This window comes from Triticum urartu, chromosome 7A (assembly GCF_056163025.1).
Source record: "Triticum urartu cultivar PI428250 chromosome 7A, HENAU_Tu73, whole genome shotgun sequence".
In the NCBI taxonomy this organism is placed as follows: domain Eukaryota; kingdom Viridiplantae; phylum Streptophyta; class Magnoliopsida; order Poales; family Poaceae; genus Triticum; species Triticum urartu.
The window spans coordinates 483,196,166-483,268,254 of NC_141879.1; the positions used below are offsets into that span (position 1 = coordinate 483,196,166).

A 72,089-nucleotide genomic window follows, 5' to 3' on the forward strand; every position below is an offset into this window, starting at 1 on the left:
TTTTAAAAGAATTTCTCTGTTAATATGAATCAATGCAACCGTTTTAGAAATGCTACTATCCTATACTTTGTTTTCCATCAAGATAAGGTAGATGCTTCTTTTTGTGGCCGCATGTTTCATCCTCCTTTATTGGCCAGTAATTGTTTTCTTTTTTGCCTCTTAAAACAGGGATATCTATTCAACTTGTTTCTATAGAAAACTTAAATGTCACACCGGCAACTTTGCTTGATTTCAGTGCAACTGCACAAAACTTGATTGGATTTCCTATTTGTGTTGGTAGATTCATATTTTATGTTGGTCGTCTCATGAAAGGTCAGTACAGGCCTTCATCCGCATGATTGTGCAGTGTGCTTTGAGATGTTGTGCTACTTGTATTGGTACTGTTTTAAATAAATGATGAATTGAAGCTATTGTATTGCTGTCTTTTCCAATTAAAGTAGTGAACAAAAATGGGACCAACCCAGGCATGATGCTTGTTGCTTTGTTACAACAAATTCAGCATCACCCCCTTTATAAGCCAGTAATTGATGCCACTCTCAGAATTAACTATTGAATCTTATTTCAACACTGCAACACTTGTTAGGGATTGTCGGGATTACCATTTTTGTGGCCGCATGTTTCATCCTCCTTTATTAGCCAGTAATTGATTCCTTTTTTGCCTCTGTTTATACAGGGATATCTATTCAACTTGTTGCTATTGTGAAATTTTGCTTCGCTACGCAAAACACTTTGCTTGATTTCAGTGCAACTGCACAAAACGAGATTGGATTTCCTATTCGTGTTGGCAGATTCGTACGTGATCTTGTGTGCGTCATGACAGGTTGGTACTTGCCTTCATCCACATGATCGTGCAGTGTGTTTTGAGATGTTGTGCTACTTGTATTGGTACTATTTTAAATAAATGATGAATTGAAGCTATTGTATTGTTGTCTTTTCCCATTAAGTAGTGAACAAAAATGGGACCAGCCCAGACATGATGCTTGTTGCTTTGTTACAACAAATTCAGCATCACCCCCTTTATAAGCTTTGTCGTTCTTTATACATGTTGAAACAAGGCATTGTTAAGATAATGTCTCAGTCAATATGAATGAATCACACTGATGGAGAATTGCTACTCTCCTGCTTTGTTTCCCATTAAGATAAAGTAGATCAGTAGATGCTTTTCTTCTGGGAGTACAAGTCATCAACCATTATTTCTTAGTAATTATTTACCTTATACCTATTGTTGCTTACAGGGATATCAAAATTAAAGCTCGGTTTTATTCCGACTTCGATTTTAGTTGAACTGCACAAAAGGAGCCAATGTGTAAGGCAAACTGCTGCATTACTGGGTCTAGTTGGTCGTTCCACTTTGCAGAAAGAAGCAGTCACTGTTTGCGCTACATTATAGAAGGAATGACCGAGAAGCTTTACAGAGTATTATTAGACACCGGTGACATGACTAGTCTGCAGAGACCATTGGCAATTTAACAACACGTGGAGTGCCCTGGGCAAAAAGTACCCAAACAAGTACAAAAGCTACGACAGGACTCCACGATCATAGGCATTACATATTTTGAATGGGAAAAGCTTGTCAAAGTTTAATCATTGATGTTAGCAAGAAGACGTTAGTTTAATATATTGGAATTGGAAAACCTTGTCAAAATTTGCTCATTGATGTTAGCCAGAAGACATGCATTTGATATTTTTGAGTGGGACGCCCTTGCAGTGATCAGTGTCGAGTGTTTTTTCCTATTCCCGTGTTCAGTTTAGAAGTAAATAGTTACTCTGCTGAGATATTCCTGTGTTAAGAGTTTGTTCTGAATATTGTCTATGTAATGCCAGGCCTTGTGTATGATTGCAAAGTTGAGCTTGGAATGTTGTGGCTTGCGGCATCACGAGCTGTTCACCGTGTCTCCCGAGAATAATGCTTCGTATTGTTTTGCATGTCGATCTAATGCCAGTGATTTGCTTGTTAAGAAGATCATCCTCTTCTGTTGTTTCCGTGCTTAAGAAGTTCATCGTCCGATGTTTCATTCATAGCCTATACGACAAGTCGGGTAGGTTAGACGTGAAACCATATGATATTCCGACCAACTCATGATATTAGGACGTGATTGGATCGTCGTTTACCAACCAAAACCGCTTGTAAAACTGACGCTTGTAAATTAAAGCAGATGGTCTCGGGCGAAGGCGCTTGGTTGGTCGATTTCGACTAGTAAAATATTGGAAGTACTTGACACACGATAAAAACGCTGAACGACACTCAGACGATTGCTAATCCAGCCGTTAGCTGATGTTTCAGCCTTGCCCATGGATGGCATGATACGCACGTCGTGCATGTATCATCTAGTAATGTCGTCCATATAGCAGTGCTCGTAAAATATATACTGGTCTCTCAAATTACACGCGTAACCCGCCGGTTTTACTTACACACCTCGGGCCCTTGGTTTCATTACGCCTGTATTTTACGCGTTGTTTTCGATGACGAGTAAATTACACTTGTATGTTAATATAGGTTTGAAATAAACCAGAGCTCCCAAGCGCGGCCTTACCGTTTCATGCCGTCTCAGTTTCTCGAAGGTGCTCATAGGTGTCCGATGATCCTGGCTTCCTGAATGAGTAGCGGGTGCTGTATCAGACCATTCGTAGGGCCCGCGAGGCCCTCTCTGTTGTCCTTCGAGTTGTTGCGCTCGCTGTGGCGCCGAGCATTGTTAACATCGTCAACGAACATGAGGATTCAGGAGATGACTTTATTTTGACTGGATGACACTAGGGACCCACTAGGGCCATAGCTGTACGTACGCAAGTGCCTCCTTATTATGTAAACTATATTTTTTTTATTTCTCCTAGTTTCCTGACATCACGGTCCCACACCATTGTCAACCTATGTAGTCAATATAAACGAGAGAATTGCACAAGGTGCGGCCGACAGCTGGGACCAAGCAGCTCGAGCAGTATTTGTGTTTTTGAGGCGTGAGCACTACAGAGTTTTTCTTGGCGATGATTTCGTTGTTGTTCAGAGGAGAGCAGGGTATTAACTGGGCGGGCTGTGGCCCGTCTAGCCCAGGCCAGATATCCAGCCCAGATACTAATTTTTTCAAGATGAAAATGGCTAGCCTAGCTATACGTCTTTTTGAGGAATACCCACGCAAGGTCAACTTGTTATTCTCCGCCCCGCTGGGCTGCAAATCTTTCCTAGGAGGGATGCATTAGGCTTAATAGGAAAATGGGCTTTAAAATAATAATAAATGGGATGTAATTATAAAAACTGGGCAGTAACTATAAAAAATGCACCGAACATGAAATTAGTTTATAAAATATTATTTATGGATTTTGAAAATCTTAAATTTTCATTATTGCGCACGCAATGTTTTGTTGGATTTTTACATAATACAAATTTATATTTAATCTGACTAGAAATTTCGGGATAAACATATTTCGGAGCCCATCAAAATGTGGGAAATTTTATTGAATTCTGTCTTCAACGGTTGGTTGAAATTATTAATCATTGTCCTAGCTAGAAAATGGGTTGTACTTTTAACAAACTGTAAATGAGCTGTTGTAAATGCCATTAGAATTCCAAAATGGTCTGTACATTCTTACAAAACACAAATGGGCTATAAGTTCTCTGCCACACACTTGTGGGCCTACTAAGTGACGCGTCCCCTAAAAAATAAGTTGACGCGTATACAAGGCTTTGCCAACTTATTATAGTCAACACACGGTTCTAGCAGCAGTGGCCGTTGGATGTCGTGCTTCTTCTTCAATCTCGGATATTCTTAGCTTCGGCCGCCCAAAAAATGATTCCCCCCTGACATCTGGGGCGCACCGTTTCGGAGGCTGACCTATGGTCCTACTAAGTTGGAGCGTACCAAGGGCTTTGTCAACTTAGTCAATAATAAACGTTTCTAGCTTCAGTGACCATACGATGTCCATCCAACGGCCGTAGTGCTTCTTCAACCTCTGGTCTTCTTGGTCCAGCCGCCCAAAGCAGCGCCGGTCGTGCCGCCTGCTCCTACCTCCCGTGGCCGGCTGTGCTGCCGCGGAGGCCTCACCGCCCCCATACTACTCCCACCGCTGGCCAGGCCATCCCTCCACTCACCCACACCCTCTGTTATTCTGCGGCGACGACAGCCTCACACCGCAGCCGAACCAATGAACCCTCGTACTCCTCTCCGCGTGGGCTTCCACTTCTGCGTCTTCCCTGGCTCCGTGTCGTCCCCTTCCTAGGCCTCACCATCGTCCAGACCACTGCCCTGGTGCTCTCAGCGCGGTGTGGTCAACGACCGACTTCCATCGGAAGAGTACTGTACGTGGAGAGGCTGACAGCTGGGTCCAGGCGGCCGCAAGGAAGTGCCTCCTTATTACGCGCAAAATAATTATTCCTCCACCTTACAGCAGGGACCCACCGGACGGGCCACCTTATTTCGCGAAAAAAACGTTTCCCCCCTGACTGCTCGGACCCACCGGACGGGCCAGCGTATTTCGCAAAAAAAAACGTTCCCCCCGCTGTCAGCTCGGACCCACCGGAAGTGCCTCCTTATTACGCACAAAAAAATGAATACTCCCCCTGCTAGCTGGGACCCACCATGGTGGGAGGCTGACTTGTGGGCCTACTAAGTTGACTGGGACGAGGGCCTTTGTTAACTTTAGTCAATATGAACGATTCTAGCTCCAGAGACCGTACAATGTCCATCCAACGGCCATAGTGCTTCTTCAACCTCTGGTCTTCTTACTCCAGCCGCCCAAAGCAGCGCCGGTCGTGCCGCATGCTCCTGCCTCTCGTGGATGGCTGTGCTGCCGCGGAGGCCTCACCGCCCCTACTATTCCCACCGCTGGCCAGGCCCTACGGAGACGGCAGCCTCACACTGCAGCCGAACCAGTGAACCCTCGTACTCCTCTCCGCACGGGCTTCCACTGTCGCGTCTTCCCCGGCTCCCCGTCGTCCCCTTCCTAGGCCTCGCCGTCGTCCACTGCCCTGGTGCTCTCGGCGCGGCGTGGTCAACGTGGTTAAGGAACGACTTCCATCGGACGTGGACTGTACGTGGAGAGGCTGACAGCTGGGTCCACGGCCGCAGCAAGGAAGTGCCTCCTTATTACGTGCAAAATAATTATTCCTCCAACTGACAGCGGGGACCCACCGGACGGGCCACCGTATTTCACAAAAAAACGTTTCCTCCCTGACTGCTGGGACCCACCAGCTACACCTTCGCATGCAAGGAAGTGCGTCCGGGCAAAAAAAAACGATTCACCCCCCTGACTGCTGGGACCCACCAGCTACATCTTCGCACGCAATGAAGTGCTTGACAGTCGGGACCCACCTAGTCGAAGCGTACGTAGCGTTGTCATTCTGGTCGTGAACATGTACGTACATATATACTGGTCGATGTAGAGGCGCGCACGTGTCATAGTAGAGGCGCGCACGTAGCATGTACACGTATGTACAGCGGTTAGGGTGCAAGAAAGAAAATACGGCCACGCATGTGTACATACGGGCGGGGTCTCGAACGCCTACTCGCGCATCCGTACGGCCAGGGCTCGTGTACATGGCTGGGTCGGAACGGAGAAACAACATCGTCGTCGTGTTCATGGGGAGGCAACGGAATGCGTCGTGTTCATGGGGAGGCAATGGAATGCGTCGTGTTCATCGGGAGGGCTTGGACGAAACAGGCGATGGAAACGAGGCCTGCCGTATCGCAGAACGGAGGAAACGGCCTTGTGTTCGACCGGCCACGTTCGAAACGGGATCCTGTTCATCGGGAGGGGTGTGGCGTACCGCAAAACGGAGGAAACGGACCTCCTAAGGTCGAAACGGGGGTCCTACTGATCGGGAGGGGTGTGGCGTACCGCAAAACGGAGGAAACGGACCTCCTACGATCGAAACGGGGGTCCTGTTGATCGGGAGGGGTGTGGCGTACCGCAAAACGAAGGAAACGGACTTGTGTTGGAGCGCTACGGTCGAAACGGGGTCCTGTTCATCGGGAGGGGTGTGGCGTACCGCAAAACGGGACTCCACGGGATACTGTTGATCTCCACCGTCGACCTCCTCCAGCCTCCACGGGTTCCTGTTCATCCAGCCTCCACGGGCTCCTGTTCATCCAGCCTCCACCGCGCACTACTCCACCGGCTACTGTTCAACCACCCCTCCACCGTCTACTGTTCATCCAGCCCTCCACACCACGGGGTCCTGTTCAACCACCCCTCCACGGGCACCCCTCCACCGTCTATTGTTCATCCAGCCCTCCACACCACGGGGTCCTGTTCAACCACCCCTCCACCGTCTACTGTTCATCCAGCCCTCCACACCATGGGGTCCTGTTCATCCACCCCTCCACGGGCACCCCTCCACCGTCTACTGTTCATCTAGCTCTCCACCACACCACGGGGTCCTGTTCATCCAGAGGCAACACCACCGCTCACTGTTCATCCAACCCCCCCCCCCCCCGCAACGCTCACTGTTCATCCCATCGATCGGCTTCAGTTAGCAGTAGTAGTGAAGGAATCAGTTGATCGGGTTCAGTTAACAGCCATCGATCGATCGCTCGGGTTCAGTAACGCGTAGCCTGCAGTGCAATCGCTCGGGTTCAGTTAGAGCCCAACGCCTCGCTCGGGTTCAGTTAGAGCCGACGCCTCGCACACACACGCGTATGTGTATGAGAGAAACGCGCATCGCTCGGCCCCCGACCTCCCACCGTAACCGGGAACTTCCCGAAATTTTTTCCTCCCCCTCGCTTCTACCACAGTTTTTTCCGTCATGGACGGTCCAAAGAATGTCATGCAGCTGCGTCTCCGGCCCGCCCATGATGAAAAGCCCATTTTCTGTCATGATTTTTTTCATAGAAGTAGGAGCCCACCACATCTATGATGATACCGGGTTTTGTCACAATTATCGTCATAGAAGTGTCATATGTATGACAAAAAAAATTCATTCAGCCCAAAATGTCACAAATGTGTCTTTTTTTTGTAGTGCTCTCCTGTATATCCTTTATTCCGAAGTATCATTTGCTCTTGGCTTCGTGTGTTGTCACGAGCCACCATCCGAGAAATGATATATTCCCGATGCTCTGAACCCCCTTCTCACACTCTGTTCAGGTATCGATCGTTTGTCCATTCGCTTGAAACTTCCTATTGTACCTTCATATTTTGCTCTCGATGTTTTCTTAAGTTTCAACTCGAGAGATACTTCTGCCACATTCCCATTGTTCATCAGATAATTAACCCTATAAGGGTCAGTTCTCCCGAAGTTACTCTTTACTTCCCCACTTAAATCTCGGGACGAGATTTCTTGTAGTGGAGGAGATTTGTAACACCCCCAGTATCATACTACAGTAATCTCCCCCTAATGGTGGCCATGTCATCATGATCGGTTTCGCTAAACTTCATTTTGTTCCCTTTCCTAGTTCAAATTCAAAATTCAAATAAAAAGTCAAGAATTGATTCTTCAGTCAGTAAATTGAAAATGTTTGCTGGGTCGAAATATCCACCAACTATTTTTCATGTATGAATCAACCTCTGTTGAATATTTAAAGAGGTCATAACCATTTTAAAACTAAAGCAACGTGACCTAAGATACCCATTTAAATCCAAATACAATTTAATTGGACTCAAATCAGCTCCAAACTTTTGTGCCATTCTAGAATAATACGAAGTATTTATGTGGCAGGTTTCACGGTTAACAAAATTCAAATGGTATGAAAAGAAAATGCACCACATTAACTAAAACAGAAACATAAGTTATAGTTTAGTAAAAAAAAGGAAAACAACCCCCCTTGTTTTCCCCTGGGCCATAGCCCACCGGACCGGCCCAACCCAACTCCTCCCCTCTGTCTTCTTCGTTCTCTGTTCACAGACTGCGGTGGACGACCGTGCATCGTCCATGGACGGATTAGCCACGGGGCGGCCATCCGCTCCTCCCCGCCGTCTCCTAGCGGAGGATAAGAACGACCCGAGCCCCTGGATCGAACCCTATCTCCTTCTTCCCCTTCCATTCGATCCTCCGCTCGAACCCGAAGCATCTCGATGCCTCGCTGCCGCGTTGCCCTCATCACCGTGGCCACCGGCGTTCCCCTGCCTCCTCGGGTTGACTAGGGGCCACGTCAGCTACGACCTCGTCCTCCACACCCAGCAGCGGGAGCCGGGAAGTCCTACATCGAGCGGATCGACTGCAGCGTCCACTCCGGGCTCCGACGAACGCCGCCACCGATCTGCTGCACCTCTTCGCTACAAGCCTTGTCGAGTCTCCCGTGAGCTCCTCCTCCACTACCCCCTTCTCCCCCTACTCGCGCGCCACTGGACCTCGCCCCAGCAGCGCCCCCATGCGGCCTGGCCGTGTTGTTGCTGCATCGGGGCCGTGCCTGCCGCGCTCCCCGCCGAGCCCGCCACGAGTGCCCGCGCTAGTCCGCCCCGCCGCGCTCCGCGACCGACCCCGCCGCGTTCCGGCGCGCTCGCTGTCGCCTCCTGCAGCCAGCGCCCCTGTCCTCCGCCTCTCGCACCGAGCCCGCCCCGCCGTGCCCGGCCGATCCGCCGCTGCTCCTGGCGGCCCGAGCCTCTCTGTACGCGCGCGTGCGCAACCACGCCTGGCCCGGCTGGGTCAATGGTGTGTGGGTCCCGTCGAATTTAATTAGAGCCTAAACAAGTTAATTAGAGCTAACCCCCTCCTAATAGCCACTTACATGTGGTCCACCCCCTATAGTTATTCCAATTTAATTAAACTGTTAAAATAGAGTCAATGAGGTGTGGGACCCGCCTACATTATTCACCCCTTGACTAGTCAATGTTGACTGGGTCAACTGGGCCCCGCTGGTCCACTGTCAGCCCCACAGCACATTGTTGGGTGCACTGCATCGGGTGCACCCATCCCTTTTATGGTAGTTTTTTGATTTTAAAAATAATTTCAGAATGTTGTTAAAACTTGAAAAATTAATATAAAATAATTCGTAACTCGGATGAAATTAATTTATATATGAAAGTTGATCAGAAAAATGAGAGAAACCGAATACGCTATCCACATACCTGTCAGATGCCTCCAGCACTGCAAACATGGAACCTTTCCCTCTGGTTCATCTGTCTGACACATGTCCGAAACTGGGAAAACGTTCTAGTTAAATTCCCGCTTCGCCTGCAACGTGTAGCACTGCGTTAGTTCGCCCCCAGCGCAACGTTTTGCTAGTATTGCTTTGTGATGCATTGTTTGCTCTGATATTTATTATGTTCCACCTCTTCTCTCTCGGTAGACCCCGGTACCGACGCAGTCCCCAAGACCGACGCAGCTCCGGAGTTCGACTACACTATTAACGACCCTTCTTCCTTTTCAGCAGAGCTTCCAGGCAAGCAAACCCCCCTTGAGCATTCCGAAATCGCCTATTTCTTTCCCTCTCATGCTTGCATTAGAACTGCTACTGCTTTCTGTATGATCCTACTCTGATGCATAGCCTGTTGTTGTTACCTGCTTTTATACCTTACCTGCTTATCTTAAACTGCTTAGTATAGGTTGGTTAGAGATCCATTAGTGACCCCACCTTGTCCCAGTTGCCTCGCTTATGTTCGATGACTCAATCAACGTGATCGACATCCAGGCCCCGACACCGCACATCACCCCCTAGTTGTACGACTATGCAGAGTTACCATCGAGTGCCGAGGGTGGAACCTCTTACATCACTCCTGATGAGATCTCTGTAGTGTAGCTATACGGTCGAGGTCATCGAGGGTGATTTCCTCCTTAACCACTTCCGTTACGGCTCTGTCGTGCAACCCATCAAATGTGAACCTCGAGGGTGGATCCTCTTACGTTCACCTTGATGATACCATCGAGTGGGATTCACCGGGGGTGATTCCTCGGGTTTTCCCCTTGGTGTTTGATATGTCCATTTTGCATCATGCTTTTATATCGATATTTATCGCATTATGGACTGTTATTTCACTTTATATCACAATACTTATGGCTATTCTCTCTTATTTTACAAGGTTTACATAAAGAGGGAGAATGCCGGCAGCTGGAATTCTGGTCTGGATAAGGAGCAAATATTAGAGACCTAATCTGCGCAACTTCAAAAGTCCTGAAACTCCATGGAACGTCTTAGAAGAAATAAAGAAAAATCCACGCCAAAGATGAAGGCCAGGGGGCCCACACCCTGCTCACGAGGGTGGGGGGCGCGCCCTCCCCCCTAGGGCGCGCCCCCTATCTCGTGGGCCCCCTGGTGGCTCTCCGATGCCCATCTTCTCCTATATGAGGTCTTTCGATGAGAAAAAAATAGGAAGCAACCTTTCGGGACGAGACTCCGCCGCCACAAGGCGGAACCTTGGCGGATCCAATCTAGAGCTCCGGCAGAGCTGATCTGCCGGGGATACTTCCCTCCCAGAGGGGGAAATCATCACCATCGTCATCACCAACGCTCCTCTCATCGGGAGAGGGCAATCTCCATCAACATCTTCACCAGCACCATCTCATCTCCAAACCCTAGTTCATCTCTTGTATCCAATTCTTGTCTCAAAGTCTGGGATTGGTGCTAGTAGGTTGCTAGTAGTGTTGATTACTCCTTGTAGTTGATGCTAGTTGGTTTAATTGGTGGAAGATTATATGTTCAGATCTAAGGATGGCAATTTTATCCATGGACATGGATATCCATGGATATCCGACCTGAATGGATAGGGTTTGGATATGCTTTTGTGTCCATGGGCGGCGCCCAAACCCGACCCGATTGTTCATGGATAGGGCATGGATATAATCTTGTACCCATGGATATACCCAAACCTGACCCGATAGTATGACTTAATGGGGGAAAATCTGCTATCCTTGCTCCACGGTCATATGTCCCACAACAATTTTACACTTTTTTATCTAAAACATGCATAAGAAACTACACAATCCCCATAGTAACTTTTTTTAGTTGACATTCAATCCCCTCTGTAACATAATCCAACACCCCTTCCCTTATTTTTACCTCCTTAAATGACTCGTCATTCTCATCTGTTAGAAAAATACTAAACGATCTTAGGTTGTTAGTGGATGTTGATTTACCATAAGTGAAGCCTAGCCTACCACGAGGTGCAGAATGGAAGAGTTTATGTTAATATTGTGTTATGTCTTATTTATATGTCTCGAGAGGACCCAATGGATATCCAATGGGTATGGATATCCATCGGATTTGGACATGGACACAATTTTTCACCCATGGATTTTTTCATGGGCGGGCAAAGACTGTCTTCATGGACATGGATATGGATTTGAGATTGTTCAACCCGATCCAAATCCGACCCATTGCCATCCTTATTCAGATCCTATATGCATATTATTACCCCTCTGATTATGAACATGAATATGCTTTGTGAGTAATTACGTTCGTTCCTGAGGACAAGGGAGAAGTCTTGCTATGAGTAGTCATGTGAATTTGGTATTCATTTGATATTTTGATAAGATGTATGTTGTCTAGCCTCTAGTGGTGTTATGTGAACGTCGACTACATAACACTTCACCATTATTTGGGCCTAGAGGAAGGCATTGGGAAGTAATAAGTAGATGATGGGTTGCTAGAGTGACAGAAGCTTAAACCCTAGTTTATGCGTTGCTTCGTAAGGGGCTGATTTGGATCCATATGTTTCATGCTATGGTTAGGTTTACCTTAATACTTTTGTTGTAGTCGCGGATGCTTGCAATAGAGGTTAATCATAAGTGGGATGCTTGTTCAAGTAAGAACAACACCCAAGCACCGGTCCACCCACATATCAAATTATCAAAGTATCGAACGCGAATCATATAAACGTGATGAAAACTAACTTGACGATATTCCCATGTGTCCTCGGGAGCGCTTTTCCTATTATACGAGTTTGTTTCGACTTGTCCTTTGCTAAAAAAAGGATTGGGCCACCTTGCTGCACCTTATTTACTTTTGTTACTTGTTGCTCGTTACAATTTACCTTATTACAAAACTATCTGTTACCACTTACTTCAGTACTTGCAGAGAATACCTTGTTGAAAATCGCTTATCATTTCCTTCTGCTTCTCGTTGGGTTTGACACTCTTACTTATCGAAAGGACTACGATAGATCCCCTATACTTGTGGGTCATCAAGACTCTTTTCTGGCGCCGTTGCCGGGGAGTGTAGCGCTTCTGGTAGGTGGAATTTGGTAAGGAAAAATTTATACAGTGTGCTGAAATTTACTGTCACTTGTTACTATGGAAAGTAATTCTCTGAGGGGCTTGTTCGGGGTATCTTCACCCTGTCCAGTAGAGCAAAGAGTTGCTCCTCAACCTACTGAACCTATTAATGAAACTCCTTTTGAATTTCCTGTGTCTATGATGAAAAAACTGCTAGCTAATCCTTTTACAGGAGATGGAACAAAACATCCTGATGAGCACTTAATATATGTGGATGAAGTTTGTGGATTATTTAAGCTTGCAGGTATACCCGATGATGTTGCTAAGAAGAAGGTCTTCCCTTTATCTTTGAAGGGAGACACATTGATATGGTATAGGCTATGTGATGATATGAGATTGTGGGACTATAAAAGATTGAAGCTGGAATTTCATCAAAAGTATTACCCTATGCATCTTGTTCATCGTGATCGAAATTATATATATAATTTCTGGCCTTGCGAAGGAGAAAGCATCGCTCAAGCTTGGGGGAGGCTTAAATCGATGTTATATTCATGCCCCAATCATGAGCTCCAGAGAGAAATAATTATGGAAAGTTTTTATGCTCGGCTTTCTGAAAACAATCGCAGCATGCTCGATACTTCTTGTGTTGGCTCTTTTATGATGAAGACTATTGAATTCAGATGGAATTTATTGGATAGAATTAAACGCAACTCTGAAGATTGGGACCTCGACGAAGGTAAGGAGTCAGGTATGACACCTAAGTTTGATTGTGTTAAATCTTTTATGGATACCGATATTTTCCGTAAGTTTAGCACTAAATATGGACTTGATTCTGAGATAGTAGCTTCTTTCTGTGAATCTTTTGCTACTTATGTTGATCTCCCTAAGGAGAAGTGGTTTAAATATTATCCTCCCATAGAAGTAAAAATAGCTGCACCTATTAAAGTTGAAGAAAAGACTGTCACTTATAATGATCCTATTGTTCCTACTTCTTATGTCGAGAAACCATCCTTACCTGCTAGAATAAAGGATCATGCTAAAGCTTCAACTGTTGTTCGTAAAAGCAATATTAGAACATATACACCTCCTGAGCAAGTTAAAGTAGAACCTAATATTGCTATTGTTAAAGATCTCTTATCTAATAATATTGATGGGCATGTTATTCAGTTCGAAGGTGAAACTGCTAGAATTGCTAAACCTTGTGCTAAAGATAAACATAGACCCGTGGTAGGCGTGCCTGTTATTTCTGTTAAAATAGGGGATCATTGTTATCATGGCTTATGTGATATGGGTGCTAGTGCTAGTGTTATACCGCATACTTTATATGAAGAAATTAAGAATGAAATTGCACCCGCTGAGTTAGAAGATATTGATGTCACAATTAAACTTGCCAATAGAGATACTATTGCACAATTGGAATTGTTAGAGATGTTGAAGTCTTGTTTGGGAAAACTAAATATCCTGTTGATTTTCTTGTTCTTACTTTCCCACAAGATAGCTTTTGCCCTATTATATTTGGTAGACCCTTCTTGAACAATGTTAATGCTAAGATAGATTGTGAAAAGAATGTTGTTACTGTTGGCTTGGATGATATGGTTCATGAGTTTAATTTCTCTAAATTTAGTAAACAACATCGTGAGGAAGAATTACCCAGTAAGGATGAAATTATTTGTCTTGCTTCTATTGCCGTACCTCCTAATGATCCTTTCGAACACTATTTGCTAGACCATGAAAATGATATGTTCATGAATGAAAGAAGGGAAATAGATGAAGTATTCTTTAAACAGGAACCTATTCTGCAACACAACTTGCCTGTTGAAATTTTAGGAGATCCTCCTCCACCCAAGGGTGATCCCGTGTTTGAGCTTAAACCGTTGCCTGATAATCGTAAATATGCTTATCTTGATGAAAAGAAGATATATCCTGCTATTATTAGTGCTAACCTTTCAGAACATGAAGAAGAAAGATTATTGAAAACTCTGAAGAAGCATTGTGCTGCTATTGGATATACTCTTGATGATCTTAAGGGCATTAGTCCCACTCTATGTCAACATAAAATAAATTAGGAAGCAGATGCCAAACCAGTTCATGATCCTCAACGACGTCTGAATCCTAAAATGAAAGAAGTGGTAAGAAAAGAAATACTCAAGCTTCTGGAGGCATGTATAATTTATCCCGTTGCTCATAGTGAGTGGGTAAGTCATGTCCATTGTGTCCCTAAGAAGGGGGTATTACTGTTGTTCCTAATGATAAAGATGAATTGATTCCACAAAGAATTATCACAGGTTATAGGATGGTAATTGATTTCCGCAAATTAAATAAAGCTACTAAGAAAGATCATTACCCCTTACCTTTTATTGATTAAATGCTAGAAAGATTATGCAAACACACACATTATTGCTTTCTAGATGGTTATTCTGGTTTCTCTCAAATACCTGTGTCGGCTAAAGATCAATCAAAGACTACTTTTACTTGCCCTTTTGGTACTTTTGCTTATAGACGTATGCCTTTTAGTTTATGTAATGCACCTGCTACCTTTCAAAGATGCATGCTGGCTATATTCTCTGAATTTTGTGAAAAGATTTGTGAGGTTTTCATGGACGACTTTTCGGTTTATGGTTCCTCTTTTGACGATTGCTTGAGCAATCTTGATCGAGTTTTGTAGAGATGTGAAGAGACTAATCTTGTCTTGAATTGCGAAAAGTGCCACTTTATGGTTAATGAAGGTATTGTCTTGGGGCACAAAGTTTCTGAAAGAGGTATTGAAGTTGATAAAGCCAAGGTTGATGCTATTGAAAAGATGCCATGTCCCAAGGACATCAAAGGTATAAGAAGTTTCCTTGGTCACGCCGGATTTTATAGGAGGTTCATTAAGGACTTCTCAAAAATTTCTCGGCCTCTGACTAATTTATTGCAAAAAGATATACCATTTTTCTTTGATGATGATTGTGTAGAAGCATTTGAAATACTTAAGAAAGCATTAGTCTCTGCACCTATTGTTCAGCCACCCGATTGGAATTTGCCCTTTGAAATTATGTGCGATGCTAGTGATTATGTTGTGGGTGCTGTTCTAGGGCAAAGAGTTGATAAGAAATTAAATGTTATTCATTATGCTAGTAAGACTCTAGACAATTCTCAAAGAAATTATGCTACTACTAAAAAAGAGCTTTTAGCAGTTGTATTTGCTTGTGATAAGTTCAGACCTTATATTGTTGATTCTAAAGTAACTATTCACACTGATCATGCTGCTATTAAATACCTTATGGAAAAGAAAGATGCTAAACCTAGACTTATTAGATGGGTTCTCTTGCTACAAGAATTTGATTTGCATATTGTTGATAGAAAGGGAGCTGAGAACCCCGTTGCAGACAACTTATCTAGGTTAGAAAATATTCTTGATGACCCACTACCTATTAATGATGACTTTCCTGGTGAACAATTAAATGTTATAAGTACTTCTCGTAGTACTCCATGGTATGCTGATTATGCTAATTATATTGTTGCTAAGTTTATACCACCTAGCTTCACATACCAGCAAAAGAAAAAAAATTCTTCTATGACTTGAGACATTACTTTTGGGATGACCCACATCTTTATAAAGAAGGAGTAGATGGTGTTATTAGACATTGTGTACCTGAGCATGAACAGGAACAGATCCTACGCAAGTGTCATTCGAGTCTTATGGAGGACACCACGCTGGAGATAGAACTGCACATGAGGTATTGCAATCTGGTTTTTATTGGCCTACTCTCTTCAAGGATGCCCGTAAGTTTGTCTTGTCTTGTGATGAATGTCAAAGAATTGGTAATATTAGTAGACGTCAAGAAATGCCTATGAATTATTCACTTGTTATTGAACCGTTTGATGTTTGGGGCTTTGATTATATGGGACCTTTTCCTGCCTCTAATGGATACACACATATTTTAGTTGCTGTTGACTACGTTACTAAGTGGGTAGAAGCTATTCCAACTAGTAGTGCTGATCATAACACTTCTATTAAAATGTTTAAGGAAGTTATTTTTCCGAGGTTTGGAGTCCCTAGATATTTAATGACTGATGGTGGTTCACACTTTATTCATGGTGCCTTCCGTAAAATGCTTGCTAAATATGATGTTAATCATAGAATTGCATCCCCTTATCACCCACAGTCTAGTGGTCAAGTAGAGTTGAGCAATAGAGAGCTCAAATTAATTTTGCAAAAGACTGTTAATAGGTCTAGAAAGAATTGGTCTAAGAAACTTGATGATGCATTATGGGCTTATAGAACTGCATACAAAAATCCTATGGGTATGTCCCCGTATAAAATGGTCTATGGAAAAGCATGTCACTTACCTCTCGAACTAGAACATAAGGCATACTGGGCTATTAAAGAACTCAACTATGATTTTAAACTTGCCGGTGAAAAGAGGTTATTTGATATTAGCTCACTTGATGAATGGAGAACCCAAGCTTACGAAAATGCCAAGTTGTTTAAAGAAAAATTTAAAAGATGGCATGACAAAAAGATACAAAAGCGTGAGTTTAATGTAGGTGATTATGTATTGCTATACAACTCTCGTTTAAGATTTTTTGCAGGAAAACTTCTCTCTAAATGGGAAGGCCCCTACGTCATCGAGGAGGTCTATCGTTCCGGTGCCATAAAAATCAACAACTTCGAGGGCACAAATCCGAAGGTGGTAAACGGTCAAAGAATTAAACATTATATCTCAGGTAATCCCATAAATGTTGAAACCAATATTATTGAAACCATAACCCCGGAGGAATACATAAGGGACACTTTCCGGAACGTTTCAGACTCCGAAAAGGAATAGGTATGTGGTACGGTAAGTAAACCGACTCCAAAATAAATTTTAAGGCAATATTTCTCCATTTTGGAATATTTAGAAAAATAGAAAAATAAGTAGCAGTCCGGGAAGGACATGAGGGCCCCATGAGGGTGGTGGGCGCGCCCTACCCCCTAGGCGCGCCCCCTACCTCGTGAGCGCCTCGTGTGCCCTTCGGACTCCGTTTTCTTGTACGATATGTATTTTAGTCGGTAAAAATTCATTATATATTCTCCCGAAGGCTTTGACTCCCGTATCACGCAAATCTCCTCTGTTCTTGTTTCGAGCTGTTTTCTGTCAGGGTTTTCAAGGCCAGGCATCATGTCGTCCCTCTCCTCCAACAATGGTGACAATGATGCTTGGCTAATGAGGATAGATCTGAAGGGGGAAGAACCCACGAAGGTCAACAAGGATGAAAGGATCAAGAAGGCCACGGAGGATCAAGCTCCGGCAGCAAAAGACATCCTTCAACTTGATCATAACCTTCTTACCCCAACTGAGATCGAAGCTTTCAAGATGATTGAGTTAGCTCGTATACAGAATAAGTATCTCACACAAGAAAATATTTTGTTGAAGGAGCATATTGTCGCACTCAAGGGCATTATCCGCAAGCTGGAGGACCTCTTACGCTCGATGTGCGATTATCCATCACCACCACCTTCTTCACCGACCAAGGAGATATTATCACATGGGTATGGGCACTCCCCTTGGCAATTGCCAAGCTTGGGGAGGTGCCCCGGTATCGTATCACAATCACATCTCCTATCTTTACCGTTTTTCTTAGTTCGATCCTATTAGTAGTATCTTGATCTAGTAGAATAAAGTTTATGGCATGATCTAGTTTTGAGTTTTGCTTTATGATCTCTCTTTGTAATTGAGTCCGTGAGCCATATATAATAAAGATTAGTGTTGAGTCAAGGGCCTGATTATTTTGCCATGATCTTGGGTGAATAAAAGAAAAGAGAAAAAGAATAAAAAGAAACAACAAGTTCATATTGATCTTATTGAGAGTAATGAATTCACATAGAAAGAGTATGATGATTAAAAGTTGTTGGGAGTTGGCAGACATAGCTTTGGTCATTGTTGCAATTAATAGGAAGTAATAAGGAAAGAGAGGTTTCACATATAGATATATTATCATTGACATCTTTTATGATTGGAAGCACTCATTAAAATATGACATGCTAAAGAGTTGATGTTGGACAAGGAAGACAACGTAATGAGTTATGTCTTTCTTATATCTGAGATAAAGTATGTTGTCATGGTTCCTCTAACTTGTTGAGCTTGCCTTTCCCCCTCATGCTAGTCAAATTCTCAGCACCAAGTAGAAATACTACTTGTGCTTCCAAATATCCCTAAACTAGCTTTGCCATGAGAGTCCACCATATCTACCTATGGATTGAGTAAGATCCTTCAAGTAAGTTGTCATCGGTGCAAAGCAATAAAAATTGCTCTAAATATGTATGATTGATTGGTGTGGGAGAAATAAGCTTTATACGATCTTGTGATGTGGAAGTAATAAAAGCGACGGACTGGATAATAAAGGTTCATATCACAAGTGGCAATATAAAGTGACATTCTTTCGCATTGAGATTTTATATATCCAACCATAAAAGCGCATGGCAACCTCTGCTTCCCTCTGCGAAGGGCCTATCCTTTATTATTATCTTCTACCTTATGCAAGAGTCATGGTGATCTTCACCTTTTCTTTTTCATTTTATCCTTTGGCAAGCTCAGCATGTTGGAAAGAACACACACACACACACACACACACACACATATATATATATATATATCTAATTGGATGTAGGGGAGCATGAACCATTGTTGTTGACATTACCCTTGAGGTAAAAGGTTGTGGGGCAAAACTATAAGCCCCTATCTTTCTCTGTGTCCGATTAAAACTCCGTAACCACAAGTATCGTGTGAGTGTTAGCAATTATGAGGGACTAAATGATAGTTGAGTGTGTGGACTTGCTTTTTAGCTCTGACATAGACTCTTTCCGATGTTATGATAAATTGCAATTGCTTCAGTGGCTGAGATTATAGTTTTCGGAGCCCAATAATGTTTATGATTTATACTTTTGCATTGTGAATAGATCATCACTTGAACATAAGTAATCATATGACAAAACCTATATATGTTGATGTTATAAGAATAACCATGATGCCTTCATGTCCGTATTTTATTTTTATCGATGCCTCTACCTCTAAACATGAGGACATATTTATTGTTATCGGCTTTTCGCTTGAGGACAAGCGAGGTCTAAGCTTGGGGGAGTTGATACATCCATTTTGCATCATGCTTTTATATCGATATTTATCGCATTATGGACTCTTATTTCACTTTATATCATGCTACGTATCGAGCTAGCGTTGGTTTTCCCCGAAGAGGAGGGGGTGATGCAGCACAGTAGCGTAAGTATTTTCCTCAGTTTTTGAGAACCAAGGTATCAATCCAGTAGGAGGTCATGCGCAAGTCCCTCGTACCTGCACAAAACGGTAGCAACTCGCAACCAACGCTTAGGGGTTGTCAATCCCTTCACGGTCACTTACGAGAGTGAGATCTGATAGAGATAATATTTTTGGTATTTTTGGTATAAAGATGCAAGGTAAAAAGTAAAAGCAAAACAAGTAAAATAAAGTAATGGAGATTGATATGATGAGAATAGACCCGGGGGCCATAGGTTTCACTAGTGGCTTCTCTCAAGAGCATAGATATTCTACGGTGGGTGAACAAATTACTGTTGAGCAATTGATAGAATTTAGCATAGTTATGAGGTTATCTAGGTATGATCATGTATATAGGCATCACGTCCGTGACAAGTAGACCGACTCCTGCCTGCATCTACTACTATTACTCCACTCATCGACCGCTATCCAGCATGCATCTAGAGTATTAAGTTAAAAACAGAGTAACGCCTTAAGCAAGATGACGTGATGTAGAGGAATAAATTCATGCAATATGATAAATACCCCATCTTGTTATCCTCGATGGCAACAATACAATACGTGCCTTGCAACTCTTTCTGTCACTGAGTAAGGACACCGCAAGATTGAACCCAAAGCTAAGCACTTCTCCCATTGCAAGAACTACCAATCTAGTTGGCCAAACCAAACGGATAATTCGAAGAGACTTGCAAAGACAACTCAATCATACATAAAAGAATTCAGAGAAGATTCAAATATTATTCATAGATAAGTTGGATCATAAACCCACAATTCATCGGTCTCAACAAACACACCGCAAAAAGAAGATTACATCAAATAGATCTCCACGAGAGAGGGGGAGAACATTGTATTGAGATCCAAAAAGAGAGAAGAAGCCATCTAGCTACTAGCTATGGACCTGAAGGTCTGAAGTAAACTACTCACACTTCATCGGAAGGGCTATGGTGTTGATGTAGAAGCCCTCCGTGATGGATGCCCTCTCCGGCGAAGCTCCGGAACAGGCCCCAAGATGGGATCTCGTGGATACAGGAAGTTGCGGCGGTGGAATTAGTTTTTTGGCTTCGTCTCTGGTCTAATGGGGGTACGTAGGTATATATAGGAGGAAGGAGCACGTCGGTGGAGCTCCGAGGGGCCCACGAGGCAGGGGGGCGCGCCCAGGGGGGCGCCCTCCACCCTTGTGACCTCCCCGGAAACTTCTTGGAGTAGGGTCCAAGTCTCCTGGATCACGTTCGGTGAGAAGATCATGTTCCCGAAGGTTTCATTCTGTTTGTACTCCGTTTGATATTCTGTTTCCTTGAAATACTGAAATAGGCAAAAAACAGCTATTCTGGGCTGGGCCTCCGGTTAATAGGTTAGTCCCAAAAATAATATAAAAGTGGAAAATAAAGCCCAATATAGTCCAAAACAGTAGCTAAAGTAGCATGGAGCAATCAAAAACTATAGATACGTTGGAGACGTATCAGGCATCCCCAAGCTTAATTCCTGCTCGTCCTCGAGTAGGTAAATGATAAAAAGAGAATTTTTGATGCGGAGTGATACTTTGGCATAATTTCAATGTAAATCTTCTTAATCATGGTATGAATATTCAGATCCGAAAGGTTCAAGACAAAAGTTCATATTGACATAAAAATGATAATACTTCAAGCATACTAATCAAACAATTATGTCATCTCAAAATAACATGGCCAAAGGAAGTTCATCCCTACAAAATCATATAGTTAGGCTATGCTTCATTTTCGTCACACAAAGATGTTCCCAACTTCTATACCCCCGATGACAAGCCAAGCAATTGTTTCATACTCAAATAATCTCAAACTTTTTCAACCTTCACGCAATACATGAGCGCGAGCCATGGACATAGCACTATGGGTGGTATAGAATATGATGATGGGGATTGTGTGGAGAAGACAAAAAAGGAGAAAGTCTCACATCAACGAGGCTAATCAATGAGCTATGGAGATGCCCATCAATTGATGTTAATGCAAGGAGTAGGGATTGCCATGTAATGGATGCACTAGAGCTAAGAATGCTCAACAAAAGAAAACTAGTGGGTGTGCATCCAACTTGCTTGCTCATGAAGACCTAGGGCATTTTGAGGAAGCCCATCGTTGGAATATACAAGCCAAGTTTTATAATGAAAAATTCCCACCAGTATGAACAAGACAACTTATGAGACTCACTATATGAAAATCATGGTGCTACTTTGAAGCACAATATATGAGACTCACTACATGAAGAACAAGGTGCTACTTTGAAGCACAAGTGTGGAAAAAGAGATAGTAGCATTGCCCTTTTTATTTTCTCTTTTTTTGGGCCCTTCTTTTTTCCTTTCTTTTTGGCCTTTCTCTTTTTTTGATTGGGCAATGCTCTAATAATGATGATCATCACACTTCTATTGATTACAACATAATGATTACAACTCGATACTAGAACAAGATATGACTCTATATGAATGCCTCCGGCGGTGTACCGGGATGGTGCAATGAATCAAGAGTGACATGTATGAAAAATAATGCATGGTGGCTTTGCCACAAATACGATGTCAACTACAAGATCATGCAATGGCAATATGACAAAAGTAAAGCATGTCATGATGATGATGATGATGATGATGATGATGATGATGATGATGATGATGATGATGGAAGTTGCATGGCAATATATCTCGGAATGGCTATGGAAATGCCATGATAGGTAGGTATGGTGGCTGTTTTGAGGAAGATATAGGGAAGTTTATGTGTGAAAGAGCGTATCATATCACGGGGTTTGGATGCACCGGCGAAGTTTGCACCAACTCTCAATGTGAGAAAGGGCAATGCACGGTACCGAAGAGGCTAGCAAATGGCGGAAAGGTAAAAGTGCGTATAATCCATGGACTCAACATTAGTCAAAAGAACTCATATACTTATTGCAAAAATTTAGAAGTCATCAAAAATCAAGTACTACACGCATGCTCCTAGGGGGATAGATTGGTAGGAAAAGACCATCGCTCGTCCCCGACCGCCACTCATAAGGATGCACAAGCCAGGTACACTTCATGCTTCAAATTTGTTACACAACTTTAACCATACGTGCATGCTACGGACTTGCTAACTTCAACACAAGTATTTCTCAAATTCACAACTACTCAACTAGCACGACTATGATATTATCACCTCCATATCTCAAAACAATTATCAAGCATCAAACTTATCTTAGTATTCAACCCACTAAAAAGAAAGTTTCACATCTCTTGAATACCAAGTATATTAACATTAAGCAAATTACCATGCTATTAACGACTCTCAAAATAATCTAAGTGAAGCATGAGAGATCAAGTTTCTTTAAAACAAACCACCACCGTGCTCTAAAAGATCTAAGTGAAGCACTAGAGCAAAAATTATCACGCTCAAAAAGATATAAGTGAAGCACATAGAGTAAACTATCAAGCTCAAAAGATATAAGTGAAGCACATAGAGTATTCTAACAAATTTCAATTCATACATGGCTCTCTCAAAAGGTGTGTACAGCAAGGATGATTGTGGTAGACTAACAAGAAAAGACACAAATAATACAAGACGCTCCAAGCAAAACACATATCATGTGGTGAATAAAAATATAGCTCCAAGTAAATTACCGATGGAAGTGGACGAAAGAGGGGATGCCTTCCGGGGCATCCCCAAGCTTTGACTTTTTGGTGTCCTTGGATTATCTTGGGGGTGCCATGGGCATCCCCAAGCTTAGGCTCTTGCCACTCCTTGTTCCATAATCCATCAAAAGAATTCACCCAAAACTTGAAAACTTCACAACACAAAACTCAATAGAAATCTCGTGAGCTCCGTTAGAGAAAGAAAACAAAAAACTACTTTAAGGTACTGTAGTGAACTTGTTCTTTATTTGTATTGGTGTTAAACCTACTGTATTCCAACTTCTCTATGGTTTATAAACTATTTTACTAGCCATAGATTCATCAAAATAAGCAAACAACACACGCAAAACAGAATATGTCAAAAACAGAACAGTCTGTAGTAATCTGTTGCTAACGCAAACTTCTGGAACCCAAAAAATTCTACCAAAATTAGACGACCTGGGAAATTTGTTTATTGATCAGCAGCAATTGGAATCACTATTTTATCACGTTCTGGTGATTATTGACAATTCGGGCACTGAGCGCAAAGATTCTGGAAATTACAGCAAGATCAAATAACTATCTTCCAAGAAGATATAATAGGTTTAACTTGGCACAAATACTAATTAAAAGATAAAACCACATCTAAACAGAATCTAGATGGATTATTTATTCCTAAACAGAACCAAAAACAAAAAACATAAAGTAAAATTGGGTTGCCTCCCAACAAGCGCTATCGTTTAACGCCCCTAGCTAGGCATAAAAGCAAGGATAGATCTAGGTATTGCCATCTTTGGTAGGCAATCCATAAGTGGCTCTCATGATAGATTCATATGGTAATTTTATTTTCTTTCTAGGAAAGTGTTCCATGCCCTTCTTTAAGGGAAATTGGAATTTAATATTCCCTTCCTTCATATCAATAATTGCACCAATTGTTCTAAGGAAAGGTCTACCAAGAATAATAGGACATGAAGGATTGCAATCTATATCAAGAACGATAAAATCTACGGGCACATAATTCCTATTTGCAATAATAAGAACACCATTAATTATTCCCATAGGCTTTTTAATAGTGGAATCCGCAAGATGCAAGTTTAGAGAGCAATCATCAAAGTCACGGAAATCTAGCAAATCACACAAAGCTTTGGGGATAGTAGAGACACTAGCACCCAAATCACACAAAGCATGAAACTCATAATTTTTAATTTTAATATTAATTGTAGGTTCCCACTCATCATGGAGTTTTCTAGGGATAGAAACTTTCAACTCAAGCTTTTCTTCATAAGATTGCATTAAGGCGTCAACAATGTGTTCGGTAAAGGCCTTATTTCGACTATAAGCATGAGGAGAATTTAACACGGATTGCAACAAGGAAATACAATCAATTAAAGAGAAATTTTCATAGTTAAATTCCTTGAGATCCAAAATAGTGGGTTTAGCAATATCTAGATTTTTATTTCTTTCAATCCCTTTTTTATCAATTTCATCATCAGGATCTAAAAACTCAGAATTCTTAGAACGCCTTCTAGGTAAGGGAAGATCATAATCAGATTCATCAAGATTCATATTGCAAAAAAAAGATTTAATAGGGGACACATCAATAACTTTTAGATCTTCATCTTGATTCTCATAGTTATTCGGTTTAGCGCCCATCTTATTGACTAAGGTGGCTTGCATATCCGAAATTTCAGCGGTCATTTTTTCAAGATGAGCAATTTGGGCTCTAACACCATCAAATTCTTTGGAAATATCATCGAGCTCTTTATTCATATAACTCATAAAACTCTTTTGTTCCTTAAGCTCGTTTCTAAAGAAATTATTATGCTCAAATTGCAAGACCATAAACTTCCTGACATTGTTTTTCAATATCTTCTAGCCTTTTAAGGTGAAGATCACCAAAATTAGGTAAGGCCATCGTGACGAACAAGCAAGCAAACTAACACACGAGCAAACAAAAGGCAAAGGGAAAGAGAGGGCGAATGAAACGGCAAGGGTGAAGTGGGGGAGAGGAAAACGAGAGGCAAATGGCAAATAATGTAATGCGAGAGATAGAGATTGTGATGGGTACTTGGTATGTTGACTTCTGCGTAGGCTTCCCCGGCAACGGCGCCAGAAATGGCTCGTTGACAGGAGAGTAAATCTTGACTTGACTTGGCGTAGGCCTCCCCGGCAACGGCGCCAGAAATCCTTCTTGCTACGTCTCAAGCTAGCGTTGGTTTTCCCCAAAGAGGAGGGGGTGATGCAGCACAGTAGCGTAAGTATTTCCCTCAGTTTTTGAGAACCAAGGTATCAATCCAGTAGGAGGTCATGCGCAAGTCCCTCGTACCTGCACAAAACGGTAGCAACTCGCAACCAACGCTTAGGGGTTGTCAATCCCTTCACGGTCACTTACGAGAGTGAGATCTGATAGAGATAATATTTTTGGTATTTTTGGTATAAAGATGCAAGGTAAAAAGTAAAAGCAAAACAAGTAAAATAAAGTAATGGAGATTGATATGATGAGAATAGACCCGGGGGCCATAGGTTTCACTAGTGGCTTCTCTCAAGAGCATAGATATTCTACGGTGGGTGAACAAATTACTGTTGAGCAATTGATAGAATTTAGCATAGTTATGAGGTTATCTAGGTATGATCATGTATATAGGCATCACGTCCGTGACAAGTAGACCGACTCCTGCCTGCATCTACTACTATTACTCCACTCATCGACCGCTATCCAGCATGCATCTAGAGTATTAAGTTAAAAATAGAGTAACGCCTTAAGCAAGATGACATGATGTAGAGGAATAAATTCATGCAATATGATAAATACCCCATCTTGTTATCCTCGATGGCAACAATACAATACGTGCCTTGCAACTCTTTCTGTCACTGAGTAAGGACACCGCAAGATTGAACCCAAAGCTAAGCACTTCTCCCATTGCAAGAACTACCAATCTAGTTGGCCAAACCAAACGGATAATTTGAAGAGACTTGCAAAGATAACTCAATCATACATAAAATAATTCAGAGAAGATTCAAATATTATTCATAGATAAGTTGGATCATAAACCCACAATTCATCGGTCTCAACAAACACACCGCAAAAACAAGATTACATCGAATAGATCTCCACGAGAGAGGGGGAGAACATTGTATTGAGATCCAAAAAGAGAGAAGAAGCCATCTAGCTACTAGCTATGGACCCGAAGGTCTGAAGTAAACTACTCACACTTCATCGGAAGGGCTATGGTGTTGATGTAGAAGCCCTCCATGATGGATGCCCTCTCCGGCGGAGCTCCGAAACAGGCCCCAAGATGGGATCTCGTGGATACAGAAAGTTGCGGCGGTGGAATTAGGTTTTTGGCTTCGTCTCTGGTCTAATGGGGGTACGTAGGTATATATAGGAGGAAGGAGCACGTCGGTGGAGCTCCGAGGGGCCCACGAGGCAGGGGGTGCGCCCAGGGGGGGGGGCGCCCTCCACCCTCGTGACCTCCCCAGAAACTTCTTGGAGTAGGGTCCAAGTCTCCTGGATCACGTTCGGTGAGAAGATCACGTTCCCAAAGGTTTCATTCCGTTTGGACTCCGTTTGATATTCTGTTTCCTCGAAATACTGAAATGGGCAAAAACAGCAATTCTGGGATGGGGCTCCGGTTAATAGGTTAGTCCCAAAAATAATATAAAAGTGGAAAATAAAGCCCAATATAGTCCAAAACAGTAGATAAAGTAGCATGGAGCAATCAAAAATTATAGATACGTTGGAGACGTATCATATCACAATACTTATGGCTATTCTCTCTTATTTTACAAGGTTTTCATAAAGAGGGAGAATGCCGGCAGCTGGAATTCTGGTCTGGATAAGGAGCAAATATTAGAGACCTATTCTGCGCAACTCCAAAAGTCCTGAAACTCCACAGAACGTCTTAGAAGAAATAAAGAAAAATCCATGCCAAAGATGAAGGCCAGGGGGCCCACACCCTGCTCACGAGGGTGGGGGCGCGCCCTCCCCCCTAGGGCGCGCACCCCTATCTCGTGGGCCCCCTGGTGGCTCTCCGATGCCCATCTTCTCATATATGAGGTCTTTCGATGAGAAAAAAAATAGGAAGCAACCTTTCGGGACGAGACTCCGCTGCCACGAGGCGGAACCTTGGCGGATCCAATCTAGAGCTCCGGCAGAGCTGATTTGCCGGGGATACTTCCCTCCCGGAGGGGGAAATCATCACCATCATCATCACCAACGCTCCTCTCATCGGGAGAGGGCAATCTCCATCAACATCTTCACCAGCATCATCTCATCTCCAAACCCTAGTTCATCTCTTGTATCCAATTCTTGTCTCAAAGTCTGGGATTGGTGCTAGTAGGTTGCTAGTAGTGTTGATTACTCCTTGTAGTTGATGCTAGTTGGTTTAATTGGTGGAAGATTATATGTTGTGATCCTATATGCATATCATTACCCCTCTGATTATGAACATGAATATGCTTTGTGAGTAATTACATTCGTTCCTGAGGACAAGGGAGAAGTCTTGCTATGAGTAGTCATGTGAATTTGGTATTCGTTTGATATTTTGATAAGATGTATGTTGTCTAGCCTCTAGTGGTGTTATGTGAATGTCGACTACATAACACTTCACCATTATTTGGGCCTAGAGGAAGGCATTGGGAAGTAATAAGTAGATGATGGGTTGCTAGAGTGACAGAAGCTTAAACCCTAGTTTATGCGTTGCTTCGTAAGGGGCTGATTTGGATCCATATGTTCCATGCTATGGTTAGGTTTACCTTAATACTTTTGTTGTAGTTGCGGATGCTTGCAATAGAGGTTAGTCATAAGTGGGATGCTTGTTCAAGTAAGAACAGCACCCAACCACCGGTCCACCCACATATCAAATTATCAAAGTATCGAACGTGAATCATATGAACGTGACGAAAACTAGCTTGATAATATTCCCATGTGTCCTCGGGAGCGCTTTTCCTATTATAAGAGTTTGTTCCGGCTTGTCCTTTGCTACAAAAAGGATTGGGCCACCTTGCTGCACCTTATTTACTTTTGTTACTTGTTGCTCGTTACAATTTACCTTATTACAAAACTATCTGTTACCACTTACTTCAGTACTTGCAGAGAATACCTTGCTGAAAACCGCTTATCATTTCCTCCTGCTCCTCGTTGGGTTCGACACTCTTACTTATCAAAAGGACTACGATAGATCCCCTATACTTGTGGGTCATCAGTGTTAGACACACAATTACTATGGTTACTATGACTTTGCACTGAGCCATGTTACTAAAGACGGGTCGGCCCTGAGGGGTACCCGCGAGAGCTTAATAGCGAGTGATGAGGAGTCGGGTTGACCTGGAAGGTGCCCGCGAGATACTTACGAGGCGTGGCCGGGCATTCTTAGCCCTTGTCGCAAGTACTCGAGACGGGGCAACGGGGTCACATCGATCGTGAGTCTCTGCTCGTTACCGCGTGCTCCTAATCCACTACGGTTTGGATATTTGATCCGAGGGGCCTCTGGCCTGATAGCACTAACCATCACGTGGGCATAGTATGGGCGTTCTGCGTCGTATACATCAGCCGAAGCTTAATAGACGTCAGCGATTGAGCGGCGCGCGCCGGGTTGGACTGCGTAAGCTCCTGCCTTGTTGAAGGAGGTAGCTAGGTCTGCTCACCGGCCGCGTACGCAACGTGCAGGAGTTCCCGGGGAGATGGCCCATGACCCCTGGGGGCATAGGTTTAGTCCGGCGTGCTGGCCTCTCTATTAAGCCTAGGTCGGGTTGCGGCGTATTGTTTGGCCGAGGCCGGACATGACCCAGGAAAGTGTGTCCGACCAGAGTTAATCGAGCGTGGTGGGTAAGTTGGTGCACCCCTGGAGGGAAGAAAACATCTATCGATAGCCTGTCCTACGGTAACGGACACTTGGAGTTGTATCCCGATCGATACAACTAGAACTGGATACTGGTGATGAGAAATGAATGGATATGAGAAATGGATAGTATGGCTCTGGGATTGCTTTCTCGCTGGGAGTCGAGAAAGGATCTCTGGCCGAGGTTGATAAAACTACTACTACTTTACATTATGTTGATCTGTACTCTTCTAAATGCTGCAAGATGCTTGAAGATGCTAGTCTTCAATAGGCTAGGCTTTCCCCTTCTTTCTGGCATTTTGCAGTTTAGTCCATAGATACATCCCATTTCCTTTGATACAGATGCATACTTAGTTTAGATCTCACTACAAAATAATACACTTCCGTGATGATACGTGTTTGTCACAGTAGGTCGCTTTTTGTCATGCATGTACATCCATGAAAAATTTATGACAGAATCAAGATAGTCATACCTGTGCTGTTGTAGAAGTGTTCCATGACATTAGCAAAATTATCATCACGGAAGTGTCCACTTCCATGACGATAAATCACGCGTCACAAAAGTGCTTTCGTCAAGGGTGACCGACACGTGTCATCCACCGTAACGAAACGCCGTTAAGCTATCGGGTCGGGTTTTGGATCCGATAACCCATTAACAGCCCCGACCAATGGGGATTTTCCACGTGTAAAATCATCATTGGCTGGAGGAAACACGTGTCGGCTCATCGTTGGGACAGATGTCAACCACTCATTGGATGGAAGGCACCTATGATACGTCGACACGTGGCACGGCCCAACAGAGGCCCATTCCTGTGAAAAGGACGGCCCGTTTGACTTGGTCAAAAGCTGGCGGGCCGGCCCATGGAAAGCCTGTTAACGGCCTGTTCGAATATAGCCCATTTACAGCCCGCTAACCCAAGGCCCGTTACACCCTATCTGAATTAGGCCTAGTAGCGTCATCTGGGCCATCCAATATGATTCCAGCCCGTTTTCACTTCTGGCCCATGTATGGCCCATGACGTCTTTCAGCCCATATGAGGCCCTATGTAACTCTTGGCCTACTAACGGCCCGTGGTGAAACTGGCCCGTAATGAAAAGTGTATCACTTTACACCCATTAACGGCCCGTGGTGAAACTGGCCCGAAAACAGTGTATCACTTTATACCCATTAACGGCCCGTTATTCCGTTGGGCCGTTTCCAACCCATGTTATCTTTTGGCCTTCTCAGAGCCCATTTATTCTTGGGCTCATTTCCAGCTTTCGTTTACTTACGGCCCGTTACTGTCATTTTCTGCTTGTGGGCCAAATTTAGCCCGTGGTTACAGTCGGCCCATTTGTGGTCCGTTAATACGTTGGGCCGATTTCATAGCGTCATCAAATATGGCCTATTAACGATGGCCCGTTATGGTCGGCCCATGAACGGACATTCCAACTCTAGCCCGTTTACGGCCATAATGCGGTCTGTTTGGCCCATGTTTGGCCAACCGATTATACGGCCCGTATAAGGCCCAGTGATAATACGGCTCGCAGAAGGCCCATTATTTCTACGGCCCATAGAAGGCCCACTATTTCTACGGCCAGTAGGAGGCCCAGTATCACTACAGTAAATATTAGCCCATGGTTATTGTGGCCTAGTTTAAAAAAATAGGTTATTACAGCCACTAGCTAACCGCGGAAAAAGAACTGCAATGACTACAAGCAAACAAATAAACAAGACAACAAGGAAATAAATAAGCAAGCAACTAACGCTAGGCTATCACGGCTATTACACATATTACATCCACTGGGCATCAAAGTTCGCCACCAGTGCAAATATAGGGAACAAAGCAGCATATCATATACACTGGTTGTCAAAGTTGGCGACCAGTGCAAATAAACGCCGCAACAAAACAAATCCAGAACTGAAACCACTTCCGAAGATCTCAAGAAACAATATCCTGGGTACCCATAATGCTGGCAAGATGCTTAGCAAGCTTATTAACTTTCTCTTGTTTGGCGCTTAAATCCTCCAGCGCTTGCTGTTGCACCAGAAAATATGCATCTGAATTTTGCAGGGACTTCCTCAGTCCTTCAGCTTCCTGTCGCAGCACATCTGATCTATGTCTTTCAACTTGAAGTTGAGACTCAAGAAGATGAACTGATTCAGGCAGCGAGTTCGAAGAGCTTGTGCCAGCAGTAGTGACCAGTAACTCGAACACTACATCAAGACATGACTTTTGGGTTCCCTCACTGTCGTCAAGATAGTTTTTATCAGCTTTCTTGGAGACCAACAGGGATGTCTCACTATCTTGAACCTTATCTGCATTACTTCCTTTACCATTGGATAACGCGGTACTGTTATCCAATATTTTGTCTGCATTCTAAAAGAGAAACAAGCAGACACATCACATGTTTACCATGTTGTATATGAAAATCATTTTGGTAAATGAGTTCAGTAGTAAAGTGGACAGGATAACAACATGAAACAAACATATATCTATGTACCATGGTCACTTTATGGTCTATATCATTCTAGTTTTTGTTGCCAAATCAAGATAGAGACACAGTTCAAATAATATTTGTTCAAGACAAAGCAGAATAGACAGAATATAAGTGTGGGTAACTATAGAGCAATAACAACACTTGTAATGTGCATGACATGAGAACATAACTGTTTATTCAATTGAAACTGAAATCAACATAGAGAAGGTTACAACATCAAACCAGTTAAAGAAACAGGTTTAAAACATACCTGTTGCGCCATTGGAGTTTCAATTCCATCCTTCAAATTTGAAAATAGCTGTTATGAGTAAATACAATCATGCAAGAGCAAAGGAGTATGAACCATAGCTATAGAACTTGACCTGAGAACAAATCTTCTTCTCCTCTAAGCGTTGAGTTGGGATTCAGAGTGGTGGTCCTCGTGCTTTGGGCACTGCAGTTCCCTTACTAACTGCTCGTGTTTGGGTGCTCTGTGGTGGAGACGGTGCTGTGTCAACTAGAACTGGGTTACTATTTATCGGGGTTGGGGTTAGAAGGGGTGTAGCTGGTTCTCTGTCCAACTGGGTATGGGTACAATCTGTGAGAGTCTGGGTTATGTGTGGTGGATCTGGTCCTTGGGCAAGTACAACCATGGTTCTATCTGCATCAACTGGTAGCACTATCTTTTCTGAAGACCGTGTTGTTACTCCCTTAGATACTGCCATCACGCTCTCCAATTCAAATGGCTGATAGACAAGAAAAGTAATTGAAAGTATAGACATTGTATGATAGACAGGTGCAATGGATAGTGGGGAATAAAAGAGGGCATGAAATAATTCATATTTAAGTTGTCTAACCAAACAGGATAGCATGACACAATTTCACATATATGATGGCTAACTAAACAGGATAGCATGACACAATTTCACATTATGATGGCTAACTAAAAAAGATGGAAAGACATAGTTCAAAATATGAGACTATGTAAACATGATGACATGACATAACTATATAATGTGTTCATTAAATAGGTTGGCATGCCATAATTCACATACATTCATGGATAGAATGCCATAATTCAAAATATGATGACTGTAAACACTAAACAGGATGAGATGATATAACTATATGATGTCTTTATTAAATTGGTTGCCATGCCATAATTCAGATAGATGATGTGTATGTACTATGTAAACATGATGGCATGATATAGTTCAAATATATGATTTATATAGTAAGCAAGTAAGCAGATGGCAATCCATATATGATGTAAAAACTAAGCAATGCAAGACAACATGCATGACATGGGTAATATAACCCTGCCAAGTTTGAGCATAGACCTCAGGGGGAAAATAGGACTGGTCATCAGTCTCTGAATCCTCCTCTGAGGATCTCTCTGTAACCAGCAAGATGTCTGCTTCAGCAGGTAGCATTGTCTGCTCTGAATACCTTGTTTTCGCTCCAGATACTTCCATCACCGCTTCAAATGGCTGATGCACAGGAAGAGTAGTTGAATATACAAACGTTGTCGCCAAATGGAACACGTAATACAAAAAAATGATAGCATGATATAATTCACATACATGATGATTGGCTAAACAGCATGGCATTGCATAATTCACATATATAATGCCTTTGCAACAAGATAGCATTGTATAATTCACATATATAATGTCTTGCAACAAGATGGCAATGCATAATTCACATATATGGTAATTAGACACTAAACAGGTGGCATTCACACAAAGCATGTCTAAACTAATCAAATGACATAGCAATGCGAGACACCATACTCACGATATGAGCAACATAACCCTGCCAAGTTAGAGCATACACCTCGGGGGGGGGGGGGAATAGGACTGGTCATCTGTCTCTGAATCCTCCCCTGAGGAGCTATCTGTAACCAGCGAGATATGCGCTTCGCCAGATAGCATAGTCTGCTTTGAAGACCTTGTTTTCACTCCAGAATTTGCCATCACCGTGTCAAATGGCTGATGCACATGAAGAGCAGTTGAATGTAATAACATTGTTGATAAATGTAATATGTAACGAAAAAAAGGATGGCCTGATATAATTTACATATAAGATGACTGGCTAAGCAGGATGGCATTGCAAAATTCACATATATGATGCCTGGCTAAACAAGATGGCGTTGCATAATTCACATAAACAATGAATAAACTAAACAGATCGCACAAAGGATGTCTAAACTAAGCAGATGACATATTTGATGTATAAAGTAAGCAATGCAAGACACCATATGCATGATATAACCAACATCAGCATGCCAAGTTAGAGCGAAGACCTCGGGGGGTAAATAGGAGTTGTCTTCTCCTTTTGAATCCCCCTTAGAACAGATATCTTCCTCTCGATTACAATCCGAAATGTGTGGAGAGGGGCTGCCTTTGCACCTACCATGGAGCGACGTCTGCATGAAATTTTATTGCCACACAAGGCTCGTCTCTTTTGCTCTACATGTTCAGTTCCATTGTTTACAATAACTGTCATGCATAGGAATAAAACATAGTGAGATTATGTAAGGAGTGCATGCAGAAATCCAGAGTGATGGTAGCAACCTATGGATAGACCCAAAACCAATAATAGCAGGCAGATAATGGCTTCAGTTAAAAAATACAGATAATGGCTTCTTTACTGTTTGTTTCCCACCCAACATGAAACTCATAGTAGACACCGGAGATTAACCAGATAGTAGATAGATACTATTGATAGCGTCCCCGATATGTACCCCACAACCATTTAAAAACTCAAGTTTGACCATTAGTTTGGAGCTGACTCAGAGTCTAATCGGTGAACAGGACGATAAAGTAGCATGTAATATTAAGCGATGCATAACGTAAGCAGACACGAAAGAGTGCGGCCTCTCTTGCGGACCCGTGTAGTCCTCGAGGTCATCTGCTCGGTTGATGATGGTAGTGCAGTTTTCATGGCTGCCTGCAGCGGGGAAGAAGATCTAAGGCGCCGAAAGACAGCCTGGAGGCCGGATCCCTACTGTCCTGGACCCTTCTGTCATTGGAGCAGCTGAGCTGGGGTGGACGACGGCGCAGCAGGAGCAGGACAAACCACGCAAGGTTTTCTTTGACAACTATCTGTAAGAGAAGTAATTCTGTAAGGGCTCGTTTGAATTGGAGGATTCCAACAATGCAGGGATAGGAAATAGACAGGAATAGGATAGGAATGCACGTGCAAAACAGAGAATTTAAAAACACATGATTTCTGCCAATCTGGGTGTTTGATTCACAACAATTGGAAGATCACAGGATGCAAAGAAGCATGGTGAGATTAAGTCAAACCACAAGAAAATGTACGGTTATAATGCTTATGCTACTACCTCTTAGTCTTGTGCTTCATGAATAGGAATTTGAAAAGGAGGACAAGTGAAAATTAAAATTCCTACGTTTTTTCTTTCAAGGAGACACTAAAGGAACAAATCTGTGTGCTCAGTGGACAATATATATAACATGTAGAGTAAAAAAGAGATGCAATAAGTGTACAACCTCTTTGGCGAAGCCATGTCGATCTCAGCGTGATTGGGTTGGCCGGTGAGGATGCTCCGGCTGACTTGGCTGTCGGAGGAGGGGAAGAAGATCTTAGGTGTCTGGAGATGGAGCCCGAGGTACTGCTCCGCTGTGATGGAGGGTTTCGTCGTTGGAGCAGCTCCGGTGAGTTGTACGACACCGAGGCTGAAGCAGGACAAGAGAGACAACGAACAATGTTAACATGAGTGGAATTCTAATAGCATCACCAATACAGGACGTAAAATACATAACCACAAAGTGCTAGATGTAAAATACATCAGCTGCTCATCTCTGAACTTAACTGTCAAAACTGAATTTAACTGTCGAAACTGAACTTAACTGTCGAAACTGAACTTAACTGTCGAAACTGAATTTTGCTGTCGAAACTAAACGCACTAGCAAGGTGAGGCTACACGTCGGTCGACTGACTTTTTCATCTCTAGTCAGTCAATTTTGCAGCCATTGGATACAAAATCAAAGGCCTGCGGTTCATCTTCAACCTCCACCCCCCTGAGCCGACCAAACAGTAGCCCCCCGCCGCCCGTGGCCGGTGGTGCGCCGCCCCGCCCACCCCGAAAACACTCCCCACCGCCGGTCCGCCGCCGCCCTGGCCATCCCTCTAGGCCCCCCCCCCGTGCCAAGCTTTTTCTCCGGCGATCCCCACGCCACCGCCCCGCCAACGCTCCGCCACCGTCGGCGACCACCGCCCCAATCCTGAACCCTAAGATAGATAGTGGGGTACCTCTCCGGCGAGCCCCCCTCCCCGCTGCGGCTGGTTCTTCCTTCACCCCGGCGGCATCGGAGTGAAGTGTAGCTAAATCGGAGCAGTATCGCAAGCAAGAGCAAGAGCGAGAGCAGCAGCGCGAGCAAGAGCAATAGCAAGAGCAGACCAGGCAGGGGACCGAGAGCAAGAGCAGAGCAGCAGCGCGAGCGAGAGCTAAAGCAGCAGCAGGTCCTACTGATGTGGACGTCGCCGCCGAGGGAGCGACGTCGTGGAGGAAGTGGCCGGCGACGCCGCCGTGGATGGAGCCGCGCCGTGTCGGCTCGGGATCGAGCGCCGGCAGCACCGTGAGATCGAATCAAGAAGAAAATGCGGCGATTAGTGTACAACCTCTTTGGTGGCGCCGATTAGGCCGCAGCTTCGTCCGAGGAAACGGTGATGATGACGCTCTTCCGGTGGTGCAGGTGAAGACGGTGGTGTGGGAATGGAGGTGGCGCGGAAGACGAGGGGAACGTCGGGGCAGCTCCTTGGAGGTGGAGGACGGGGTGGCTAAACCGGCGGGACGATGAGATCGATGACGGATCCTCATCTGGTACGGTGGATGAGGGACGTCGAGGTGTTGTTGTGGACGACGTCGTCGGGGAAGAGGCTCCGGCTGGGTGGCGGACGGAGCAGGGTGTGGGGTTTCGTTGCGGGTTTTCGCGGCCTCGGTGTACGAATGGGTGGGCGGATGGGATGGCAGTGGGGAACCATGGCTTAGAGACGCGCTTGTCCGAAATGTGAGGTAAGTTACGAAAGTACCCCCACCGATTTTAGGCGGTTCTTTCGGTTCAGGGGTACCACGGGCATTTCGCGTGTCGGGATTTCACAGGAGGTGGGAGTTTTCGCGTGCGTTGTAGTTTCGGAATAGCAAGGCGCGGGTTGAGATGGAGGGAGTTGTCGGAGCACAACGAGACAAAGATATATCTTAACTATTTCGGGCTAACAAGGCACGGGTTGAAATTTCCGGACAAGCATAACGTGTACTGTCCAAATCAATGCGCCCTACAAATGTCATTCAAAACTTTGAATTTATGTTATGTTCAATTAAAATATTTCGCTACGTGTATAATTCATGCAACCTACTACTCAAATGAACGTTTTAGTGCATTCCAAACGTATATACCACTGCTTCAATATGAACTAAATTTGAATTCGTTTCTCTATTTGAATAAGATCTACAGTAATGATTGTTGTGAAGTCAAAGCATTTGAATTCGTTTCTCTGTTTTAATAAGATCTACAATCATCATTATTGTCAAGTTAAACCATCATTTGTGTATTATCTTCACAGCACACCACATGATTAGTCTCGAGTTACATATGAACTATGTGTACTATATGAACTCGAACTAGATTTTTTTGAATCCACTTTATTTTGATTTCAAATCACATTACATTTCTAGCTCTAGCTGGATCTTCATAACCTAAACCATGTCTCATATGTATAATGTGTTTATCACATTATGTATGGTGCCTCGCCCCTACGCCTACAAGTATTTAGATGTGAGTTGCAAACACCACACATTACCACAAATTCAAATAAAATGTGACAATGTTCGATATGTAGTATTGTTTAGATTGTTCGATATTTAGTTGTAAGCTGCAAATGCCACACATTATCACAAATTCAAATAAAATGTGAGATTGTTTGATGTATAGTATGGTTTAGATTGTTCGGCATTTAGCTGTGAGTTGCAAGCACCATGCATTATCACATTATGGTATAACATGTGCACAACACGTGTATCACCGCTATATATTGATGCATGCAATGTTTAAAACACTATGATCTCCTATTCAAATATATGAATTCGCTTTCATATCAAATTATTATCTTTGTTAGTCTCTTACACCCACACAATCCTCTGACCTTTGTAGCTACCACTAACTTTCTCTCATGCATGCACACGCCCTCCTCGCCCTCCCCCTCCCTCGGCATTCTATCCACCGGGCACATTCATTTTTTTCTTTAGGTCGTTCTCCCAGAGTCTCCACAACTCCTTTCCGACACACACCGATCAATAAACCTCTCCAGCGATGCCTGCCTACAATATACAAACACACCTTCAATCTCCTCCTTTATGTGTCCTTGCCTCGTGTCTCTCATACGGTCAGACACACGTGTAAACTCTCGCCCCTATTTTCATCACTCTCACAACAACACACTCCTCCCCCTATCTAGTTAGTAGTTGGGCCTCTTGCACCACCTCCTAGATCCATTCTCTCTGTCTATCCGTCTCGCTGGGCCTTATTTGCCTCTAACAAATGGACGTACACCGACCGATCTCTCGCTATACATATAGCTAGCTAGGTCCTTATAACTCGCTTTTACCCACACGTCAATCGATCTACCTCATTAGCTGTGTCTCTCCCTTCCTTCGAAAAACAACAATTGATCTGCCGATCTAGTTAGGTTTGCTTGCCAAACACATGGTTCCCCTTCATCATCCATGGATGCGTCCCGACAGATCTATCACGCACAGGAACACACAGAAACACATCCCCAATCTTATTGATAACATTGCAGTTCCACCCTCAGTTTGTCTAGTAGGCCTCTCCCACCATCTTCGAGAAGCAACTCCATCACCCATCCAGCACTCTACCCCTCTCCCTCCCTCTCCCTCCCTCTCTCTCTCCTCTCTCTCTCTCTCCCATCATATTTCCCGTCCTTCAGTTATGTATGGATGTAGACCGATCTCCCTCAAGACATAGCCGGGTCTCTCCTTCTCAACACATATACGAGTCGTTCTACCTCTATAGTTAGGCCTCTGCCTACCCCTCCCACCACCCCCTCCCCACACACACACCGATACATCGAGCGCTCTAGTCATGTCTCCCTGCCACACACAAACTTGACGTGTGCCCTCTAACGTTCCGGTAGGACAGTCGCCCTATATCTTTGACTTGTACACACACACAATTTTGATGGCTCTCTTCATCGATCTCGCACCCACCCACTTGATCCTCTCTTCGACTCTATCGATAGCTATGACCCCTCCCTCTCTTCTCGTGGATTGCCCGACCCTCTATGTATGATATGGATAGGCCTCCATTTCACACACATTGCATGCAAAATTTTGTTTGAGATGTCATCGACACATATTCCCACAAATAATTCACGAAATCAACCCCCCACCCCACCCCCACCCCAAAACAAAAAACACTCACAAACGCGGTTTGTATCTCTCACACACACCCACGTAGGTGGGGGACGCGCATGAAGAGAAGAGGTGCATGCACGACACACGTACTCCCGTCTCTTTCACAAGCACACCCGCACGAGTACACGGTGGAGCTCATTTCTGTACGAAAAAGGCAGCCCACGTGGTAATTTGGCACATGTACTGGTTGTCCACTTGGTGGAGGGAGGATCGTCTACCACGGGTGAACAAACAAATTGCGACTTGACGTGTTATGTTAAAAAAGAGGCAAACTATGTGGGGCCTACCTTAGAGGCAAGGATCTATACACTGGAGTACTTTTGATGTGTCCCGTCAACTTGCAGAACGAGGAGAAGCTTGCTTAGTACACCGTCTCCCCCGCCCACGGGCGCGGTGGCTCGCAGGATGAGGTGAAGCCTGCTTACTACGCCTTACGCCCGCTCCCTCGCCCATGTGCGCGGTGGCTCGCAGGACGAGGAGAAAAATTTAGTACTCCGTCCGTTTACTCCTCATCCCTACTACCTTGGTTATAGAGATTATATCATATTGTTTGGAATATATATGTCCTTTAGTAGATTTCAATATGAACTACTAGTACATACTCCAAACAGTGATGTATATAGACGTATTTTAGAGTGTAGATTCACTCATTCTGCTTCGTATGTAGCACTCTCCCTCGCCCCTCGACCCTCGCCCACGTGGTGGACGTGCAGCAATTCATTCGGTCTCATATAGCCAGAACGATATATACTGCACTACCATTATTGCTCGACTTCCCGAAGAGGCGAAGAGCCAATCGCAAGGTCAATATTTTGGAGATGCCAAGCGCAAGGTTATAGGAGAACGAGTAGTAGGTGCCGCATCATTTATAAATGAAGTTTTTTTCTTCAGTGGCACGTACGCAATATGATAGGTTCATATGGAGAGAAAAGGAAACTGCTCCACTATATACATAGTCAGGACGGGCCAGCCTACACAGTTTCTTGCTGGGGTTGCTCTCTTCACACTCTCTCGCACAAAATGACTGTGGCCACATCTCTAACATCCCGGCGGATCACGCCCGCTTGGGGAAGGGGTGGATGCTTAGGGTAGAAGCAGTGGCCGTCGCCGACGGCGAAAACCCACTGTCGGCACGTCCCGATCAGGGGTCCCTGCCGTTCTCTCTCACAAAGGCGGTGAGGTTGCCTTCATCCCTTGCTCACTGCCGCGACGTGGGCAGTTGCCGCCTCCCGCCGCCCTCCTCAAGGTTGAGCTATGTCCCTCAGGTACAACTCCCTTTACAGCCGGCTTGCACCACTGCTCCAGCTGCCCACATCACTCCCTGTGGATATTTATCTACTTCTTTGCCCCGCACATACCTCTACTGGCTTCTACGTACTGTATTTGTGATGAGTTTATGTCTCATCAACTAGTCCCAGTAATCTTATTCTAATCACGCTTGTTCAATTTCTTTGCCATAGGGATGCTCACCTCGATTTTGGTGAAACTGCACAAAATGATCCGATGGTCAAAAGGTTGCAAACTTCATTTATTAGGAAGCTCAAACGTTGCCAGCAAATTGAAGCCTGGTCAGGGTTCACGGTTCAAGGGCTAGGGACTGCATGGATCGTTTTTTTTCTTTAGCTGCCTCTGTTCCAAAATAAGTGTCAACTTTAGTAGTAGTACAACTTTGTACTAAAGTTTGCACAAAGTTGAGAAACTTATTTTGGAACGGAGGGAGTACATATTTGCTATGATCTGTCAATCATTGAGATGCAATAGCATGCATGTTAGTCTCCTTTGTATTTGATGAAATGTTGCAACGGGCAACCTTGGACGCAAGATACATGTACCAGAAGCTGGAAGCTTCATAGCATTGTACAAATTTATCTCGCTGATAAATTACAGTACGTACTATACTAGTACCTCCTCCGTTCCTAAATAAAAGTCTTTGTAGAGATTTCACCATGAACCACATGCAGATGTATATAGATGCATTTTAAGTGTAGATTCATTCATTTTGTTCCGTATGTAGTGGAATGTCTACAAAGACTTATATCTACTAGTAATAGCTAGCCCCCACTACTAGGAATTCTCTATCCTCTCCTTGAGCCACGTCATCAAAATTGATGTAGCCGTTAGATGAAGTAAATCAGTCCATAATAGCCGTCTGATCTTGACGTTGAGAGGCTCCGCACTAAGCCACATGCAAGCTTGCAGAAATACTGTGCCACATACATGTGAGTGGGTTTTAAATCACATCAACATGTCTGCATGCAAGCATGCACCGGTAGCATGCATGTAAGTGAGCTTTTAAGTCCCATTAACATGTCAAAAAGAAAAATATAATCCCATTATGCAGTAGGAGTTGGCTGATCTTTTTTCCTTACATGGGATGATCTAAATGATGATGGGAGTTTATTTAGTTTGGCTACCACATTTGTCATGTGGTTATAGAGTTTTTTTGTTCTATGAAATCGATAATTTTGCGTAGAGAGATATACCATTGTTCCGTGCCAACGCGCGGGGACTCATCTAGTAATATTTAGGAACGAAGGGAGTACTATGTAAAGAGTTAGGTGTCGCATGGTGATAGTGTGAGGTGGGCCATGTAATCACTGAGCCTGCGTGTTTTCACTGCTCTTGCATGCCTCCGATGTAAGAATGGAGAAAATTGTAATCTAGTAGTAGTAGTATACCTCCTTTCACCGAAAGCGTGGGACATCCAGCAGTCCTACCACCTCAGTAATAAAGAACAATGAGCCGTCAAATCACATAGACCCAACAGTAAGTTGGACGGACGAAACAACCATCACTCTTGCGCCAGTGAGAGGTCGCGTCCGCTCTGCCTAGGCATGAATGCGGCATCGATTCTTTGGAGCGGCGCTGACCGTTTCGGACGGGAAGCGCGCGCGGGCGATGGAGGGGCTTTGGGTGTGCCAGGCTGGTCAGGAGCGGGCGTGGCAGCTGTCCGCATGTCCCTACCGGACACGCCCGGAAACGAGAGGATGCACCGACTCTCGCGGCTAAAATCATACACTACACAACATCTCTCTATAGGAGTAGGTCGATCTGTCGCTCTCTCTAACACACACATGGTGTTAAACACACACACACGCACACGCACGCACCTTGGTCCCGTTGCACCTTCTAACGTGACTTATTACACCTAGACGGAGGGAGTAGTAAGTATACGAGATACGGTGGCACACTGACTTAAGTCGAATACAAGTGCCCAAAATTTGTGTGCATGTTATAATAAGGATTCACTTAAAATAGGACGTGAGCGAACAGAGGGATCAATTGGACAGTGTTCCTGAGTAGTAGCGAGATGTGTGAGGTAAGATACACCGATGGTGATTTTAATTTTTCTTATTAATTTGTTTGTTTCACCCTCTGACTGGTGGGACCCAACGTACTACGTGGAGAGAGGTAAGGTGACTAAGGTTGCATTATTTATGCACCACTGTGGATAGTCTTACCACCAAAGCCACATGACACGATTATGATTGAAATCCCAATGACTCCCACACACACAAAAAAAACACGGCATGCTTGTCACACGAATGCAGGAATGTATAAAAGGTTATTTCCCTCTCGTTGAACATAACGGGAGGGTTGTGTAGTTGGTTATCCAGTTCGCTCACTCTCTCGCCCTCTCCCGCTGGAGCCTCAGTGCTTGTAGTTGCTCTCTTCACACTCTCTCGCCCTCTCCAGATCTAAACAAGACTTTGTTGGCCTCTCTCTCCCCTCACTGCTGCTCAAAGAGCCGGCAAGATCCGTCCGCCGGGAAGGGAAGGAGGCTTAACGCTGTCGCCAGCGGCGAGGGACTACCGGCACAGTTGTTCACTTTCCACCCAGCGGCGGCGCGGGAGGGCCTCCGACCCCTTCTTCTTTGCCGTCGTCCCGTCGCCCACCGGACCACGCCCCAAGAACCTTAAGGTATAATTTACTTACTCCACATGCATTGCTCTAGCTGCATGTATACCATGAATCTAGGACGTGGTTCAAAGAGGAAAGGAGTGGGGGAAAGTAGTGGGAAAAGTTGTATATAGCATGAATCTAGGACGTGGTTCAAAGAGGAAATGAAGGGGGAAAGTTGTATAGCATTAATCTAGGACGTGGTTCAAAGAGGAAAGGAATGGGGGAAAGTAGTGGGGAAAGTTGTATCGCATAAATCTAGGATGTGGTTCAAAGAGGAAAGGAAGGGGCAAAAGTACTAGTTCAAAAAGGAAAGGAAGGGACAAGGTTGTAGAGTTTGAGCAGGACTAGATTTGCTGCGCTCACATAGGGAAAGGCGTCTAAAGATAACAAAACTGGGACCAACACAAATATGCTCCTTGGTTGCTTGTTCTTTGTTGCAACAGACTGTGCATGACCACAGTACATCGGTAGATGCACATGGTGCTGGTGCGTCCACTGTCCCGTGCAACTCATTAGTTGTTGTTAATCTAAGGCCCTGTTTGGTTAAAAACTCCCTAGTCCCTACCTGCTGGGTTCCAGGGACTAAACATGGACTAGAGGTTATTCAATAACATGCTAAAAGACCATGTTACCCCTAGTAATGAACTAATAGAGACAAGGTGTGATGCGTGGCAGGGGAAACTGTTGGAAAAAGTCCCCAAAAGACTCCCTCGGGGTCTTCTTTCTTTAGTCCCAAATGCCCACTTTTAGTCCCTAAAAGTCCCTCCTCTTTGGTTTAGATGGGACTGAAACGGAGTTTTTTTAGTCCCTACACCAAAATGTCCCTGTAAACAAACACCCTCTAATAATGCCGCTGGAAAATTGATGCAATGCCATAGTTAAAAGCAAATTACATGTTTAACGAATTTTATTGTTAATATAATCTCTATGTTAATATTAATCAATGCCACCGTTTGAGAAATGCTACTGTCTTGCTTTCTTTCCCATTTAGATAAGGTAGATGCTTCCTTTTGTTGGCTTCTGTGTCATCCACCGTTATTGACCACTAATTGTTTCCTTTGCACCTCTGTGTAAACAGGGTTATCTGCTTCACCTCGTTGCCATTGTGACCTTTTGTTGCACTTCATAAAACACTTTTGTTTTAAGAGTGTTTTGTGCAGTTCAACCAAAATGTCACACCGACAATGTTGCTTGATTGCTTGATCTTAGTGGAACTACACAAGAGGAGATCTTACTTCCTATCCATTAAGGTGAATTTGGTTCAGATCTTCTTCTTGTGAGTTGTTTGAATTCCACATCATGAGAGGTCAGTACTAGCCTTCTTTCACATGATTCTGCAGTGTGCATTCATATGTTGTGCTACTTGTACGATAATGTTGCTTGATTTTAGTGAACTGCACAAATGGAGACAAGACTTCCAATCTGTATGTGCACCGTAATATCCCATTGAGGTAAGATAAGGATATTTCACAACTGCTGGCCTGTATTTTGCCACTTTCATCAGAAAATTAAGTTTAGTACTATACTTGTGATCCCTAATTGACATGCCAAATCTTACATTGAAGGCGAAGCTTGTTTGTTATTGAACCAAGTGATGAAGGGGAAGAACAAGGGGAAGAAAAACAAAAATCAACTCCCGGTGCTGTAATGAAGCACTGGAACTGTGATGACACAAGTAATGATATAGTTTTGCATCTTAATTTATTGCAATGGCTGGAACGAGCAATTGTTTTGCCACTGATTTGATGCCACTCTTAATGTAATATGTAATTATCTCTACTTGTGCAAACAGGGATCTTCTTTGAAGATACCATATATTTTAGTGGAACTGCACAAGAAGATGTTGGAAACATTAAACTAATCGAGGAGTATATAGTAAGCATGGCCACCACTGTAGATTGCAACAGATGGTTCCGGAGAATTGCTTCATATGTATGCTCTACACAATAAGCCTCCTGACAAAGTTGGTACTCGCCCACTAATTTCATCCATATGATTGAGCTTTGTCATCTCTATTGGTTTTGTGCTACTGTTTAGATACTGTCATGAAAAGGTGGTATTGTCCTTGAGAAGTGCTTCATCTGTGCTGTTTTAAATATTTCCTGTCCTTTTTTTCGAGCAAACAGTAATGCTAGCATTTAGTAGTCCTCTTGTCTTTGCACAGCAGGATCATCTTCATCTGAAGAAGAATATGGAGTACGTGAAGTGACTAGTTCCGATTATGCCAGGATGAAGAAGCCTTGTCTATCTTATCATCAGAAGGAGCAGTTGAAGGATGGTTACATTACTCCCCACAAGACCAAACTAACTTCAGCTCAGAAGGACTGACAAAATCTCCATTTTTTTGCTGTGATGCGCGAGTACAATGTTGTTCTAGGATTATTTCTGGTGAGTTCCATTTTACTAAAAGTGTGCTCTACATGGACCATGTATGTGCCTATTGAAACTGTCAATTCATACTACAGTTTGCTCTATACTAATCACTTTTTTGTATTTGGGCAAACAGGGGTGCTCAGCTTGATTTCAATGGGAACTGCATCAAATGTTCATGAATACATCGAATCATTCATTTCCACCACAAGAAAGGAGGTGCCGATAAGTTCAAGGCGTTGCAACATATAAGGGCGAAATCATACAAGCTACGCGCGAATTTGGTTGATTTTGGTGGAACTGCACAAAAAGAACAACTGGTGTATTTAGCACGAGGTGCCATGTCAATGTCCGAACTGATGGCAAACCCTGCCCATTCCACAATCATAGGCATTTGATATTTTGGAATGGGACAACCTTGTCAAATTTTGCTCATTGATTTTAGCAAGACATGCGTATGATATTTTCGAATGGGACGCCCTTTCTGTCAGCAGCGTCGATCAATTTTTTCTTTTTTCTTTAGTTTTGAAGTAAATATTGCCTCTGACATGTGAGTCACTGAGATGCATAATCATCGATTGTTTTGAATGTTCTCTATGAATTGCCAGGCCTGTGTGTTTGATTGCAATGTACAGAAATGCTAAAAACCTGCTCAAACTCTTTGTACTCCTTCTGTTCCTTTTTACTTCGCACATTGTGAAAGTGCATACTTTTTTGTATAAGATTGGTCAAAGTAGAGATACTTTGACTGCAGATAAAACTTGTATGCAAACTAGAAAGGACCGGAGGGAGTACATGTGAAACTGCTGCAAACGAGGTGATCACCCTAAGAATAATGCTAGTACATATTGTTTTGCATGTTCATCCAATGCCAGTGATACAGGAATTCAAACTAATCGAAATAAATTCATTCATACACGGTCGGATTTCATATAAACATGCCAGATTTCATTACATTTCATACATTCTTCAACTAAAAAGGGGTGCGCTGGAGGTATAATTAATTAACCGAAGCTACCCACCTGTGTCCCGCTGAGCCGAACAGAAGCTTCAGTGACTTAACTACAGGTGCAGTTGCGTAACTGACATGTGGCCTGTTGGGCCCACGTGTCAGTCAGCCAACTGCACCAGCAGTTAAGTAGAAGCAGCATTATTCTCCAGCAGAACTCCCCGACTCCACGTCGCTGCCAAGAAGCTAACCGGCCGTCAATGGTCAACCCGCCTAGCTTGGCTTCAACAGGAGGGTAGCAGCGGTGGCCTTACTTGGACCCGAGCAGCGGCGATCTACCGTGTTCTACTCTTCCTCATTTTCTGTGTGGCGCGGTCTCGTTGGCAGCGGGGCGGGGCCTCGGTGGAGCCGGCGATGTCCTTTGTCTCGTTGCCCGCGGGCGGCGCCTCAGCGGAGCGGTGGAAATCCTCCCCCGCATTGCCGGCGGGGTGGGGCCTCGGCTGAGCCGGCGATGTCCTCTGCCTCGTTGTTGGCGGGGCAGGGCCTCAGCGGATCCAGCGGTGTCCTCTGCCTCATTGTTGGCGCCGCGGGGCCTCGGCGGAGCAGGGCCTCGTCGACGCCAGCGGAGCGGGGACTCGTCTGAGCCGGCATTGTCCTCTGCCTCGTCCTCGGTCTCGACAAACAGCGCCTCGCCCGCTTCATCGCCCTCTTTGCTAGCCTCTTTGTAGGCGGCCGCAGCCTCCGCCACCCGCATGCGGTCCCGCCAGCGCTCGAGGCGGCCCTTGCGGGCGGAGCGGTACGAGTCGAGCAGCGCCTCCTGCTCCGCCCGCTCCGCGATGATCTGCTCCTCCGCCTGCAGGTGCTCCTGGAGGAGATGGTGGTTGTAGGCGGCGTCGGCCTGCGCCTCCTGGAACTGCTCCTAACGCATCTGCCTCACACTGTCCATATATTGGGCACGGGCCTCACCGATGGTCATGGTGCAATGCACCGACGAGGATGGCGCGGAGGAGGGGGTTGGTGCCGGATCGTCGACTACCATGTTCTCCATTGGGACGTCGACGTCCTCCGGCTGCCTGCCCGCCAGCCGGTCGGCAGCAATGGCTGCCATCTCCTTGTGGTCCGTCGTCCGCCCGTCCTGAAGAGCGCTGGAGCGCGAGGAAGCCATGGTAGGCAGTAGTGGTGTGGACAGGAGAAAGGGAACGGATGCGGATGACTGCGGCTATGGCCGGCACAGGAGTTTATATAGCAATGGTGGGTGGGCGGAGGGACGGACATGTGGGCGCCGGAGTAGCCGCCTCGACAACCGCGTATCATTAATGTGGGCGGCAGATGGACGGACGGACGGCACTTGTGTCGTTTGAAGGCGGAGCAATCGCCTGCACCGGGAAGCGGGGCGGGCGGCACTGACTGTTTCGGGCGGAAAGCGCGCGCGAGCGAGGAGATGACTTTACTTGGAGAGGATGACAATGGGGACCCACCAGGTCCATAGCCTCACGTACGCAAGTGCCTCCTTATTATATATATGTATAAAATTATACTCCATCCATCTAGGTGAATAAGTCGTATTAGAAGGTGCATCATGACCTAGGTGCAAGCAGATTGGTCGAAAAGAAGAATATTTCTCTCTTCTAAACACAACATTTAATCACAGCAGTTAAGAGGATGCCTTATTAGCTACCCATGCAGGCCATCGTAATTCATAGTATGCAAAGCGCTTTTATTTCTTGCCTAATAACTGCATGGACATGCTGCATGCATTAGTCCTTGCCCGAGCAAAAAAAAGGGAGGAAAGGGGTTTCCACGGGAGACAATGAGGCAGAGGTGGAAGCGCTCGCTGGAGTTATTTATTTTGCTTCCCCCTGGTTTGCTGACATCACGGTCCCACACCATTGTCAACCTATGTAGTACTAGTCAATAAACGAGAGAATTGCACAAGAAGCGGCCCACAGCTAGGACCAAGCAGCTCGAGCAGTATTTGTGTTTTTGAGGTGTGAGCACTGCAGAGTTTTTCGATGTTTAGCTCAAATATTAATTTTTTCTCCTTTGAACAACAACGAAAACATCGCTGCAGGTATTAACTAGGCGGGCTGTGGCCCGTCTAGCCCAGGCCAGATATTAATTTTTTTCAAGCTGAAAATGGCTAGCCCAGCTATACTTTTTTTAGGAATACCCAGGCAAGGTCAAGTTGTTATTCTCCGCCCCGCTGGGCTGCAAATCTTTCCTAGAAGGGGTGCATTAAGCTTAACAAGAAAATGGGCTTTAAGAAATAATAAATGGGATGTAATTATAAAAACTCGGCAGTAACTATAAAAAAATGCACCAAACACGTGATTACTTTATAAAATATTGTTTTTGGATATTGAAAATTTTAATTTCATTAATTGTTGCGAGCGCAATGTTTCGTTGGATTTTTACGTAATATAAATTTATATTGAAATTGTATTTAATCTGATTAGAAATTTCGGGATAAAAATATTTCGGATCCCATCAAAATGTGGGAAATTTTATTGAATTCTGTTTTGAACGGTTGGTTGAAATGGGTTGTACTTTTAACAAACTGTAAATGGGCTGTAGTAAATTCCATTAGAATTCAAAAATGGGCTACACATTCTTACAAATCTTAAATGGGCTATAAGTTCTCTGCCACACACTTCTGGCCTTACTAAGTTGATGTGTCCCCTAAAAAAACAGAGTTGACACGTATGCAAGACTTTGTCAAATTATAGTCAACACACGATTCTAGCAGCAGTGGCCGTTGGATGTCCATCCAACGGATGTCGTGCTTCTTCTTCAATCTCGGATATTCTAACTTCACCCACCCAAAAAATGATTCCTCCCCCTGACATCTGGGGCGCACCGTTTCGGAAGCTGACCTGTGGGCCTACTAAGTTGACGTACCAAGGGTTTTGTCAACTTAGTCAATATAAACGATTCTAGCTGCAGTGACCGTACGATGTCCATCCAACGGCCGTAGTGCTTCTTCAACCTCTGGTCTTCTTGCTCCAGCCACCCAAAGCAGCGCCGGTCGTGCCGCCTGCTCCTGCCTCCCGTGGCCGGCTGTGCTGCCGTGGATGCCTCACCGCCCCCTACTATTCCCACAGCTGGCCAGGCCCTGCGGCGACGGCAGCCTCACACCGCAGCCGAACGAGTGAACCCTCATACTCCTCTCCGCGTGGGCATCCACTGCCGCGTCTTCACCGGCTCCGCATCGTCCCCTTCCTAGGCCTCGCCGTCGTCCACCGCCCTGGTGCTCTCGGCGCGGCGTGGTCAACATGGAAGGAACGACTTCCATCGGACGTGGATTGTACGTGGAGGGGCTGACAGTTGGGTCCACGCCGGCAGCAAGGAAGTGCCTCCTTATTACGCGGAAAATAATGATTCCTCCACCTGACAGCAGGGACCCACCGGACGGGCCACCATTATTTTGTGAAAAAAATCGTTCCCCCCTGACTGCTGGGACCCACCGGACGGGCCACCGTATTTCGCGAAAAAACGTTCCCCCCGCTGTCAGCTCGGACCCACCGGAAGTGCCTCCTTATTATGCACAAAAAAATGAATACTCCCCCGGCTAGCTGGGACCCACCTTGCTGGGAGGCTGACTTGTGGGCCTACTAAGTTGACGGGGACGAAGGGCTTTGTCAACTTAGTCAATATGAACGATTCTAGCTCCAGTGACCGTACGATGTCCATCCAACGGCCGTAGTGCTTCTTCGACCTCTGATCTTCTTGCTCCAGCCGCCCAAAGCAGCGCCGGTCGTGCCGCATGCTCCTGCCTTTCGTGGCCGGCTGTGCTACCACAGAGACCTCACCGCCCCTACTATTCCCACCGCTGGCTAGGCCCTGCGGCAACAACAGCCTCACACCGCAGCCGAACCAGTGAACCCTCGTAGTCCTCTCCGTGCGGGCTTCCACTGCCGCGTCGTTCCCTTCCTAGGCCTCATCGTCGTCCACCGCCGTGGTGCTCTCCGCGCGGCGTGGTCAACGTGGTCAAGGAACGACTTTCATCAGAAGAGTACTGTACGTGGAGAGGCTGACAGCTGGGTCCATGGCCACAGCCCAGTTTTTTTGTGATTTGCCAAGTAAGTCGCTTTGTCAGGCCTGTTGGGCTGCAAATCTTTCAAGACAAGGAGAGCTTTCATTAATGGCCCATCAGTAATGAGAAATGGGTTGTACATTTTTAAAACACATCAAACCGGCAATTAGTTTCAAATATCTTTTTTTTCATTTCAAGATTTTAAATTACATTAATTTTTATGCGTGGAGAATTTGTTGGATTTATATTGATATACATTTATTTTTAAAATCAGTTTGAATGTGAGGCGAAATTTCGGGATTAAAAACAGTTCGGACCGCACCGAAATATGCAAAATTTCATATAATTTTTTAACCGTTGCCACAACATGGGCTGTAATGCTAACAAAAAGAATATGGGCTCCAAAAAAACCTTAAGAATTAGCAAATGGGCTGTAAATTATTAGAAATAATGGCAGATGGGTTGTATGCTGTTTCCACAGATTTGAGGCTTTCCTAAAAAAAAGGTTGACGCACAAGCACTGACTGTTGGATGTCCATCCAACGGCCGTCGTGCTTCTTCAATCTCTGCTCTTCCTGCTCCAGCCGCTCAAACAAGCGCCGGCGGGACTGCCTGCTCCCTCCTCCTCGCGGCCGGCTGTGCTGCCGCACAGGCCGCACCGCCCGACCGTACTCCCATCGCTGGCCTAGCCATCCCTCTACTCACCCACACTTGTTGTTATTCTCCGGCGACGGCAGACGAACCAGTAAACCCTCGTACAGTCGTACTCCCCTCCGCGTGGGAAACAACTGCCGAGTTTCCCCGCCTCCGTGCCGTCCCCTTCCTAGGCCTCGCCGTCGTCCACCGCCCTAGTGCTCTCGGCGCGGCGTGGTCAACATGGTCAAGGAACGACTTCCATCGGACGTGGACTGTACGTGGAGAGGCTGACAGCTGGGTCCAGGGCCGCAGCAAAGAAGTGCCTCCTTATTACGCGGAAAATAATGATTCCTGCACCTGATAGCTGGGACCCACCGGACGGGCCACTGTATTTCGTGAAAAAAACGTTTCTCCCTGACTGCTGGGATCCACCAGCTACATCTTCGCACGCAAGGAAGTGCACTCGGGCAAAAAAAAACCGATTCGCCCCCTGACTGCTGGGACCCACCAGCTACATCTTCGCAGGCAAGGAAGTGCCTGACAGTCAGGACCCACCTGGTCGAAGCGTATGTAGCGTTGTCATTCTGGTCGCGAACGTGTACGTACATACTGGTCGATGTAGAGGCACGCACGTGTCATAGTAGAGGCGCGCACGTAGCATGTACACGTACGTACAGCGGCCAGGGTGCAAGAAAGAAAATACGGCCACGTATGTACATACGGGCGGGGTCTCGAACGCCTACTCGCGCATACGTACGGCCAGGGCTCGTGTACATGGCTGGGTCGGGATGGAGAAACAGCGTCGTCATCGTGTTCATGGGGAGGCAATGGAATGCTTCGTGTTCATGGGGAGGCAACGGAATGCTCGTGTTCATGGGGAGGCAACGGAACGCGTGGGAGCCAACCGGCTGGGTCGGAACGGAATGGGTGGTCGTGTTCATCGGGAGGGCTTGGACGGAACAGGCGATGGAAACGAGGCCTGGCGTACCGCACAACGGAGGAAACAAACCTCCTACGTTTGGAACGGGGTCCTGTTGATCGGGAGGGGTCTGGCGTAGCGCAAAATGGAGGAAACGGACCTCCTACAGTCAAAACGGGGGTCCTGTTCATCGGGAGGGGTGTGGCGTACCGCAAGACGGACGAAACGGACATGTGTTGGAGCGCTACGGTCGAAACGTGGGTCCTGTTCATCGGGAGGGGTGTGGCGTATCGCAAAATGGGACTCCATGGGATACTGTTCATCTCCACCGTCGACCCCCTCCAGCCTCCACAAGCTATTGTTCATCCACCGTCGACCTCCTCCAGCCTCCACCTGCGACTGTTCATCCACGGGCTCCTGTTCATCCAGCCTTCACCGCGCGCTACTCCACCAGCTACTGTTCAACCAGCCCCCTCCACGGGCTCCTGTTCAACCACCCCTCCACGGGCTACTGTTCATCCTGCCCTCCACTGTCTACTGTTCATCCTGTCCTCCATGGGGTGGTCCTGTTCATCCAGCCCTCCACGGGGTCCTATTCATCCAGCCCCAACCGGCTCGGTCGATCGGGGTCCTGTTCATCTAGAGGCAACACAACTGGGTCCTGTTCATCCAGCCCCAACCGGCTCGATCGATCAGGGTCCTGTTCATCCAGAGGCAACACCACTGGGTCCTGTTCATCCACCCCCACTGGGAACTGTTCATCCAGAGGCAGCATCGATCGGCTTCAGTTAGCAGCAGTAGCGAAGGAATCGCTCGATCGGGTTCAGTTAATAGCCATCGATCGGTCGCTCGGGTTCAGTAACGCGTAGCCTACAGTGCAATCGCTCGGGTTCAATTAGAGCCCAATGCCTCGCTCGGGTTCAGTTAGAGCCAACGCCTCGCACACAGGCGCGTACGTGTGCATCGCTCGACCCCGACCTCCCACCGTAACCGGGAACTCCCTGAAATTTTCCTCGCCCTCGCTTCTACCACGGTTTTTTCCGTCATGGACGGCCCAAAGAATGTCATGCAGCTGCGTCTCCGGCCCGCCCAGGACGAAAAGCCCATTTTCTGTCATGATTTTTTGTCATAGAAGTAGGAGCCCACCACATCTATGATGATACCGGGTTTTGTCACAATTATCGGCATAGAAGTGTCATATGTATGACAGAAAAAAATTTCGTTCGGCCCAAAATGTCGATGCGTCTTTTTTTGTAGTGTCTGATGTAAGTCTTGCAAGTACTTTGGATGAGTACTCACGGCTGCTTTGCTACCTCTTTTCCCCCATACCCGATTGTTGCGACCAGATGATAGATCCTAGGAGCCAGACGACACCACTGAAGACTACTGCTACCCCGAGGATGCCTACTACTACGTGACGGCCGCTGACGACTTGGAGTAGTTAGGAGGCTCCCGGGCAGGAGGCCTTGCCTTTTCGATCATTGTTGTTTTTGTGCTAGCCTTCTTAAGGCAAACTTGTTTAACTCATGTCTGTACTCAGATATTGTTGCTTCCGCTGACTCTTGTGTATTCGAGCTTATGTATTCGAGCCCTTGAGGCCCCTGGCTTGTAATATAAAGTTTGTATTATTTTATTTTGTATCTAGAGTTGTGTTGTGATATCTTCCCGTGAGTCCTTGATCTTGATCGTACACATTTGCGTGTATGATTAGTGTACGATTGAATCGAGGGCGTCACAATGCTTTCCTCAGGGTCGCCACTTCGGTCATGGCCCCTGGCAAACCCATGATGATCCTATTATATTATAACTAAATTTCTTTTTAACTATATAGATAGGGGTATTTCTTACCTTTGCTCTCTTCAAGCTGCCTCTTGGTAAGGCCGAGCTCGTCCTCGGATCGCTTCAGGTCCTGCTACAGCGCAGAGACCTCCGTAGTACGTGCGGCAGCGGCCAGCAGTGAAGCCTGCACATACACATAGACACACTCTAATTAGACTCCTGAGTTATCATTTGATCCTCTATACGGCTTTTCTTCGCGAACACCGAACAGAGCATCAGGGGCTACTATCTATGCGGTAATATTTTCTTATATTTTGATTGCTTACCTCAAAGCCTGTTAGGAGGCTGGCGCAAGCTTCGGTCAGTCCGTTTTTGGCGGCCTGAACCTTCTCGACCACTGCACTCATGATAGTGCGGTGCTCTTTATCGATGGAAGCGCTGCGAAGCGCTTCCAGCAAGTTTTCCGGTGCCTCTGGTTGGACAGAGGACACCGGCACAGATGGTTGGCCCCCCTTAACGGGGGGGCGCCTGCCAGAGTCCGGAACCATCGAAGGTTCCGGCATAGTGTTCGGCTGAGGGCTGAACTCGGAGCCCATATGAGCCTCGCTCCCTTGGTACCCAGGGTCTAGGAAGTCGCCTTGAGGCGCCCCCAGGACCACCTCCCCTTGGCTCGGTGCCTTTTGAGACAACACCTCGGCGTTGTCCGTAGGGCGAGGGGTGGTAGCGGTCGGGAGAGAACCGCTATTCATATCCGACGAGTCCAGAGAGCCGCTCGACGAGGATACGTCGAGACGAGCTCGGGACGGACTGCATAATCATGTTCGGCACGAGGAGAGGCAGTGTAATAAAGCATACCATGAAGTACTATGGCGCCCGGACACTTACGACTTCGCCAGGGGCTTGACCCTGGGTAGCCACTCGCTGCCGCAGTCGGCGGCTGTCGTGGCGCAGTCCGGAGGGAGGGTCCTTCCCTTCTTGGACCCTTCGGCCTCCCTGGTCGGGTCGGCCTTCCTTTTCTTGTCTCCCCGGGCTGGGGGGAGAACTTTCCTCTTCCTCCTCCTCGTCTTTGTGGGAGGAGTGCGCGTCGGAGTCATCGCACGATGAGTCAGATACAACCTTGCGCCGGAGACCCTTTCGGGTCCCCGCGGCCTTCTTCTTGGTCTTCTTCACTGGCACCTTGTAAGGTGCCGGAGTCAGCATCTCCATTAGGAGAGCGCCTGCAGGATCTTCGGGCAGGGGAGCTGGGCAATCAAGCTGCTCCACTGTCTTTATCTAGTCCTGTTAATGGCATAGAAGCTTAGATCCTGCATATGACTAAACCGGGGCAAATAAATACCCTGAGAGATATAAAAACTTACCGGATTGGCGCGGCGTTTTGCACCAAGTCCGCGGTCCTCGGTGAGGGAAGGAGGAACCTCGGCGCCCTTGAACAGCACCCTCCAAACGTCCTTGTGTGTCATGTCATAGAGATCTTGCAGCGTCTGGTGCTTGGCCGAGTCGAACTCCCACAAATCGAATGCCCATCGTTGACACGGGAGGATCCGGCGGAAGAGCATGACCTGGACCACGTTGACGAGCTTGATTTTCTTGCTCGTCATGTTCCGGATACAGGTCTGGAGTCCGGTCAACTCTACTGAAGAAACCCAGGACAGTCCCTTCTCTTTCCAGGAGGCGAGCCGCATGGGGATTCCGGATCGAAATTTGGGGGCCGCCACCCAGTTGGAGTAGCGCGACTCGGTGATGTAGAACCACCCCGATTGCCACCCCTTTATGGTATCCACATAGGTGCCCTCGAGCCAGGTGACATTAGGCATCTTGCCCACCATGGCGCCTCCGCACTCTTCTTGCTGGCCACCCACCACCTTCGGTTTAACATTGAAGGTTTTCAGCCATAGGCCGAAGTGGGGCCTAATGCGGAGGAAGGCCTTGCACACGAAGATAAACGCCGAGATGTTGAGGATGAAATCGGGGGCCAGATCGTGAAAATCCATCCCATAGTAGAACATGATCCCGCGGACAAACGGGTGGAGGGTAAATCCCAGTCCGCGGACAAAACGGGTAAGAAAAACTACCCTCTCATGGGGTTCGGGCGTTGGGATGATCTTCCCCGCATTTGGCAGCCAGTGCGTGATATCCGTGGCCAGATATCCGGCTTCCCGTAACTTTTTGATGTTCTCCTCCATGACGGAGGAGACCATCCACTTGCCTCCTGCTCCGGACATGCTTGGAGTGGTTTGAGAAGAGGAACGCGAGCTTGGGCGCTAGAGCTCGAGTGTGCGGGAATGGGTAAGCAAGGAGGAAGAAGTAGTGGGTGAAAAGAGTGAATCCTTGTCCCTTTATAAGGGCGGAAGAGGCGATGCGTCTCCCCACTTGCCTGGTAAAACCTCTTATTCCCCAGGCGCCGTAATTGATGGCGCGGTTGGGTTACCCACGTCCGTATTGATGAGAATCTAGTAATAAGGGGGACACGATCTCTGCTTTGACAAGACGTGTCGAGAAAACCGCCCCATGTTATGTGCGGTGCTGGTTGAGAAAAACGGTTCAAATAATGACCGGGCCTTGGCGTGATGTCATGCTGTCAAAACGTGTCAGCAGATTAGATTTGTGGAGATATTATTCTCTCTACGGTGGTATGTGGAACTTATTTTGCAGGGTCGGACACTATCCTTGTATTCAAACTCTCCCATGGTGTATTCGGAGGAGGAACCCGCCTTGCAATGCCGAAGACAACACTGCATGCCGGACTCATCGTCATTGAAGCCTGGTTCAGGGGCTACTGAGGGAGTCCTGGATTAGGGGGTCTCCGGACAGCCGGACTATATCCTTTGGCCGGACTGTTGGACTATGAAGATACGAGATTGAAGACTTCATCCCGTGTCCGGATGGGACTCTACTTGGCGTGGAAGGCAAGCTAGGCAATACGGATATGTATATCTCCTTTGTAACCGACCTTGTGTAACCCTAGCCCCCTCCGGTGTCTATATAAACCGGAGGGTTTTAGTCTGTAGGACAACATACAATCATACCATAGGCTAGCTTCTAGGGTTTAGCCTCTTTGATCTCGTGGTAGATCAACTCTTGTAATACTCATATCATCAAGAACAATCAAGCAAGACGTAGGGTATTACCTCCGTCAAGAGGGCCCGAACCTGGGTAAACATCGTGTCCCCTGCCTCCTGTTACCATCCGCCTTAGACGCACAGTTCGGGACCCCCTACCCGAGATCCGCCGGTTTGACACCGACAATTGTACTCCTATATATATGCCTACGAGGCTCAAGCAATATAACAATCTATTACACCAATCTCCTCTCTATCCTTCCAACAGCGGTAATTTAGTGATTGGAGACGTTCAATCCATTGGTGTAATTGAATACGTTCAACTCTTAGGCCAGACATGAAGTTGATAGATGGTTGCGGAAATCGACAAACCTGCAACGTGACAGGTGCATGCATCTTAAGGGGAACACAATTGTTCTAGGAGCACGATTGTCTATAGAACTTACTAATGCCTTTGTCCGGTCCTCATGACCACGAGGACCTTAATATCTTTACGTTAACCGCCGCAGGTATGATACAAAAAGTAGGATGAATGAATTATCTCAATACAACACATCTTGAGGGATAATGCTGAATATTAGTTGGGCTACAGGCCCATTTAACATTTTCAGAAAATCCCTAAGGGCCCATGCTGTAAATTGAGTGGTGGGAAGTTTAGTCCCACATGGCTAGTTGAGAGAGGTGTACACCAACTTATAAGGTGAGCTCTTCTCCCACTAGTATGAGTTGGTGTGAAGGAAGGAGAGGTGTTCCACACACGCGCTCCTCCTCCGTCGCCCGCCTCGCCACACCTCGCCTCGTCACGACGCGCACGCGCACCGCGGGTTGCGGGTTGCGGGAATGAGCCGAGCCGATGCAACGTTTTGCCGGTCAAAATTGGAGAGTCCATTATAGACGCAAAATGAATGTGAGACGTCATATTCATTGCGGAAATTAAAACGTCCATAATAAATACGTTTTATTGTGGAGATGGAAACGTCTGTAATTAAACGCATTTTTATAGAGATGAAACGCCTGTAATTAAACGTGCTTTATTGCTGGACCGTTCTCCTACCCGACTGACTATATATATGAGGCATCGCAGCTCAGCTCCAGGCGCTTCACACCTCCACTGCTCCCTGGTCGTTCCTTTCACTGCTGCTGCCCTCGGTGATCCCATCCCGTCTACCGCATACACGGCTGACGGGAGAGCAGGCCTCCTCAACCCCGCTTCTCCAGATCCTGTACGGGAGAGAGGTGATTAGATTTTTGGGGAGCATCTCCTACGCGACTGCTCGCCTTGGTTCAACTACTTCATCTATGTTGACTACTTCTGCGTCACCTTCGTCTTCACCATGAGCACTGACTCTCATCATGCGGCTGCCGAGAAGGCTGCTGCGGACAAGAGGATCGCAGACGAGGCCGACGCTCCGCTGCTGCTACGGCCGACTGGCCTACTGAAGGGTATAACATATTTACATCGCTCCTGTTTACTTTCATGTGTGCAGTACTAGGGTTTGCATAGATGTTTCTACTATCTGCCTAGTACGTGCGTACATAATCAAAATTCAGTATGTCATTAGCACTGCCTATGTCATGTTCATGTTTTATTATTGGACTAAATTAATCGAACAATTGCTTAATTTCTCAACAATCCAAAAACCTAATATGTGTAGGAAATTTTCGATCCATGGTTTTGCCGCTGCACTGAAACCAGCCCCATTTACGGGGACGTACTTTAAGCGTTGGCAGACTAAAACCGTCTTATGGCTCACGGCCATGAACGTGTTCTGGGTTGCCGGTGTTACTCCCACGGGAACGATCGCTCCTGAACAGGAGAAGGCGTTCAGGGAGGCCACCGTCGTCTTTGTTGGATGCGTTCTAAGCGTGATCGGAGATAAGCTGGTTGATGCATACTTACATATGCGGGTTGCCAAGGACTTGTGGGAGGCGCTCGAATCTAAATTCGGCGCAACGGATGCTGGAAGTGAGATGTATATTATGGAGCAGTTCCACGATTACAAAATGGTCGAAAACCGTTCTGTATTGGAACAGGCTCATGAGATACAGTGCATTGCTAAGGAGCTTGAGCTTCTCAAGTGTGTGCTGCCGGGCAAATTTGTCACGGGTTGCATTATCGCCAAGTTACCCAATTCCTGGAGGAACTTTGCCACTACTCTAAAACATCAGAGGCGTGAATTCTCAGCTGAGGATGTCATTGGCCATCTGTGTGTGGAGCAGAATTCGAGGGCAAAGGACTCGCACGGAAAAGGGACCGAAGGGACCTCTATCGCCAATGTGGTGCAGAAGAACTTCCACCCCACAAGCCCAAGGGGAAGACTGGTGTCCAAAAGAATACCGAGTTTAAGAAGAAGGCCAAGAAGACCTTCAAGAAAGATAAGAAGAAGGGTGGTTGTTTCACTTGTGGTTCAGATGAACATTGGGCTGCCAAGTGCCCAAACAAGTTTAAGAAGCCAGGACAGGACTCCAAGACTGTCAACATGATTGTGAGCAACAATGAGAGTGGGCCATTTGGGTACGGTAATTTGTTTACTGTATTTTCAGTTTGTCAGTCTACCGATTGGTGGATTGACACATGTGCAAATATTCATGTGTGTGCTGACATTTCATTGTTTTCTTCTTATCAGGCCACAGGGAACGGGTCCGTACTGATGGGGAATGGCGCGAGTGCTTCTGTTCATGGTGTTGGCACGGTCGATCTGAAGTTTACTTCGGGAAGGATCGTGCAACTGAAGAACGTGCAGCATGTCCCCGCCATTAAGAAGAATCTCGTTAGTGGTTCCCTTCTATGTAGAGAAGGGTTTAAATTGGTATTCGAGTCTAATAAAGTAGTTGTTATGAAATATGGACTGTTTGTTGGAAAAGGTTATGAATGCGGAGGTCTGTTCCCTTTTTCCCTCGCTGATTTCTGTAATAAAGTTGTGAACAATATTCATTCGAGTGTTAATGAAATAGAAGTTTGGCATTCACGTCTTTGTCACATTGGTTTTGGTAGTATGACACGGTTAGCAAAATTAAATTTAATCCCAAGTTTCACTTTAGCCAAAGGTTCTAAGTGCCATTCGTGTGTGCAAGCAAAGCAACCTCGCAAGCCCCATAAGGCTGCGGAGGAGAGACATTTGGCGCCGTTAGAACTCATACATTCTGATCTTTGTGAGACGAATGGTGTATTGACTAAAGGTGGAAAAAGATACTTCATGACACTGATAGATGATTCTACTAGATATTGATGTGTATATCTTTCAAACACTAAAGATGAGGCTAAAATCTATAAGGTGGAAGTTGAGAATCAACTTGAAAAGAAAATAAAACGAGTTCGGTCAGATCATGGTGGAGAGTATTTCTCTAATGAGTTTGATTATTTCTGTGCGGAACACGGAATTATTCATGAGAGGACGCCTCCCTATTCACCTCAGTCAAATCGGGTTGCCGAGCGGAAAAACCGTACTCTAACTGATTTGGTTAACGCCATGTTAGATACATCGGGTTTATCCAAGGCATGGTGGGGGGAGGCTATATTGACGGCATGTCATGTCCTGAATAAAGTTCCGACAAAGGATAATGAGATCACTCCCTATGAGAAATGGGCGAAGAGAAGGACAACACTTTCGTACTTGCGTACTTGGGGCTATTTGGCGAAAGTCAATGTGCTGATCCCCAAAAAGCGTAAGCTTGGACCCAAGACTGTGGACTGCGTTAATTTGGGCTACGCTAAGAACAGCGTTGGCTATAGATTTCTAGTAGTGAAGTCTGAGGTACCTGACCAGAAGATTGGTACAATTATGGAGTCTAAGGATGCTACATTCTTTGAGGATATTTTTCCTATGAGAGATATGCAAAGCACTTCTAGACATGAATCTGAGGAGACTCCTAAGCCTGCCATTCCTATGGATTATTATGAACAAACACATGATGAAAATCCTGAGGAGGATGACGAGGAAACCCTTGGTAGGGGCAAGAGACAAATGACTGTAAAGACCTTTGGTGATGATTTCAGCATGTACCTCGTGGATAATACTCCCACTTCTATTTCGGAAGCATATGCCTCTCCAGAAGCTGAGTACTGGAAGGATGCGGTTCGTAGCGAGATGGATTCCATCATGGCTAACGGGACATGGGAGATCACTGAGCGTCCCTATGGTTGCAAACCATTAGGATGTAAGTGGGTGTTCAAAAAGAAGCTTAGGCCCGATGGTACGATTGAAAAATACAAGGCTAGGCTTGTGGCCAAGGGCTATGACCAGAAAGAAGAGGAATATTTTTTCGACACTTATTCACCTGTGGCTAGACTGACCACCATTCGAGTATTACTCTCATTGGCGGCCTCGCATGGTCTTCTCGTCCACCAGATGGATGTTAAGACAGCTTTTCTAAATGGGGAGCTAAACGAGAAAATCTACATGCAACAGCCAGATGGCTTTGTGATAGATGGTCAGGAAAGAAAGGTGTGTAGGTTGCTGAAATCTTTATATGGCCTGAAGCAAGCACCTAAGCAATGGCATGGTAAGTTTAATACAACTCTGACATCTGTTGGTTTCGTTGTTAATGAGGCTGACAAATGTGTATACTATCGCCATGGTTGGGGCGAAGGAGTTATATTGTGCTTGTATGTTGATGACATACTGATATTCGGAACCAAGCTCAAAGTCATTGAGGAGGTCAAGTCGTTTCTGTCTCAGAACTTTGAGATGAAAGATCTTGGTGTGGCTGATGTTATCTTGAACTTCAAGCTAGTGAGAGATAATGAGGGTGGGATTACACTTCTGCAATCCCACTATGTTGAGAAGGTGTTGAGTCGTTTTGGATATTCGGATTGCACACCATCTCAAACACCATATGATCCTAGCGTGTTGATTCGAAAGTCCAAAGGCACGGCTATAGATCAATTGAGATACTCTCAAATCATTGGTTCACTGATGTACCTAGCGAGCGCAACGAGGCCTGACATCGCGTTTGCTGTGAGCAAACTGAGCCGGTTTGTTTCCAAACCGGGTGGTGTACATTGGCATGTTGTTGAAAGAGTTATGCACTATCTGAAGGGTACTATGAACTATGGACTTCACTATATCGGATACCCGTCGGTACTTGAAGGGTATAGTGACGCGAATTGGATCTCTGATGCTGATGAGATGAAGGCCACAACTGGGTATATGTTTACTCTTGGAGGTGGCACTATTTCCTGGAAGTCTTGCAAGCAAACGATCTTAACGAGATTGACAATGGAAGCAGAATTAACAACATAGACACATCTGATGTCGAAACAGGATGGCTTCGAGATCTTTTGATGGAATTGCCAGTGGTTGATAAACCGGTTCCGGCTATCCTTATGAACTATGACAATCAGACTGTCATCACTAAGGTGAAGAGTTCAAAGGACAACATGAATTCCAACAAACACATAAGAATGAGATTAAAAGCTGTTAGAAAATTAAGAAACTCCGGAGTGATAGCGTTGGAATATGTCCAAACGGCTAAGAATCTGGCAGATCCCTTTACAAAAGAGCTATCCTGTGTGGTGATAGATAATGCATCGAGGGAGATGTGTATGAGACCCACATGAGTTGCCATGGTAGTAACCCAACCTATGTTATCGGAGATCCCGTGAAGTAGGACCTGGGAAAACAAGCTAGTGGTTAACTGAGGAGAGTATTTTAGCTAACCCACTCCGTTGGAGATGCACAACTCTCGGTAACTGTATGGCAGGTTGACTTTTGTCTTAATGTGTTCCAAGGCTTGTAAAAGCAAGATGTTATCCTACAGAGCAATCTTTGGAGGAACACACCTATATGAGCCTGACTACTGGTCATAGTCTATGAGATTAGGGTGATCTCTAGTAAGTTCATGAATAGGCCAGGAGTGACCAATATGCTCCACCTGAGGGGTCAGCCTTCGACAGCCTAGTACTGGTAAGACACTTGGTGAAACTTCTTCACGCCAAATTGACAATTCAAGGCCTAGTCCATTGTTCAGTTGTGGAGGAGTGTAGATATTCGTTCTAGGTGGCTGTTCAATCTTAACGGGTCTCCACTGAAAATACTGGTATATCAAAACATAGTTTGGAACAAAGAACAACACTATGGGCCTTTGGGATCTGGTGGGGGATTGCTGAATATTAGTTGGGTTACAGGCCCATTTAACATTTTCAGAAAATCCCTAAGGGCCCATGCTGTAAATTGAGTGGTGGAAAGTTTAGTCCCACATGACTAGTTGAGAGAGGTGTACACCAACTTATAAGGTGAGCTCTTCTCCCACTAGTATGAGTTGGTGTGGAGGAAGTAGAGGTGTTCCACACGCGCGCTCCTCCTCCGCCGCCGCCCGCCTCGGCACGACGCGCGCGCGCGCCGCGGGTTGCGGGAATGAGCCGAGCCGATGCAATGTTTTGCCGGTCAAAATTGGAGAGTCCATTACAGACACAAAATGAATGTGAGACGTCATATTCATTGCGGAAATTAAAATGTCCATAATAAATATGTTTTATTGTGGAGATGGAAATGTCTATGATTAAACATGTTTTATTGCTGGACCGTTCTCCTACCCGACTGGCTATATATATGAGGCATCGCAGCTCAGCTCCAGGCGCTTCACACCTCCACTGCTCCCTGGTCGTTCCTTTCACTGCTGCTGCCCTCGGTGATCCCATCCCGTCTACCGCGTACACGGCTGACGGGAGAGCAGGCGTCCGAAACCCCGCTTCTCCAGATCCTGTACGGGAGAGAGGTGATTAGGTTTTTGGGGAGCGTCTCCTACGCAACTGCTCGCCTTGGTTCAACTACTTCATCTACGTCGACTACTTCTGCGTCACCTTCGTCTTCACCATGAGCACTGAATCTGATCATGCGGCTGGCGAGAAGGCTGTTGCGGACAAGAGGATCGCAGACGAGGCCGACGCCTCCGCTGCTGCTACGGCCGACTGGCCTACTGGAGGGTATAACACATTTACACCGCTCATGTTTACTTTCATGTGTGCAATACTAGTGGTTTGCATAGATGTTTCTACTATCTACCTAGTACGTGCGTACATCATCAAAATTCAGTATGTCATTAGCACTGCCTATGTCATGTTCATGTTTTATTATTGGATTAAATTAATCGAACAATTGCTTAATTTCTCAACAGATAAAATTATGTGAGGGACCGCCCACCATTCATAGATGATCGTATCCTACAATGCAAATACTGACTTAGCCATCACGTGATATAGTTGTAAAGCTTAACTCTGTTCCGTGCCCGTACTTAACGAGAACGTACTTAGATGTCAGCAATCTCATCTAAAACATCACATATTTCACTTAGTTTATTTCCATTGTTTAGTTTAGCATTTATTTTTCTTTTGTTCTGGTACTTAGTTCTCCCTTTTATTGTTCCTCGGCAACCTACTTGCGTGAACTATTTCCAAACTTCGGTTTGGATGTGAGCGGGGTTGTGTTAAGTGACAACCCAGCTACGGGGATTGTGGTGCTATCCTATTCGTTCGCAGTGGGATCGACAAACCTTACTTATCGTGAAATTACTACATAGCCATGTGCACTTGCAGGTCATCAGCGGTGCTGCTCTGAGCAACAACCAACATCATGTTTTTTTCTACGTGCTTGAACCGACATCTCATCCTATTATAATCAGTGTCGCGTTTTGCTACATCACACCAAATGTCCAGAGGTGTGTGCTGGAACGGCGAGCAAATTTGTTGAAACCGGCGGCCAAATTTGTTGGATTCGGCTACAAAATTTGTTGCGCACCCGACGTCACCCCGTGAATCCCTCCAGTCCTACAACCTACTTCCTGAATTGCTGGAACCGGCGAACGGCGATGCTGGAACCAGAGGATGAGAATGCTACAAAGAACGACATCCATGCATCCCCTTCGGCGACGTTTTGCTGCAACCCGGCGATATCGACGTCGTCAGTGTTGCATCGGTGTTGCTACAACTATCTACAACTGTGCACACGGGAGTTGCAACCATCGGCGCCTTCATCGATGAATGCTACAACCATGTCATGCACAAGGTACAACCATGCGCGCGCAAAGCTACAACTGTTGGTGTTTGCTAGAATCTTGTACTCCGAAGCTGCAACCACTTGATGGCGACGGGTGACGCTGGGGACCGCTGCCGACCGATGGGCCACAATTTTTGCTGGAACCGCGGGGTTTCTTTCCTTGACGATGACCACGACGAGCTGCTTCTCTATTTTTTGCTGCAACTTGCCCCTATGCTACGAGCTGCGAGCCAACCGGCGACAGGAGAAGGCAGGTTGCCGGTGGGCACTAGGCCGAGGACAAGCGCGGGCGGCGTGAGTGGAAGGCGAGCACGGCAACGAGGGGAGGTACGCGAGACGGCAAGATGCGGGGGAGCTACGCGAGCGCGAGATGCATGAGGAGGACGAAGATCTCTGGATGAACCGTTCTTTTGCTAAATCCAATGGCTATTGGCATCCAGCGGCTAACACGCTACCGACGCAAATTTGAGCCGGCGTTTAAACTGGCCTATGAACAACACAGTTATAAAAAACTTTCTTCTAGCCGGCCCTCCTCAACACCCATATTTTCCGTCGCCACTGCTCCTCAGCCGACCAAAAATGAACTTTGTCAATCTTTAACAGATGTGGCCTCATAAAATTATTTTTCTGCCTTGTTCCTTTTTTTTGAGATTATTTTTCTGCCTTGTTCCTGGCTCTCTGCAATGAACGGACGGTCACGTCCACACGAAACACGCCACTTCATTTTGCTCAATTCATAAAAACTTTGCACGCCCAAAATAAAAGGGAGAAACAAATACTACCAGACTCAACATCCGCAGCACAGCGCAACAACTGCCGCGAGCTCGGTTGCCTTCCTTCCCAGTCACTGAAACATGGACCAGTGAGCAAGCGGGACCCGGCACTCAGCGACGAGACGGCCGATGCCGCAGCGCGCCGAAGATTATAAGCAGCAGCCGCAGGGGCGCAAAGCCAAGCTGGTTCAGCTGTATCAACTCGGTCGGGGCCCACCGGTCAGCCTGCGAACGTTCCTTCTTCCGCCGGATATTTTAAAAGCCAAGCAGCCCCCCTTCCGTTACTTTCCGAGTCGCCGCCGCTTCCAGCTCCTCCGCCGCGCTATACCGCCGAGCACCTCACCGGCGCGGTCCCGCCACCGTCTCCGTGGGCCACGAGGGAGCCGCTCGGTTTCCCCGGGGACCTTGCTCCGTCGCCATGGCTTCCAGGTGAGCTCCCGGTCGACCTCTCTCGTTCTCCCAACCTCCACGTACGGCCATCTCCCGCGCCAGTTGCCTCGCCCGGTGGCTCACCTGAGCTCCGATGATCCATTAGGATACGGCGGTTAAGATTTCACGCCGGTTTAGTTGTGCCTTGCTTCCGATTAGGAGCCGTAGTGCTTAGGTTGGGCTGCTCAAAGGTTCGCTTGGTTTCCTGAACTTGCGATTCGATACCTGAAGCGCCAAATTGTTAATCGGATTCTTCCTTGTACATTTCTGACGATTAGCTCGACTTCAGGTTACTTCTGAAGCGTGCAGGCATGCGAAACCTCATTTCAGTTCGTCGCAGTTTGGCTTTTAGCCCCTCCAAGCTCCAAATAAATAGGAATTACTTGCAGAGCGTACTAGGTTGACGACTTATGTACTGCTCAGTGCAGTCCTGTCGAATTATGTTAAATACTAGTACCATTGGCTGGATAGTTTTGCAGCAGGTGCAGTACTAGTCCTGAAGCTAACTATAACTGGACAACCCCACTGAAATTGATCAATTTAGCCTAGCATGGTGACTCTTTAGGAGAATGCAAATGCTTATAGTTATCCTCTAGTATGATGCGTTTTGAAGTGCCATTGGTTTAATACACATGCTTGGTCCATGGGTTCAGATTTTAATTTAAGATGCTTCACAAGATATAAGCCAGCGAAAATTGATTTAATAATTGGATTACTGTTGATTGGAAGAGTTCCATTATCTTGCAGAAACCCTCCGTTAGTCATTCATGTTGATCCCGACGGCCCTCCTGGGAGAAAAGCACCAGACATTGGCAACAGGCATGTAAGCTTCCCTTGATCAGTAGTGTCTTAAAAAAACAAAATAATCTGAAAACATCTTTTGAACCTTATTCTCGTCAACGGAAATATCTTGGAAGCAATCATCATGCAAGCTAACACAACCCGTTGTATTTCTGGCTCATATATTCTCCAGATCTATGATGGGAACTTCCTGTGTTGATGACACAGACCTGGAAGATGTTAAGGCCTCAAAAGATAGAGATATGCCTTCACACTTACTCAGGTTCCCAAACATTCAGAATCAGTCTCTTCTGTCTGGTTTTGCTTACTGCATAGCATCCTGCAGCATGATTTTAGTTAATAAGTTTGTGCTGTCTGGCTATGGTTTCAACGCTGGAATATTCCTCATGATTTACCAGGTAATTTTGTATTACTGACTGTATACATCTCATGCAATTGTGTTTTCCTTCTGCGTTGTTTCTATGATGGTTGGGTGACATTGATAGTGTCTTCATCACGTTTTACTGCAGAACATTGTATCAGTGACCATAGTTTCTGCACTGTCCCTCTCTGGTGTTATCCCAACTGAACCATTAACATGGAAGTTAATCAAAGTTTGGTTGCCTGTGAACATCATATTTGTCGGAATGCTAATCACAAGCATGTTTAGGTATGGGTCAGATCTTCATATTATTTTGAGCTGAGCACTATTTTCTGTGCAGTATAGTTAGTCTGTACTTGTATCCAATTTGGTACCAGAATATGGAACAGTTTACTGAATTTAAGCACTTAATTATTTTTATTGTTAAATATTCCTTCATTTGATAAAATATGAAAACCACACTTTATTTCTTCGCTTCACTCTCACATGTCAGAACTATGTCTAAGGAACATCCCCCTTAATCAGTTTTGATGCTTAAGTTTTGACAGCTCATAAAGTTCACTTAGGGAGAAAAAGTTTTTTCTGCTGACGTTTGGTGGGTATTAAAATTTGTGATGAATATTTGTTGCAGCTCGTCTGATCTTGCTGTATTCATGGTCAATTAGTTCGATATGATAATGATAAACCTGAGTCAGTTTCTAGGCTTTCAGAACATTTTGAGTTGAGTTTTTCAAAATGAGCTGTGAAGAAATTGCTCTTCAACTTGTAATAACGATGCATCAGACTGAAGTTAGTAGTCTTTCTTAAAATATATTTCCTGCACCTTTTAATATTTTCTGTATCTTCCAGTTTGAAGTACATCAATGTTGCGATGTTGACTATCTTGAAGAATGTCGCAAATGTTCTTACTGCTTCTGGGGAAACCTACTTCTTTAAGAAGCAGCACGATAGACAAGTTTGGATTTCTCTTATGTTGATGGTATGTCAATATTAGAAGTTACGCATGTTTAAGTAGGACTAGAATGCCTGATGGGCTTATTTTCTTCTTCAGTTGCTGAATAATTGCACGTAGTTGATTTGTTACCTTACATCTAATCATCATAGGTGTTCTTACTACGGTGACTCGAAATAACAGTGTACCGAAGACTTGACTCACCCTTATGTTTCTGTAGATAATCTCAGCAATTGCAGGAGGAATAACGGATCTCTCATTTCATGCAGTCGGCTATACATGGCAGATCTTAAATTGTTTTCTGACAGCATCGTATTCGGTATTCTTCTTGATGCCACTGAATCTCCTGAAAACTGAAAACTGTTTCTCCTCTCAAATGTTTTAGATTCTTATCTCCAGTCCCATAGATTGACACTAGTTTATGGGACAAATATCTTCAGTTCTGAGGTCCCTCTATACAAATTTGAACAAATGAACTGTTTTTTCCAGCTTACACTGCGGCATGTAATGGACAGTGCGAAGCAGGCCACCAAGTCTGGGAATTTGAATGAGCTTTCGATGGTTTTGCTGAACAACATTCTTTCACTACCATTGGGAATTATCCTCGTGCTTGGTTTTAATGAAGTGGAGTACCTGTTGGAAACGTAAGCCCGTGATTTGAACTTCATTCACTCACTTGTTCTAGCACAAACCTAATGAAAGTAGATATAAATTGTGTTACCTCCATCTGTGTAACAAGAGAACATCCGTCCTGAAAAATTTCCTTTCATGTCCTACCAAGATGCAATTAATCTTTTTTTTTTTTGCAAAAGAGGATGCAACTAATCCTTCTATTTTTATTTTATTTTTGCAAAAGAGGATGCTACTAATCCTTCTATTTTATTTTATTTTTTGCAAAAGAGGATGCAACTAATCCTTTTTTGTTTGCAAAAGGGGATGCAACTAATCCAATCACATCTGCTAGCGATCTTTTTTACTATGATTGCAAATATTATACTCTTCAGTCTTATGAAAAAGTGAATTTACAGGCCTCTTCTGAGGATGCCTATGTTTTGGCTAGTCATCACTGCAAGTGGAGTTTTGGGGCTTGCTATCAGCTTTACTTCGATGTGGTTTCTTCGTCAGACAAGCGCAACAACTTATAGGTACCAAATGATGGATGCACTTCGCTCTCGGTGAGGTTCTAACGCTGATATTGCTCCTGTTACAGCCTTGTGGGGTCTCTCAACAAGATCCCACTCTCTATCGCCGGGATCCTGCTCTTCAAAGTCCGCACAAGCATGGAGAACTCCATAAGTATACTGCTTGGTATGTTTTGCCTATGCTGATACCAAACATATATTACCTATGGGCTGACACATACCACACTTCATCACTAACAGAAAGAATAATGTACCGTTGATCTTGTAGGTCTATTAGCAGGGGTGTTTTTCGCCAGGGCGAAATTGCGCAACAACTCCCAGTCCTAAGCTGCCGGCCAAGCTGTACATATAGGTGCTAGAAGAGTGCAGTATTCTGCTGATCACCAAAAGCAAGATGCTCCCTCAAATTACACTCTGGGAAAATTTGTGCAGGTGCGAGGTTCTTTCCCAGTTGGCAAAGGAAGGAGACAGCATCATGTTGGTTAGCCTGGGGCTAATGTTTTCTTTTTCTTTTCTTCTGGGCGACGACCTGAACCCTGTTGTTGCTGCTCGAGTGTTGGTGGTATACGTCTTAGTTGTTGCATGTATGATAGTCATACAGATAGGTACTGCTCAAATCCCTGGTGGTGGTGGGTGGGTTGATGCACTGCAATGTGTGTATGTCTATATGAGAAGTGCACCAGCTTTGAGTACTGCAATCTGCAGTGGCAAAGCCCTTTGATCCTCTGCATCATAGAAAACCTTAACCAACGCATGTTTGGTTGCACTATGATGGACAAAACATAGCACTCTATGGATTTTTTTTCCTAGGGAGATAACTTATGTTACTCGAAAAAAAAACTTATGTTTTTTTAGTCCGTCGACTAAACATGGCCACAAATTGGGGTCTACGTCGGCGGCATGATATGAAAACACTAGTGTTCACCTGACGGTGAAGCTGCGAGCGTCAATCGCAGATGTTTTTTTAGTCCCTCGACTAAACACGGCCACAAATTGGGGTCTACGTCGGCGGCCGCGGCCTAGAACGGAAACACTAGTGTTCACCAGACCTACATTTTGAGGCGACTACATTTTTGCAACATAACCTCCGTTCCAAATATTTTTACAACATCACTGTTAGAAGGGAGAGAGATTTGGTGAAATAGTTGTTGTATTGCTTGAGCCTCAAGGGCATATATATAGAAGTACAATGATCTACTTGGAGTACAAGACAAGCCAAAACAAATCCTAGTCTATCTCGTCTTTCCTAATAATCAATATACTCAACATCCTTCATAGTCACAACGGTAGCGACGCGGACGATGAGACTGGAGAAGAATCCGAAGGCAAGCCGACAGACCCCCCCCCCCCCCAGTCGTAACGATCGATGCATCGCGGAGTCGTGGCTGAAGTGGCAACGACGAGGTTGCTCAAGCAAGGCGGTAGCCCTTTGTGTCATTGTCGAGGTAGCCGAGAGCGTAGGGTGGTGTAGCCATGGTCGAGGTAGCCGTGCGAAGAATGTCGTGGTCGATGTCGAGTCGGGGTAGCCGGTGTCGAGGAAGTCGATGTGGAGCCGCGGGCGCAAAGAGACGCCGAGTTAGCATGGGCGTAGTGGTGTCGAAGTTGAAGGAAATATGCCCTAGAGGCAATAATAGAGTTGTTATTTATATTTTCTTATATCATGATAAATGTTTATTATTCATGCTAGAATTGTATTAACCGGAAATTTAGTACATGTGTGAATACATAGACAAACAGAGTGTCACTAGTATGCCTCTACTTGACTAGCTCGTTGATCAAAGATGGTTAAGTTTCCTAGCCATGGACAAAGAGTTGTCATTTGATAAACGGGATCACATCATTAGAGAATGATGTGATTGACTTGACCCATCCATTAGCTTAGCATGATGATCGTTTAGTTTGTTGATATTGCTTTTTCCATAACTTATACATGTTCCTATGACTATGACATTATGCAACTCCCGAATACCGAAGGAACACTTAGTGTGCTATCAAACGTCACAACGTAACTGGGTGACTATAAAGATACTCTGCAGGTGTCTCCGATGGTGTTTGTTGAGTTGGCATAGATCGAGATTAGGATTTGTCACTCCGTGTATCGAAGAGGTATATTTGGGCCCTCTCAGTAATGCACATCACTATAAGCCTTGCAAGCAATGTAACTAATGAGTTAGTTACGGGATGTAGCATTACGGAACGAGTAAAGAGACTTTCCGGTAATGAGATTGAACTAGGTATTGAGATACCGACGATCGAATCTCGGGCAAGTAACATACCGATGACAAAGGGAACAATGTATGTTGTTATGCGGTTTGACTGATAAAGATCTTCGTACAATATATAGGAACCAATATGAGCATCCAGGTTCCACTATTGGTTATTGACCAGAGATGAGTCTCGGTCATGTCTACATAGTTCTTGAACCCGTAGGGTCCGCACGCTTAACATTCGATGACGATCGATATTATGAGTTTATGTGTTTTGATGTGCCGAAGGTAGTTCGGAGTCCTGGATGTGATCACGGACATGACGAGGAGTCTCGAAATGGTCGAGACATAAAGATTGATATATTAAACGGCTATATTCGGACACCGGAAGTGTTCGGGGTGGTTTCGGATAAAACCGGAGTGCCGGAGGGTTACCGGAACCCCTCCCCCCGGGGAACTAATGGGCCTAGATGGACCTTAGTGGCGAGAGAGAGGGGCGGCCAGGGCAGGCCGCGCGCCCCTCCCCCTTGAGTCCGAATTGAACTAGGAGGGGGGCGGCGCCCCCCTTTTCCTTCCCCTCCCCCATTCCTTCATTCCCCCTCCTAGTAGGACTAGAAAAGGATGAATCCTACTCCTATTAGGAGGAGGATTCCTCCCCTCCTTGGGCGCCCCAAGGGCCGGCCAGCCTCCCCCTTGCTCCTTTAGAGCATCTCCAGTCGTTGCCCCCCCAGGAGGCTTAAAAATCATCCCCTGGGGGCGAGCCGGCGATACAATCGGCGCTGGGGGCGGTTGGGCATCCAGCCGTCGCCCCTAGGCGCCGATATTGGCCCAGTTTTCGGCCCACTTTCGGCGAATAAAGGGCCCATATGGGCGAGAATAGGCCTATATTCGGCGTGGTTCGTCGTGACTCGGCGTTCAATTACCAACATAAATATATTTTTTTCACATAGTTCATCAAATAGTTCAACAAAATAGTGCAACAACAAATAGTTCAATACAAATTATATAGTTCAACAAATAAAAACTCATATTTCATCACACGTCACGCTCGACGTCGCCCTTGAGC

At 45.5% G+C, this 72,089-nt stretch overlaps 1 protein-coding gene and 1 long non-coding RNA gene across 3 annotated transcripts; both read left to right on the forward strand.

Moving 5' to 3' along the window:
• The first annotated feature begins 7,703 nt into the window (after positions 1 to 7,703).
• Positions 7,704 to 10,640, forward strand: LOC125522620 (uncharacterized). The gene is made up of 3 exons (XR_015611811.1): positions 7,704 to 8,225; positions 9,216 to 9,308; positions 9,946 to 10,640. It is a non-coding gene; the product is annotated as an uncharacterized LOC125522620 (long non-coding RNA).
• A 54,721-nt stretch (positions 10,641 to 65,361) lies between these two features.
• On the forward strand, positions 65,362 to 69,582 carry LOC125523658 (GDP-mannose transporter GONST1). Of its 2 annotated transcripts, none has more exons than XM_048688710.2 (10): positions 65,362 to 65,560; positions 66,308 to 66,383; positions 66,534 to 66,759; positions 66,871 to 67,010; positions 67,572 to 67,701; positions 67,895 to 67,993; positions 68,164 to 68,318; positions 68,703 to 68,819; positions 68,885 to 68,982; positions 69,085 to 69,582. In XM_048688710.2, exons 2-10 carry the CDS (start codon positions 66,328 to 66,330, stop codon positions 69,141 to 69,143), a joined length of 1,080 nt encoding a protein of 359 aa, XP_048544667.1. In that variant the 5' UTR covers positions 65,362 to 65,560; positions 66,308 to 66,327; the 3' UTR covers positions 69,144 to 69,582. The 2 variants fall into 2 exon arrangements, with proteins under 2 accessions (XP_048544667.1, XP_087392268.1); XM_087536142.1 differs by having other exon boundaries at positions 66,308 to 66,379.
• Positions 69,583 to 72,089: the final 2,507 nt, after the last annotated feature.

Excerpts from the sequence above, each read along its gene's own strand:
- LOC125523658 (XM_087536142.1), top strand. Across the intron at positions 67,702-67,894 it reads GGATTTCTCTTATGTTGATG|ATAATCTCAGCAATTGCAGG; the intron begins GTATGTCAATAT and ends ATGTTTCTGTAG. Across the intron at positions 68,983-69,084 it reads CTCCATAAGTATACTGCTTG|GTCTATTAGCAGGGGTGTTT; the intron begins GTATGTTTTGCC and ends TTGATCTTGTAG.